At 38.4% G+C, this 60,406-nt stretch overlaps 4 protein-coding genes across 6 annotated transcripts; 2 read left to right on the top strand and 2 right to left on the bottom strand.

The window, feature by feature from the left end:
- Nucleotides 1–1,750: 1,750 nt before the first annotated feature.
- On the bottom strand, nucleotides 1,751–12,829 carry slc43a2b (solute carrier family 43 member 2b). 2 transcript variants are annotated; one of them, XM_028032166.1, is made up of 14 exons: nucleotides 12,765–12,829; nucleotides 11,764–12,042; nucleotides 9,141–9,417; nucleotides 8,906–8,961; nucleotides 8,742–8,818; nucleotides 6,615–6,707; nucleotides 6,097–6,230; nucleotides 5,777–5,973; nucleotides 5,529–5,672; nucleotides 4,783–4,915; nucleotides 3,839–3,971; nucleotides 3,563–3,636; nucleotides 3,297–3,420; nucleotides 3,028–3,217 (listed from the first exon to the last, which is right to left on the bottom strand). In XM_028032166.1, the coding sequence occupies exons 2-14, from the start codon at nucleotides 11,921–11,923 to the stop codon at nucleotides 3,056–3,058; spliced, it is 1,764 nt and encodes a 587-aa protein (XP_027887967.1). In that variant the 5' UTR covers nucleotides 11,924–12,042; nucleotides 12,765–12,829; the 3' UTR covers nucleotides 3,028–3,055. The 2 variants fall into 2 exon arrangements, with proteins under 2 accessions (XP_027887968.1, XP_027887967.1); XM_028032167.1 differs by lacking the exon at nucleotides 12,765–12,829 and having other exon boundaries at nucleotides 1,751–3,217; nucleotides 11,764–11,923.
- A 649-nt stretch (nucleotides 12,830–13,478) lies between these two features.
- On the bottom strand, nucleotides 13,479–30,839 carry LOC114153556 (hephaestin-like protein 1). Of its 2 annotated transcripts, XM_028032173.1 has the most exons (20): nucleotides 30,390–30,835; nucleotides 28,098–28,342; nucleotides 26,545–26,757; nucleotides 26,129–26,320; nucleotides 25,662–25,916; nucleotides 23,522–23,690; nucleotides 22,349–22,479; nucleotides 22,091–22,222; nucleotides 21,517–21,722; nucleotides 21,202–21,346; nucleotides 20,861–21,073; nucleotides 19,466–19,682; nucleotides 19,213–19,343; nucleotides 19,008–19,133; nucleotides 18,813–18,919; nucleotides 18,474–18,708; nucleotides 17,658–17,797; nucleotides 17,388–17,541; nucleotides 17,266–17,286; nucleotides 13,479–15,508 (listed from the first exon to the last, which is right to left on the bottom strand). In XM_028032173.1, the coding sequence occupies exons 1-20, from the start codon at nucleotides 30,560–30,562 to the stop codon at nucleotides 15,423–15,425; spliced, it is 3,291 nt and encodes a 1,096-aa protein (XP_027887974.1). In that variant the 5' UTR covers nucleotides 30,563–30,835; the 3' UTR covers nucleotides 13,479–15,422. The 2 variants fall into 2 exon arrangements, with proteins under 2 accessions (XP_027887974.1, XP_027887976.1); XM_028032175.1 differs by lacking the exons at nucleotides 13,479–15,508; nucleotides 17,266–17,286; nucleotides 17,388–17,541; nucleotides 17,658–17,797 and having other exon boundaries at nucleotides 18,593–18,708; nucleotides 18,780–18,919; nucleotides 30,390–30,839.
- Nucleotides 30,840–33,739: 2,900 nt separating this feature from the next.
- On the top strand, nucleotides 33,740–42,963 carry tmem135 (transmembrane protein 135). The gene is made up of 15 exons (XM_028030933.1): nucleotides 33,740–33,929; nucleotides 35,604–35,731; nucleotides 36,527–36,619; nucleotides 36,770–36,803; nucleotides 36,884–36,949; nucleotides 37,705–37,751; nucleotides 38,137–38,178; nucleotides 38,256–38,432; nucleotides 38,523–38,592; nucleotides 38,698–38,865; nucleotides 38,986–39,049; nucleotides 39,135–39,211; nucleotides 40,672–40,770; nucleotides 40,876–40,943; nucleotides 41,252–42,963. The coding sequence occupies exons 1-15, from the start codon at nucleotides 33,792–33,794 to the stop codon at nucleotides 41,400–41,402; spliced, it is 1,422 nt and encodes a 473-aa protein (XP_027886734.1). The 5' UTR covers nucleotides 33,740–33,791; the 3' UTR covers nucleotides 41,403–42,963.
- Nucleotides 42,964–44,682: 1,719 nt separating this feature from the next.
- ltn1 (listerin E3 ubiquitin protein ligase 1) lies at nucleotides 44,683–60,049 on the top strand. The gene is made up of 32 exons (XM_028030932.1): nucleotides 44,683–44,832; nucleotides 45,023–45,229; nucleotides 45,421–45,519; nucleotides 45,923–46,153; nucleotides 47,021–47,073; nucleotides 47,199–47,379; nucleotides 47,514–47,687; nucleotides 49,417–49,607; nucleotides 49,700–49,847; nucleotides 49,932–50,189; nucleotides 50,279–50,590; nucleotides 50,796–51,005; nucleotides 51,087–51,128; nucleotides 51,216–51,405; nucleotides 51,504–51,743; nucleotides 51,831–51,984; nucleotides 52,068–52,218; nucleotides 52,949–53,159; nucleotides 53,243–53,399; nucleotides 53,491–53,604; nucleotides 53,715–53,842; nucleotides 53,930–54,065; nucleotides 54,338–54,482; nucleotides 55,078–55,291; nucleotides 55,521–55,758; nucleotides 55,930–56,007; nucleotides 56,138–56,324; nucleotides 56,423–56,588; nucleotides 57,014–57,234; nucleotides 58,759–58,953; nucleotides 59,076–59,243; nucleotides 59,329–60,049. The coding sequence occupies exons 1-32, from the start codon at nucleotides 44,791–44,793 to the stop codon at nucleotides 59,389–59,391; spliced, it is 5,304 nt and encodes a 1,767-aa protein (XP_027886733.1). The 5' UTR covers nucleotides 44,683–44,790; the 3' UTR covers nucleotides 59,392–60,049.
- Nucleotides 60,050–60,406: the final 357 nt, after the last annotated feature.

Raw genomic sequence — 60,406 nt, 5'->3', positions numbered from 1 at the left:
TATCCGCTTCTGGCTCTTGTAGTTTATTTTAAAGATACATCTTTCAGTTTCTCCTCTGCCGACATAATCTTTGGTTTTTATGGCTCATGTCCAATGAGATAATTCCACATTCGAGGTTTTTGTTATACAATGCCTTGCAAAAGTATTAATAACAGCTTCCATATTTTATTTTACAACCACAAACCAGTTTATTTTATCACAAGTGTAAGTGACACACAAAACACAAAGTAGCATATGATTGTACAATGCAATTAACACGATGATTCTCAAATGTTTAAGTCATTTTTTAAGACTTGCCACAAATTCTCAGATGGATCCCGGTCTGAACTTTTAGTTGGCCATTCTGACAAATAAACATACTTTGATCTAACCATTCCATTGGTTCTCCAGTGGTATTTGGGGTAATTAGCAGTGTTAGTTTTCCAACACTGTCTAACAGAATTTAGACCAAAAAGTTACAGCAGCTCCTCTATAGTTAGCAAATTTAAAAAAAAAAAAAGTCAAACTCTTGGCTGCTTCTCTGATTAATGCCATCTTTGTCCATCCATCACTTTCGATGGCCATTATACAATTCATCAAAGTTGTGGATATTGTTTTTTTTTATTCTGACTTCTTGAAAAATCCTCAGGTCTCCTATCTGAGGAGTAGAAATAAATTCATGATTTCTATTGTTAATCATGCATTAGCATTATTATGCTAGATAATGTTTAATGATTGCTATGGAGATTTGATAAACCCCCAAAATATGATCAGTTCACTTTGAGTCCTTTTACCCAGTTTGAGGGAAATTCTGAATTACATGTTTTATGTGCAAAAAACAAAATAAAAACAAAACAGTAACCTTAAAATGTGTGACAGCGGGTTTGGCAAAAATATGTATTTTCTGTTACCAGTTTGTGGCCGAGCTGTTAATGAAGATAGCAGCTCAATTTTAATTATAAATTGGGTTCTACATCCTGCGTTTCGGTCGTTTTATGAAAAGCTGAGCTGGAGCAGACCCCTCTACCTCCGATGTGACTGATGATTTCGCACATCTCGTCTCGGGTGGTGAGAGGTGCAAGCGTCAAGTGATAAAAATCTGCTAAAACGCGATATCAGGTGGCAGCTCAGCGTGACGACAGACTTGCAAACACCAACCACCTAGATGTGAGAAAATAGTTTATGCTGATCACGCCTGAGCATGTTTCCCGAGTGCTGAGACATTTTGTTAACACTTATTAAAATAGCTTGGTGTTTTAAAGATTTGGATCATTTTCAGGGGCAATGACAGATTATTTGTGCACAAGTAGATTCTGACATTTAGCCTACACAGGGTATTTATTTCTTCATTTTTGTTTTAAAAAGTATTCTTCAACTAGTAGTGTATCATAATTTTCAAAACTTTATGGTGTTGTTGCTCCTTGCAAAGAAAAAGCGTAACCCATAGCATGCTGCTGCCACCACCGTGTATGTCTGTTATATTAAGAGTGATGCTCAGATCTTGTTCGTAGGTCAGCATGCAATGATTTTCCTCTAAACACAGTTTCTATGTTTGAGCTATTTTCAGGTTACATTTCAGCTTGTTCGTACACAACAAATATGCATCATATTCTTCTTTTACATTTTAGTTGTTAATGTTCATCACTGCTACAATTTGATGGTACTCCACAGAATACTCGTTGCTTTGGTCAAACCGAGGATAAACCAAACGCTGCCATCTCCTGGTTCGTGTTGGAACAACTTAAAAACAAACAAAACGTAATTAGAGCGATGCAGTGAAAAAAAAGGGGGGAGAAAAACTTTATTAACTTCCACATATTCTTCCACATACAGACACCCATTTACCAAAAATATCTCTACTTTATCTTCATTGAGGGCAGAAGGAGCTCCAGGCAGACAAAACAGAACGAACCTACATAAAAGCAGCACTGCACAGTTAAAGTACACCAAGAATTGAAAGTGGAAATGCTAGGAAAAAATAAATACACATATAAAAGGTAAAAGGAAAAGGGGGAGCAAAGGGTCTGAAGCCAATCATCCAGAAAAAGTGCCACCGTGAGCTGGATTTGTGTGGAATTGGGGTAAAAGTGCTGAATTTCTCTTGAAGGAGACAGACTGGAGGAAAAACTGACACAAACTAAGATGTCTGACTAATGGCAGCTTTATGGGGAAATGCATTAAGTCACTATTATAATGCCCTTCACTGTTACGTAGAACACCTTCACTGTTATGTGTAAAAATTCAATCAGTTAATTTTCACTTTTCAATTAAAAATGTACTCTTTGTACATTTTGAAATGTTTTTTTTTTTTTACAATATAATTGTAGAAAAATACTGAAGCTGATACATAAGGTAAAATAAATACTCTAAGCATACATTGTGAAAATTATTTGAAAACAGGCTGACTTTCCTCTGAAAAAAATGGGATAGCACTGCAATAGATTTTATTATTAGACATTAGCCATACAAAAAGATAATGACTGTCTCTTCCGATTACCCGAGAAACATCAGCAAAATGTCTCGACTCTTACTCCACATTTCCTTTGTGCAAACTTCTGGGAGAAATCCAGCAGATGTACTGATAAGTAGCACCATGCAATAGCATCTGGATGATTTGCATTCAACATATAGCACATCGAAGAAACCCCATGACAACTGGATCGCCCTCTAATTTTAAAGTGGTTAGATGGGAAGGTGATACTGAACCAGGAGGACGTATATCCCTTTTCTTCTCTTGCGGGGCAAGTTAAAGCAGAGGAAATGCTGGAAAACACTCTGAAGGTCAGGAGAAAGAGGAAGTGAAGAGAGCTCAGAGGATTTGGGGGAATACAGATGGCTGATGCCTCTTTCCTTTCACAGTCTCTCCTCTTATTTGCTCTTCATCTCCCTTGTTTGTTTCACTTTTCTCCTCATCAGCCGTCCATTGGACTCATTTCTATGACAACAATCCCAGCAGTTTTCCAATTGGGGAATTTCTAAAGATGGGTGTTGTCTTTCTTATGGAGATGTGTCGCAATTTTTTGTTCAACACTTCAAGACGCCTGTTTTGCAAGTTGCTTTCTCTCTCCGTCTCTGTTTAAACGAAGGCCTCTGGGATCTCTGAGCCGTTGATTTTGATGTATATTTTGGCGTCCTCGGCTTTCTGCTGTAGTTCTCGATGGAGTGTCCGTCTGTACCAGATCAGGTAGAGGGGCAGCAAGAAGCCCAGCATGCTGAGCACAAGCAGTCCGATGTTGACCTGCAGGGTGACACCGGAGTAAGCAAGGTTTTAATTTGGCTCGATAGCTGAATGTGTTTAGGTGGGTGATGATTCCTACCCAGAATGGGTCTCCTTCAAGTGGTCCCATCATTGCCAAAAACAGGGGCTGTTGCAGCAAGGCAAAAACAGCACTGACGAGAGACTGCATCCCTGTTAAGCTGCCAAACTGAGAGGAGGGATATCTAAAAAGAAAACATTTAGTTTAGTTGGTCACTTTGAAGCAGCTTCTACCAACATGGAAGTTTGACACGCATAAGGACTAAACATGACTTGGCAATTGAAAGTAAAATGGCCATGAGAGATTATAATGACGTTGGTACATACACAGCAGCATAAAGGCCCCCAACAGCAGAGTGAATGAATCCTCTCACCACAGTGTGTAAGATGAAGGAGACAATCTGAGGAAAGGAGAAAAACAAAATCAGTGTTTATTTGCTTTTGCATCTCATGTGAAGTTAATTCAGTTTCCCTTTAGCCAGATGGTGTTAGTGTGCAATCAGATGCCTACATTTACTGTCAGCTTGATACAGTAAAGTCAGCTTTGCATACGGACACAGATCTGGTGAGGACATAGAACAAAAACAACAAAGAGACACTCACCTGTAATTGGAGATTTGGTATCAGACAGGTGACACCAAATCCCACCAAAAGCAGGTTTGTGAGGACGAATGCTCGCAGAGCGTTTGTCACTTTCTGGATCTTTCTGTCTCTGCGCTTTGTCTTGCTTTCACCTCTAAAATGTAAAAAAAAGAAAAGAAAGTTGGATTACGAGGCAGAGATGCCATGACTGCATCTGTATAAGAAACAGATGGAATCAGAAATTAAAAAAAAATAAAAATAAAATAATCACTGGTTATGCAAGCTTCTTATAGTAGTGTCCTAGAATTTTGCCTACTTGCACTGTCACCCAAGCTTTCTGGCTGATACAGTAAAACACACCAAAAGCACAATGTTTCCTGGGATGCAAACTCCCTCCCCGTTTTTTGTACAAATTTAATGGTAGTAATTGTGAAAACCACTTCACATTTGCCAACTGTAGTCTGTTTTTATGTTGCATTTAGAGCAATGGCTTCTCAGCGTCTGTTAAAACAAACTTGTTTCACTGTGGATAATGAAACTTTCTAGCTTTACAAGCAGAAGGAAACAAGGTTTTTAATTTTTTTTCTGGACTTGACATACATTTTCCACCAAAACCTGCTTTCTTTGGAACACAGAGCCTTTCAAGTCCATTGAGGAAATAAAGAACCACATAATTGTTTATCCTCATGCGTAATTATTAGAACACATGAACATGGCATATTCCAGCATCTTGTCTCCAAGGGTGAAGTAAACTTGTGGCTGTCTATAGTGTCTTTCTGATACCCTGAATGATTTATTTAGATTTTTTCATTAAATCCATTGAGGAAATAATGTGCTTGAAGAGCTTTCTTCCAATAATAAGACAGTCAAAGCTTAAAAATCTATGGCATCATCATCTGTGCTTTTCAAGATTGCTTAATGTTACTGACATTTTAGTGTATCAACAGATCAACACTCAGACTCACTTGCTTAAGGGTTCCTTGTCTTCTTCCCCGTCATCACAGTCCTTCAGTTTCCAGTCCATAATTTGACCGATGACAGGAGTGGTCATCAGACAAAGCAGCTGCAGCACACCAAAGATGGAGGAGTACAGACTCACTGAGGACCAAAGGAGGACAACATATTTATTGTTGTTTATTGGAATACAATACAACACTGTTGAAAAAAGATTTTTTAAAATTGGTGTAATCCAGTGTGGGGAGAGGTCACTACCTGGTTAGATGGTTAGACATTGCAGTTAATAAACTGAGACTATAGAGTGCAACAAGGTCGTTCAAAAGTCAATATGGTGCTATTAGGGCACATATTTGTGGCTCTGGGAGCAGTGCTACATGAAATGTGAGTCATGTGAAGCAGTGTGTCATGTTTGTTCTGCTGATTCTTCTAGAAAAGTTGTTAATGAGTCAACTAATAATACCGGTGGCTTTAGTTTAAAGCTGTGTGACAGTTGAAGGACTCAGTTATCTAAAGGGACAACCAAGAAAACAAATGTAGTACTCTACTTGTTGTCAGCTGGATATTTAATAAGCTAATGCTAAGGTAGACTACTGCGAACGCTAAAGTTTTCGTCTTACCAACTTCCATCCTTTCCACTGAAAATGAAAAGGTTACGTTCAGTTGTTTGTAGGTCATGATACAAGCCGGACCGGTGCTGTCTTTTGAGTTAGTCATTGCACACAGACCGACATGTCTCAGAAGCAAACAGACTGACCTGTGTCAAGGTTTCCATCACAGAGCACCTCCAGGACACTGTTCATGGCCCCCATGTAGAACAAGAGGCGGAGCTGAGTGATGCACATGGTCGATGCGCTAAGCATAAAAATAGGGCTCATGATGCTCTTCAAAAAAGACTCAGCTGCAGAAAGCAAAAGCAAGAGTTTTGGAAGAGGGGTACAAACTAAGTCAGAATTCTTTAAACCTTCATCATTTCAGGAGTCTTATTTTACACTGCACTCTTACATTCTTCCTTGGGCTTGCAGTCCATTTCCAGGTCCATGGTGGATAGGCAGAGAGTGCGTCCGTCCTTACCAACCACCTCCTTTTGTTTCACGTTGTTGCTGACGCTCAGGCGGCGGCCCACTGTGGTCACTTGACGGTAGAACTGCTTTCCTGTGATCTTATGGTCAAAGCCTAGCCAGCTGAACTTTATTTTCACACTGAGGAGGCAGAGAAGCAAATATTTTACAACATAATTTTTGATCAAACTCTCTCAGTGGGAGTAGGATTTATGTTGGCAGTGTACTTGGGAGCATAAATATGCGACTGTCTTTGCTACTGACGTGTAGTCCATATCTTCTGGTCCTGGGAATGGCTCCAGCGGCCAGTTGAAGAAGCAGTTGAGGAAGACAAGTCCAGCACAGGAAGCCCACACCACAAGAATGGTAATGAATGAGGCACCAAAATCATAGATGACCTGTCCACAATGAAGGAAAATTTCAAACCGAAGTGGAGGTAACTTTTTTTTAACAACTTATGGCCCAAAAGATTCATAGAGCAAAGCCTTTAACATGACCATTAACATGGCTTTGTGCTATCTTCCTTGTTCTTAGATCATATCTGATATGTGTTTGACTGAGATTAGAGCATTTCAAAAATCGTTTTGTCCTTTGAATACACAGATACAACAGAGAATTTTACATTAAAATTTCCCAAAAAGTAACAAAGAAAATAAACAAACAAAAAATACTATGGACAAAAAAAAAGTTTGTTTCTAGGTTCAAAAAATATGTGGGATATTTTTTAGATTTTGCTTGGACTCATTTCATGTTCTTTTTTGAAAAGGAATACTTTTCCATACCTTGACACCAGGGAATGTGACCGCAGACGACGCATAAGAACCAATCATGAGGGCAATGAAGGTAGAACGAAGGTTTCCAAACATATTAGGGAGCTAAAAGGTAAAGGAAACAAGGAAAACATAGATTAGCATATTCTGTCTACATGGTAACCTACACTAAAATAACGAACAAAGATGCTAAAAGATAAAAGTTAAATAAGGTCTGTTTCTCTGTGAATGTACGCTAAAAGGTTAAACAAGCATCATAGTTATGTCAGCTGCATTTATTTGGAGATGAGGGAATCATATGGGGGCCCCATAAAGATGATGCCCAACGACACTCAGGTCAGAGGTCACAGTGGGGATCAATCAGCAAGACTGCATGGTTCAAAATGAGGAGGTAAAAGCACAACAAACTGACATGAAGCAAATCAAAGCACAACAGACGCACATGAACACACAGCTGTCCATTACAACACACAAAACTCAGAGGAGGGGGTCGACACAGCTGAAACAGTCAGGGGGGGGTGAACCGGTCCTGATACCAGAAACAAAGCACACAAGATGGACAGGGTAGAGAGTTCATTTTTAAATTTCTTTATTTTGTTTCGTTTACACCCTCTGCTCCAACTGGAAGAGAAGGATAACAGAGTTGGAGGACAAAACGGGGCGACACAACCAACAAAAAGGCATTCACGAACTGCTCTGCTTTCAAGTGGCTGAACAACAACAAGCACATTCTTTTACATAGGACTGGGGAGGGGGTTTGCTATGTTGGGGAACCAGTTTACTGTATTTCTCAGCAGTAGCATCATTCAGATAGATATTTATTAGTCTTTAACACTGACAAAGAGTTAAACTGGTATTGCACGGTGCTTCCTAATAGTCACAGAGGGATGTGCAGAGAAACTATACTCCAGTGATGTAGCTTGTGTTTAATGATTAACCCAACACCAAGGCTTTCTTTTATAGCATTTGAGGTTGTTAAGGTGACGAGGTGAACCGGCATTCAAGGGTAAAGACATGTTTTCATGCATACTGTGGAGAGTCTATTATTCCCATAACTTTAGCTAGTGAGACATTTAAGACGTGCAAAAGACTTAACAGTAGAGATGAGTGATTCAGTCTGTTGTTATTGAGAAATGTTGTTTCACAGAGATTTACTGGTGTAGAGCCACTGTCCAGTGAACAGCATCACCATGGTAGCGTCATGGACTCTTGACTGAGTTATCAAAGGCTAAAAGTGATGGTGAGAGGAAGCAACAGCAGGACGAAAAACAGAGAGGAAAGAATGCAAATGAATAAAGAGGAGTCCACCCAGTGATCCCTTGAATTAATTAAGATCATGGGTATCCAAGGCTCCTCTCAGATTTAGTGAAAACCATTTAAAATATGTATCCCTTGTTTTGGTCCCAAATGTCAGTATGTGAAGTCAGATATAGTCAAATGAAGCTATAATATGAGGCCATATTTTGGTAATGTAAACAGTTCTTTAGTATTACACTCTTATGAAGTTGTACACATAATGTATATAATGACTTACAAAATAATTTTACTTTTTTTTTTACAGTGCCACATTTTGTCACTGTTACCACAACCATTAATGTATTTTAATTTGAGGTTTTATGTGACTGAAAAGCACAGAATAGTGGATCATTTTGAAGAGGTAAATTAGGCTTCTTTTTTAACATTTCCATAGACAAAAATCTAAAAAGTGTGGCATATGGTTGTATACTGTCCTTTTCATTTGTGAAACTCAAGAACACCATATTCTTTCCTTTTCATGCAACAATTATGTGCTGCTTCGCATTGCCCAAGCACATAGAATCCCCAACAAAAATAGACCGAAGCTCTTGGGTGTTAATGGCACCGTATTCCTGTTTCATGTTACTCAGTGGTCCTTCCTCACATCTGAAGCAGAGCTGAAATATGCTTCTGTAAATCTCTTCAGAAAAGATCGGAACAACAGGAGGAATTCAAACAAGAGATGAAACAGAGTGACTAGCCAGGGGTCCAGTAAAACGATTCTAGCAGCGTGTTAATGAGGAAGTCTCATAGACACAGACATTGCTCCAACAACAGGCAGCTGGTGCACCAGCTTTGCAGCAAGAAAAATGCAAAGTACACAAACCTGGCATGCCCACTTACTGTAAGGGAGGTGAAGGTCATGCACATGCCTCCGAAGCCATTGAAAGTGAGTGCAATGAAGATAAGAACGGAGAGCTCTAAAAATGACACATCATTAGACTGCTGACAATCACTACATCACATGTAGATATGGAAAATGGACAGATTGGATCACATGGACTCACCGTTTGGCTGGTAGGCTCCATAGGCAATGAGTAGGCAGGAAAAGCCAAAGCAAGTGCTGAAAATAGATGATCAAGCATTTTTAATGACCAAAACTACTTATCTTAAATTTGTAATTATTTTTTTATAAGAGTATAATATAATCTCAATTAACTCTTTGTGGTTGATTGCCCTTCTGAAAAGCAGCAATCAATATCATCTTTCTGTTTTTTATTGAGCCAATATTGCTTTGCTCACCTGCCCAGCAGTCGAAGTTTCCGAGGCCCATATTTATCCATGACGATCCCCAGTGGCAGCGTGATGGCTGAGAGCAGGAAGGAGCCAACTGTGAAAGCAAGATTCAGCATCTCATCCTGTTCTTTGCAGATCAGCCAGCCGTTCATCCTCAGCGGACCCTCCGGTACAAGGGGCTTCATCTCCACCCCGTCCGATTCATCCGGTTCGAAGGCGTCAGCGTAGTCATGGGGGACTGAATTCGCCGCGGAGTGAGACAGATTGTAGCTGGAGCTGTTACCTGTAGAACATGATGAAGTGATGGTCAGATGGATCTTCTATTTTTTTTTACCCTCTTTGTTAAAACATGGTAAATATGAGCTTTTTAAATCTACTTTCACTTATTATCTGAAATGTAAAGTCTGCACTTCTATTTCATCACAAGATCATGACACATCATTACGCAGTCGTCACATGTGGAGTGAACTCATCCTCAGTTATCTGTGCGGTAAATATCAGTCTAAAAAATGCGACATGTCAGCAAAAAAATGTGCACAGACAGTAGAAATTAAGCAGGAACACAGAGAAACATTTTGACTCAAATCTTGTCAGGCTCTCTGGAATTTTATTGAGACTTTATAAAGTGTGAGTGGAATAAATGGTGATCAGCTGGCAGAGTTAGTGAACTGAGCAAGGTTATCAGAACCTTTAGGTTATAATGTGAACAGGTGCAAAGGTTCAGGAAGAGACCAACATGAAACATTGCCTCTTTTGAATCCACCTGCCAGTAACAATGTGCCATTGCAAAGTGGAACTTCACATCATGACACATTTCACAATAAAGGCGCCAAAGCCTTCTGCAGAACTTTGTATATGATTTTCCAAATATCCTGAAAATGTGTTTTCTTTTATATATACTGTTTCATGGTGCAAAGGGGAAAAATTGATCTAACTCAATATCAAAATTGAGTATTTGGTGTGCTGACAAGTTGTGAATAAATTTTGCTTTTAGTTTGTATGCATAACTATTGAAAAATGAAGTGACATTAGCCTAAAATAGAAAACAGAAAATACCTGTTTGTGTAAAAATAGAGAAGAGATGTCCTGTGGCCACATGAACTGTAATAGAGTACATGATTTCCTCCTGTTGCGTAACACATGGTCCCTCTGTGACGTTACTTGCAGAAGGAAAACCAAACTTAAACCACACGACTATTTTATAACCGTTTCCTGCACAGGTCATCCAACTTCTACGGCTCATCACTTTTCTATCAGCCTTTGTCCCCTCCCTGGTCTTTATCAGCACCCTTTAAACTTTCAAATTACTGGTAATAAATGCTTTACGTGGAACTCGCTGTTCTTCATTTCCAAAGTCACATGGCTGAAAAGAGCTGAGAGGTTCTTTTTTTCCTCTTTGGTCTTATGTAATCAGAATGAGATAAAATTGCTGTGGCAGATCTAAAGCAATCTTTTTATTTTTTATTAAAGTACACATTTTAGTGTACTTTTTTAGACTCCATGTAATAGACCAACACACATTTTCACATAATTGTGAGGTGGTGTGTAAATTAAACTCTTAAAAGTGTGTTGAGCATTTCTATACAGCCCCTTTACATCGCCAATAAACTGTGATCATATATAACTTAATTGTGATTTGCAACTCTGGAGGAGCTGCAGAATACTCGGGTGAGAAATTCCTGCTTGCCGTTTTCATCCAGCCCTTAAAAGGCACAGCAAAAATGTGAAATGGTCTGATTAAATGACAACACAACTGAATTTCTTTTAGAAACACAATCTTTGGCAGAAAGCTAACATTACATTACATATGGTGGTGGTGGCATCATGATGTGAGGATACAGTTTTCAGCAAGGCACACTATTTTTACATTTAAATATAACGGGAATGAATAAGGATTTGACCTTTTAATTTATCTGGAGATACATATTCCTTTTTCAACCGTCATTTTTGCCAAGCCTCATATAAAATACATGACTTGGTCAAATCAGAGATGGTGCATAAATGTTATCTGTTCTTTAAAACACAAAGCACCACCTGGAATTTTATTAAAATGAGCAATAAGACAAAAGAAGAAAAAAACACTTCAGGAAAAGATTGCTTAATCTTTTTCCGAGTTTTTTTTTTTTTTTTTTTAAAGGAGCAACAAAGAAGCAGTTCATGTGATCCATTCTTGGTTGTTGTCTTTCAATAGGTCAGTGTCTCTGTCCTCAACTATTGTAAGCTAACAGAGACAAGAACAGCACAGTAACATACTGTCTCAAGAAACCGTACTCTATTCTTTTGTCCCTTCGGACCACTTTGCCTACCTGCATGCCCGAATGCTCTAACGTATCTGATCTGGTTAAACCCCGTTAGTCCAGCCTGGGACATCTTCACAGGCAACATTTTATTTTCAAAGACTTGAGAAGATGGGAAGGTATCAGTGTTGCTTGACATCTCTTGAAAAAAATCTGTCACATCCTTTAATTAAAGTCAAAGCATTGCTTTTCCCCCCAACCTTTAATTTCAAATGTATTTTCAGAGAGTATTAAGAGAAAACTCACAGCATTGAACCTGAATGACTGGCCAGATAAATATGATGGAAAATGGTAAGCGGTGATAGAAGTGCTATCTAAACATTCAGACTCACCTTCCTCGTTGCAAAGGTAAGAGTAGAAGCCCTCAGACTTCAGCATGATGAGGAGGGAGCCCCATCCCAGCAGCACAGCAGAAAACAGCAGGTTCTCAATGATGGCACTCACTGCCATCCACCAGCGCCTGGCGAAGGCTGTGGCGAGGGTCGGAGCCATGGCCGAGGGGGAGAGGGAGAGCTTGAGAAAGAGAAAGGACAGAAGAGGAAGAAGGCTAGAAGAGAGCAGAGAGAGCCTCCCCGACTGACGGTCAGAATGAGGAGTGACGGATTTCTTATCTGAAAAGAGAAGTACAGGAGGGAGGGGAAGTGGTAAAGTCAGCCTATCGGTGGAGTCAGTAAAACCCTGGAAGGGCTGGTTTTTCAAATGAGACCAGATTGAGCATCTAACTTTGCACCATTGGGAGATCACTGATTGTGTTAAAATATTGTAAATGAGCTAGTATTGTAAGGAAGGAGCCATTTTGCACCCTTCATTCCTTTTTGATGGGTTTAATACAAAAAGGAACAAATTGTTCTTATAAATTGTGGGGATTTATATACATTCTTAGTTATAGTAGATAAAAAATAAAAGAAAAGAACAATCAAGTATTAGCACCACAGAGTTCCTTCAGGCGAGTAAACTGGTCCAGACTGGACTGAAGACTGGTCAACCGATGACCCTCTTGTGTTTCTCCTGCACAGCCCCCTCCCCAAATGTCTTCTCATATTCACCCAACCGGCAAAAATGTTTTTCTGCAATTACTTTAGTGCATTCCCAACAAATTAAACAACCTGCTTTGTTTTATTCACTCACACAAAACACACCCTCAAATGAGATGCAGAACCAGCGGATTGAAAAAGTAACGTCCACAGAAGTCACTGCTTCTAAGAGTAATGAGTTTGCTCATATTAATTACTCAAATTCCTATTTATGTCAACTGATAACCCATGTTCAAGTCTCATTCTTTAATCATTTTCCTTTTAGATGTCTATGAAAATATAAAACGAATAATTCTCACCACTCCAGGCTGCAGGTAGTGCTTCAAAGCACCCAGCTCTCTGTGTCTGTCTTGGCTCTCTGTGACCAGGTATCTGTGAAAAGCAACATTTATATACTCCAGCGCTCAGCAAAGGGCGCCCCCTAATGAATTTTGGCTGCGTACACTCTGTGCTCTCGTCAGCTCCCAGTTTCTGAGAAAGACCTGTGTTGAGGGCAATGATGTGAAAACGAGGCTATTAATCTATTTAGAAACCTAATGCACCTAGAATGATAATGTCATGCACCCGTAACAGAGGTGATGGGAAGATTGAGAAAAACCTATTTACAGTGGCATTCAAGTTTGACCTTATCAGTCGTTGGAGAATGTGACGCGTGTGTAAACGGAAGGGATTAATCAAGCCAAACAGTGTCTGAGAAGTTAGAAGACAGCATATCTGCAGGTGTCAACACTTCTGTGGCTCAGTTGTAACTATTGATTGATCAGGAGAGCAAGAACAAAGCCTTGACGCAGATTCAGCGCTTATGTGAGCGGTTCTCAGATGTTTACTGTGCTTTGTTTTCTAAATATGGTCAGCAAGCAGTGGCGTTTTTAATAAGGATGTGGGCTTCATGTCTAGGGCTGCGGGGCGCCATAAGTACTTCCGACAAGTTTGCATGTCACTGTAGTGCACGCAAATCTCTGGGAGAAAATATTTGTCATATTTGTTTTGAAGATCAAAGACTCAGAAGCTGTTTTTTTTTATAGTTTATTTTATTAATTTATGCAATAAACACATTCTTGGATGCTGCACATTAGGCCTACTCATGTTGACCCATTTTGTGACTAAAAAAATAGATAAAACAGTCATCAGTAATTCTTATACATGCATACTATAATATTCATGCCTAAAGATTTAGAAGTTTAAATGAATTGCATGAAAGTTGGAAGGGTTACAAATCCAGGATGGTTAAAAGTTGTTTTTCAGTTTGGGTAGTGTTTGTCTTAACTTGCAGTGGACTCTAGATCTGATGTGATCAATATGCAAATCAATTACTGAGTGAACAACAACAATCACAGGGACATAAACACTGATATGCTAATTTCTGCTGGTACACAGGTCAAGCTGTTAGATTGAGAGGTAAAGAAACACTCCTCTATCACACCCTGGATTTGTGTTTCAAGAAATGATGAAGGACCGTCTTCTAGACCTGCTACTATGAGTGCCCATGAAAGGCTTAATAATTATTCAGTCTTATCACAAACTCCTGCATACACAAATAGACCACAATTAAAATTAACCAACAGTGCACTATTTTTTACTTCATAGGGTTTATCCATCTCATTATATATCTGGTTCATTGGGGAAGATACCAGAGGAGGGATTTAGGGATTTGAACACATTTATTTTAAAGGTCCGGAACTGTCAAAACAAAAAATTCAGTTTCAAAATTTCAAGGCACTAGTTTTTCCCAACAGGCTCTGTGGGCCCCATGGAGCCACAAAGCTGTTATATACAGACAGATCTCCAAGTTCAGATTTTATATATTTAGCCTTATTGTTTTGAATAAGGAAATCCATCTGCTACAAACACAGATAACTACAGGCCTGTTTGAAAATGTTATGACCAACTAATGGACGTCTTGAGGAAAAATTTATTATTTTCGAGCAACATTAAGATTTAGAAAACACACTACAATCACATTTGATTCTTGTGTAATAAGATAAACATATTGAAAAGAAACTTGGTCCTTTTTAAATTTAAATGTTTTCGTCGTAGAGCAAACATGAATGAGTAATATTTTTTTTTCTTACAATGTTTTCTTTTAAAGTCTAAAGGCAAAAATCAAAAAACAAAATTCTGTTTATATTTATTTTGTGCTGAATTTCAACAGTAAAATGCAGCAAGTCCACCAGACCCACAGTCGCTGTGTAACCAAAATATGAGCACTTCACCAAGGTTAAAATGTAATTTCACAACATAACTAAATCAGAAACAAAATGCACCTTATGAAAAACAATACATGGTTTGAATGAAGTTTGACTTAAAACTGCAGCACTGCTTTCTTGGTCCCCATTTAAACAAAACTTCCCATGAAAAACTAAACTCTTGCTAATGAACTGAATCCATCTGGTGAACTCAATATAATTTCACAAAATCTACAACATTCACACCATGCTAGTCTCCATAACAAAAATCCATAGATCTGTGAACCGTGATGCAGACTTTGTTGACTGCTGCATTCAGACAGACTCGGCGACCTGCTCTTTGAATAACTTTCCGTTTGTTTCCAGACTGAATGGATGCATGAATGATCACCACCTTGTGGTAGTAAGAGATGCTCACATGCAGAAGTCAAAAAAGAGAAAAAAAAAAAACAGTGGTCTTTCTTTTCATCAAAAACAAATTTCTTCAAGCTAACAAAACAGCTTGAAGAAATAGATTTACCCATACATTCAAAACCAACTTAAAATATTTGGTTAAACATCTCCCTTTTTCTTAAAATAATGGACTGACAGTGCACAATTAAAAAATACCATCAAGTTATTGGAATAGGCATGACCATCCAGTGGTTGACATAACATACACAATACAATCTATTATGCATTATCTTACAGAGTTTTGATTACTTTAGGCAATCAAAAGAAAGGTGCATCATTGACCATAATTGTGCTCACACACATACAATCATCTGTCCCTCATCTATAAATTCTTCTGACTAGCAGACCGAATCCAGGTGCGAACAGCAGCGTCTTGAAACCGACTTTATGTTCTGGTGCAGTAGCTGTGAGGAACACAAGAAAGTTAGTTCTCTGATCACACAAGGAACAAGTTTAAAGTAACTCCAGAAATGCTTTTTTAAAAAATATTCCTTTTTAATATGTTCATGAACATGACTGCACGCATACCGTCAGCGCCACAAGGTCACCTGACCCAGATGATAACATGTTCCTTTGCTTAACGCTAATCAAACAGAATCAGATTGTGAAAAACATTCCAATTGCTCCGCATAACGACGCTAACGCTGCAACCTGCACCACTCTCCGACTGGACAGAGTTAAATGAGCGCTGAGCTTCTACCAGGTCAAATACAAAATATTGACAGTAGCTAAAGAATACCTTAGGGTTTAAATATGCTAAGGTTTGTTTTATTTCACACTACATCGGACTGTTGTAAATAACTATTAGAAAATAGGGACATAATCACATAAGTGTGTAAACTTTTCCTATTTCCTTTGGGACAATCAGAAAAGCTACAGTATTGTTCTGTCTTTGTTGTACTGCAGCCTTGTTCCCTCTTCTCAGACAAATTTCTCCCATGGGAGACAAATAAATAACCTTATCTTATAATTACAAATGTATAAATTCTAGGCTTCAATTATATTCTCATTTCTGTTTTCTATTTTTGGCCCCTTGGCCTGGATTACTTGGGATGTTTTGTGTGGTGCAGTAATGAATGCTTTGTTTCAAACAGTTCATATGTCTAAAACAAATAAAGCTATCATTAGGCCTTATATTGCTCTCACCTTTGTTATATTTAGATTTTAAAAGAAAATGTACATAATTAATAGTTTAAGATAACAAATGGACTAGACAGCACTTAAAACAAAATGTTAGGAGGCCTCCTTTTGATTACCCTAATCATTAGTTTCCCTTCTAGAAAGAAAATAAGTGATTTTTTTCATAAACTCCTTCATTCAACAGTTGTTACCACTCACTTTCTGTCTAATTTTTACTTGGTGTTAAGGAGGATGCATGCTTGAGTGTGTCCAAACTAACAACATGGATCTTGCAGTGGTCAGAACGCTTGGTAATCTTAAAATGTGTTTCAATGGGATGAAATTTTGTATCGTGTATAGGGGCACATTTCTCTTTCACACTCACTGCAGTGAAAGGAAAAAAAGGGAAATATGTCATTCAAATGAACCGACAGTGTTTCGAATTTCTCAACTTAGGGGAAGGCCACAAGAAGGTAGCTATTTCCCCACAATTTATTCATATCTGCTTCAATAATACAACTGAAACTTTGGCAAACAAGTCCAGAAGAAGGCCTAAGTTTGAACTGATCCAAAAACGGGAACAGGGAAATAGTTCAACAAACATAAAATGAACCTTCCTCTATCTGCCTCAGTTCCTAGACCTAAATCTAAAATAAAATGTGCTGTTTGTTCTGAAGATAAAAGTGTAGAAAAAATTCTTAAACAATTATTCAACGATCCCTCTCTGAGTATTTCCTATTTGTAAAAGGGCGTGGCACTGGCACTGTAATCTGAACCAAATCTCTCAAAAGGATTTTTCCGAAAAATTTTTAAGTGTTAAATTGTGAAGCTGCCTAAAGAAAACCCATATTTTAAAGTTATTTTTTTACTAGAGGTCCCTCATGCCTTAACAAGTGTGGAGGATGAGGTAGTTGATTATTTACTCAGAGTAAAACTTTTTAAACTCCTTCTACAAAGCAGGACAGCACTTGCACTGAGATTCATTTTCTACTCTTGTGCACATTGTTGAATGTATAATAAAATCCTTCTATAATTCACTCACCTCGCAAGTGGATTTCTGTAGCTGTAAAGACACAAACAAAGCACATGTAGGAGGAACAGTTTGACAGCTTGAATATGGGTATGTTTAATAAGCGGCACAAACAGAATGCTTTAGATACACACCATTTATTGTATAAGTGGTCTCCATGCCTGCATGGATGTGGTCAAAGACATGACAATGGAGCAGCCATGTCCCTGGGTTTGCCGCCACCATCTCAACAGTCTGGAAAATCCCAGGGAACAAATCGAAAACATCTGCGCGATGCACATGGTCCGTCTAACACCCACACACACACACACACACAACTGTCCATAAGGTACCGCAAAGGGAACAAAGAAGAGGAAATATGCAAAATAACACAACCGAGGAACTGTGAGTGTCCTGGAACAAACCCTGTAGATGAAGGTTTCGGCATGAAAGTGAACTGTGTGCATGTCTATTTCATTGCCCATGCCAAGTAGATACCAGTCGACTTTCTCATTCTCCTTCATCACCAGTCCACGGAGGTTACCATACAGTCTACCATTAATTCCTGTAACACACACATTTATAAATCACACAACCAGCTGTGACGGGAAACCATCTTGACATAAAATTAAACCTTCTTACCATAACACTACCCTGTTTTGACTATAAATGATGTAAGCTGGAAAAGAGCTGTTTTCTCCTTTGTTGCACCATATGTTATAATCTTGTAGTTCTTGTGCAAGACTTTTTTTTTTAATCTTAGGATTTTACCAAATTTCTCAAGCTGTTTGTTTCAGAATGTACCATTTACTTAGACTGGATGACCACTCTGGACCGCTGGAAATGTAAACACTTCTGCTGTTGTAATTTGTGCAGAATGTTTTTTTGGCATTGTCTTGACCAAATAGGTCAGTTGTTACAAAGCATCTCACAGAGATCTCATAAACGGTCCGTGCTTACCAAAAATAGATGGTCATTTTTTTTAAACGGACGACACAGTGACCATGACGTGCAGACAGAAAATGATTCATAAGACCACAGGGAAATGTTTTTAGTCCATGTTTCGTAAGTAAGTCTTATGAAACATGTTATAATTCATGTTATAACAAATGTTATATTCAAAGCATGTCTATCCACACAGTGTTTCCACTTGTTTATTTCCACTCTTTATATGTGACTAAAGTTTACAAATCGCTTAACTAAAAAGTAAAAGTTTCCACACCACCCTCTTTTGTTCGTACCGTGCATCAAGTTACTCTCCTTAAAGTCTTCATCTTTTTTAAATGTTCCAGGGTCGACGCCAAGGTATGTCTTAATGTTGTCATCCAAGTACCAGGACTGGTTTTCATCATACACCAAAAACAGCAGCGCGAACTCCCTGTCTATGTCCCGCCTTTGTCTGTCAACCAACTCGCCATGGCCCAGAGTCCCACGCCTGCATATCACCAGTGGCCCAAGAAGACCACTAAAGAGATCCTGAGCATGAAGACATGAGTGCTTTAGCTACTATTTAGACATGAAATTTAAACTGCAAATGACGTATTTACAAGTTAATGTTTCTGTAAGAAGGAGGGATGTACCTTGACGTAGTCAACAGATGAGAAGTAAGCATAGGTAGTGCAGTTAGGATCTGAATTTGTTGGTCCAGAGCTTTTAGGAATATCCCAAGTCAACTCAATAATGTGGCCTGAAGGAAAGATAGAATATATAAACTCCATAAAGTTAATTCAGAGGAAACAGCTCCTGTTATACAGATTTGTTTTCCTTATTCTCACCAGGTTGAACAGGAATGTGTGAAGCGCTGGCCTTGACTCCGTGTGGTGTGATGGAGTAAGGCCGACTGGCTTTGTTTTTGAATATAATCAGAATCCGCTCTCCCACCTCTCCGTGGATTATCGGACCTACAAATGGAAGAAAGATATTCTCTGCCATTCTCTCAGTTTATTTAGCAATGCTGACGTAAGGAGGTGCTAATCTCACCCAAGATGCCCAAGTGTTCCTCCCGTGCCTTCTGATTTTTGAAGGTTTCATCTGTGTATTCACGATACACTACCTTCTTGTAGCGGGAGCCAATCCTGTTCTCCCCTTTACCCACAAATATATTGCCTGGACTGGGAGACATGTACCAATTAGCTTCCATCAACAAACAGTAATAAGTTCCACCACTAATTACAGGCTCCAAGTGCAACACATAGACGCATCATCTCACAGTCGTCCTGCCTTACTCACACACCTCTCCTCTGGATTTGTTTTGTGTTTCTCCAGCTCCCAGTCTCTTGTAGGTGAGTAGTCCCATTCAATTTCCTCTGCACTGATATAATACTTCACAATCCTGGGAGAGTCAGAGTGTGGGGCATGTATGCTTTTTGCCTTGCAAGGTTTGACTTTGTAAAGGTGCCTCATGCCAGCTGAGAAGTGATCTGTTGTTCTGCAGTCCACCTCAAACAGACCTGAGAGGGTCAATGAACAAAACAAATGATGTCATCAAATTTTATTACCATGATTCTTAGTAAATTTCCTGTTGGAACAAAAAAGATTGTCTTCAGCTGTTTGAAAGTTTTGTGTGGGAGGGTAGCACACATCCCTCTTTCTGTTTTAAATTACATTTGTCCCAAAGCTCCAGCTTATAATCCTACTATTGAGATTTCCTGCAAATTCTCCCATCAGTAATTTTGTGGCATTCATGTGTTCCTAAAATTCAAGCAATGACACAATGGGAAATGTCATGATATAAATCAAGAAGACCCTTGTTGAGTCCCAGGTATACATAATTAACTTTATAGAAGACGTTTAAAATTAATAATCAGATGTATTGGATTACGGTAATTGATCAGCAATTTTCCTCAGTAAAAGCCAGTATTTTTGGCAGTTTCCTAGTATAGAGCAACCACAAGTGTGTTCCAAAACACTTTGAACACACTTGAGACTGCTGCCCATAAGCAAGCTTCGTGAGGAGATACAAGACAGTTTCCAAATCATTTTCTTTGTCTACCTGAAACAATTCCCCGAAGAAAATATTTTGGATAGCCAATCTTTTAAGGAGCAAACAACCCAACAAATTCACTCCAGGGTCATATTGCACAGCAGTTTGCGATATTGCACAAAACCAAAACCTCTGAGACTCTGCAGGCTTCAGTAAATACTGAAAGTAAGCATTCATAAGAGTACAATTATTGTATGAATGTATGAATTCATGTATGAATTACATTCATTATGCAAAAACTAACAATTAGTAAGAGGCTAAACATATAGAAAATTTGTTGTATTTTTAAAATAATCACCATTTTTTTGTATGGTTTAAAAGTATAGAAAATCAGCGATACATTTTCTTCTACTGGATGTTGATATCTGTAGAAAATGTAATAACGAACAAATAAAGAATTTTGTTTTGGAAATTAAGTGCCATTATGCAATGACAAAAACTGAAAAACTCCAACCTGCATTTGTTATTATGCCTAAGTATAAAAGCCTTAATTAGTTCTTTGCTATTATTTTTTTGCCAGCGATATTAACAACTATTGTGGAAGGTCCAAAGGGCCACTGGGTTTTGGTGTCCAAACATTATCCTCCCTTAGATCACATTTTACAATACTTTTGCAGTTATAGAAAATGAATGCAAAGGACAAACCATGATTATTTGGCTGCATGAAGAGAGCTGCAGTGGTGTGGGGAAACAGGCTGACTGTATCGCGTGTAGTGCTTTGTTTCTCAAAGGTGTTTCCCTCAAAATACACTCCGTGTATGTCTGCCTCTGTGCCGAGCCCAAAGGTGTACCACATGACATTGTCCCTGGCACACATTTCCAGCCCCGGAAGGTTCCCGTACATGAGTCCATTTATAGCTGAAACAGAAAGGGACAAAATAATTAGCAAAGTACAAGCTGGATCTCGAAAGATAAAACTATGATCTCTGTTCGTAAAAGTCTCATTAAGAGAAAACTGTGCAGCCTTTTTCAAACAAACTGATTACCATGCATTTTGTTGCTCTCCACAAAGTTCTCGTCTTCTTCATCTGTCTCAGCAGTGCCGAAAAGCCTGATGCTTTCATTCAGATACCAGCTCAAGTTTTCATCCATGACAGAGAAAAGGAGAAAGAACTCCTTGTCAACACCCTTCTGTTGAACAATAAACACACACAATTCAGAAAACAGAGACATCTAGAAATGACAGAATGTGTTTATGTATGGCTTTGTAGCAGTGCAACTATAATTAGAGGATACATAACACAGTAGGATTCTCTTATTGTGGGAAAAGTGTGTGTGCCAAGAGATTATAAAACCCCTACCTGGATTCCATTCTTCCCCAGCGCTCCTCGTTTACACACAAGTAGAGGCCCAACTAATCCGGAGTTGGTATCCTTGACAGGATCCGTGGCGGAGTAGTACATGTAGGGAATACAGGGAGAATCGGATGGCGACGGGCCTTCCAGCACCCGCCAAGTGTAGACAAATTCCTTACCCGGGTCAACATGTGACCCTGGGTTGTCAGAACCTGAAACATTACAGACAAAGCAATGAAAGTTCAATTAATACACTTTCACAGTCTCATTATATTTTGTGTTCATTAAAATATAGTTGTTGTTTTTTTATTACTGTTACTATTTTCTTTTATTATCTGAATTCTCTGAGTCAATATTGTTTTTAATTTTTCTCTCTGTAATTTGGAACAAATGAGCAAAACAGTGTGAAAATAAAATGTTTAGCTTTACAAAAGAGCTAAACTTTTTTTTGACAGGCACAACAAAGTTTTTTTATTTAATTTTATAATACAGGCTTTAAAAAAAAATCCTCCAGAAACAGTTAGTTGTTTTAGCCTTTAAAGTTTGCAGTGAGCAGGATTGTCACCAACTGCTTCCTCACCATCTTCGTAGCTGGTTCCCTGGAAATGTTTCTCATAGTGAAGTCCATGAGGATGAATGCTGTAGCTTCTGTTGGCCTTGTTCTGGAATGTCACTCTAAGAATATCACCCTCCTCTGCCCTCAGAACAGGACCTGGTCAAAGGTTTGAAAAAGGAAATTAACAGCGGGCTGCTTTGAGAAGACAGAAGAAATGCAAAACGAGCAACTTTAACATTAAACAATGCATTTGGAGAAAAGGGCAGAGAGAAAAACAAGTACCCAAGAGTCCATGATGGGATGGTGATGCTTTGACGTGGGTGAAGGTATTGTCTGTGTACTCTTTGTATATTACTTTTACATAGGTACCTCCAATTGCTCCATTATCTCGGCTAAAAAACACCTCTGATGCCCTAAAAAGGAAATCACAACAGAAAATAACCAGATCAATAAATCTATTATTCTATTCCTGACAGACACATCTATCTCTATCTCCGTTTTACTTACAGATCTAGTTATCCAAAATAATATTTATTTTACTCTCATTTCAAAAAACATTTCTGCTGTTATTTGTACTCCTCTGTTGTTTTCATTGTCACTTCTTGTAAATAGCCTGTTGGTTTTTTAATGCTCAAATACACACGTACATTTTTAAAATGATCCCACTAAGTTGGACATGCCTTTGAATCGGAGTACACCATTTCAAATATTGACGTATTTATCAAAATAATTTGTGAATCTTGATGATTTCTGTCTCTTTACTGCTGTTGTTCCAGAATTTCCCTACTGGGGATAATAAAATATATTTCTATTCTATTCTAGTCTAGTCTAGTCCAGTCCAGTCCAGTCTAATCTAGTCTAGTCTAGTCTTCCCACAGCCTGCCTGGGTTAGAGTTAACTGGTAACCTCTTCACTCCCCCAGATGATTTTGCTTTCTAAATTTACTTTCCTACCTCTTCCTAAGGACATGCAATCGATGTCTCCGTTTCCTCTCTGGGTGCCTGACCAAGATTTCCACTCTTAGGAAATCTCTCTGTGTATCTCTCAAAGCGTCCTCTGCTCCTTTCATGCCAGTGTAAACAGCGGCATCCCCACCCGCAGTAGAACTTCCTCAACTCATATCCTGGGGATGTTTGGATTACTTTGGTGTTTCTTTTTTTTTGGTTGTTGTGACTCAATGACAAGTCTAGTTGTCTTACAATTGGAAAGTTACCTATCAATCTATTCTGGTTGTAGTGTAAAATGCTTTGAGCTGTTAGCATGATAAGATGTGAGTCATTAAAACTCAGACCTTTCATTATTTATTAGAATTCAGATGGGACTCTGGCTCAATCACTTTAAAACTCATACATACTCATACACTGAAAGTCCACATTTTCAGAGCACAAACCTCGCCAATCGACCTTGATTCTGGATTATTCAAAACATTACTCTATGCTACGCATGATTACTCACCTGCCCTCTTCAGTAAGCGATGCGTTTTTAATCAAATTCTTTTCTGAGGGGGCGTAGTTCCACTGGACTTCCTCTGCTGCCAGGTAGAAATTTCTGACAACACCAGGTATTGTTGTGCTGCCAGACGAAGAGTCACATGCGATCACTTCGTAAAAGGCCTGCATACCAGCTGAGAAAAAAAATCAAATAGGTACAAAATATGAGTTTGTTTACAAAAATAACTTTCTTATCTTTACATGACAGGAAATTGAAGAATATCAAAAAGTGTTACTTGCCTCAAATTTAAACAATTCCAACACCACTTATAGACTTTAACAATTAATGCCTTACACACTTTCAACATTTTCACAATTTGTCATGATCCAACCAAAACATTCACTGTATTTTTTTCATAACTAATGTCACACGCCAGCACATGTTGGTGCATAGTGGTGAAGTAAAAGAAAGAGTGCATGCTTGTCTAACTGTTTTAAATGTTCAAATAAAAAACTGACATCCTGAATCAATTATTTCCAACCAATTTTGGTGTAATTAACACTGGAAAGCTTTTACCTACTTTGGAACTAAGACTGAATCTTTGTTCTTTGCAAAATAGTTAAAGCTCAGTCAGACTGGGTGGAGTCTGGGATGATCATTTAATTCCATGTTTTGATGCAGTTTTTCCACCCAAGCTGGTGAGTTTTGCAACACCTCCTGAACTACCAAGGGACTCTTTTCTGTTTCACCATTTAAAGCTCTTCTTGCAAGACCAATCATCTTAGGTGATCATGTTTTGGTAAATTAGCAATCATGCTTTGTTGCATATTTTTATAGGTGTATTACGGACAGTTACCCAGGGCAGTTATGAAAAGGGGGCTCCCAAATAAGGTTAAACAAGTATAAAATTGAGCCTGTTTTTGTTGTTTATGCTTGTGCAGTCAATAGGAAGCTGGAAACACCTGTAAATACAGGTATTTGCTACTGAAAATACAGAGACTTTTGTTCGCACCTATTGAAGACTTCTTCACTTTCTCCCAGCCAGAAATGAGATGAATTCCTATGTTTTTATTGGTCAGCGAATGGCAGACAGACAGGATTGCTAAGGGTGCTATTCATACAAAAACCGTCACTGATTATGCTATATTCTTTCCAGTTTTAGATGATGAGTTGTATAGTTCTCTGTGAAATAGTTTACACTTGTAATACAGTTTTATGGGAAAACCAATTTCTCAATTGGTTTATCTTTGACATGACTGCTTCGTTCTTTAGTTTTCATAATTCTGTTTATTCACTACAAACAAACCTCAGAGTCCTTCACAGAATAACCATATTCTGTGGTTGATCAAACTGAGATCAACATCATTAGTTTTTCTTTTACTTCTTCCTTAAGTCACTTTTTGGCACTGGCTTTTACTTAGGAGTAACAGAGTAGTAAAGTGGGGTAAATACAAATGGTGATCGCATTCGTCACACCTCATTCTCCATATCATCTTGATTTGTCATGTCTTGGAAATTAAAACTTTGGCTTATTTACTGGGAAGAAAGAACTGATAACGGAAGTTTCAGTGAAGATGTTTTTTCTTCTATTTCCAAGCGAAACTCGTTTGAACCAGGTTTGATTTAGGGACAGAGGTTCCAATTAACCAGAGATGGGAGAAACTGAGAGAAACTCCCTACAGGAGAGAGATGGATGGAAGACACCATACATGTGACTGAAAAGATATAAAAGGAGAATTGTGTTACGTTTCAATTCTTCTTCTCTCTTGCTTTTATTTTCTCACTTGCTGATACTTACTCTGATTTTCTAAATAAAATATCTAAAGACAAATGCGCATTTCTCTGACTGATTCAGTGTATCACTCTCTCTCAAAACGAAAAAGATTTTTCCTAAACAGTCACATAAAAGTGTGAAAAACATTTTCAAGGAGCTGTATTTGTTGTATTTTGAGAGAGTACAATTCTTTGAGGCAGATGTTCACCGGACTTTGGACACCAATAAAACACATCATGGCCCAATTTGAACAGAAACACACCCCTCTGCTATGTGAATGCTGGTAACAAAAACAGCAGCACCCCACAGGCACACATTCTCCCCTGTCAGCAGGGGAGGCAGTTAGAGGGGGCAGAGGTGAAACAAAGGTTAAAGGGCAAGTTGTCCTACCTTGTAAGTGGTCATTAACCTGGCAGCTCAGCAGCCACTTTCCTCTCATTTTTGGGACCATCGTAGCAGTAGCGAACGTGGCCGGAAACAGGCTGATTGTATCAGTGCGGTGGCCTCGGTCCAGCAGAGTGTTTCCATGGAAAAAAGCACTGTGGACATCCACTTCGTTACCCATCCCAAATAAATGCCAGGCTACAGGCCGGTGCTGGCAGAGCTTAATACCAGGCAGATTACCAAATGTGTACCCGTTTATAGCTGTAGCACAAAAGAAAACAGAACTAAATGAACAACAAATTAAAAGAATAGTGTATTTACAGAATTTAGTATTATTACAATTAACTTTTCAACAGAAGGGAAGCAGAAAAGGATTACGATCGGAAAACTAATTTACCAGTAAAAAGTACTCTTTTGATAATGTGTGCAGCTGTTTTCAATGAGAACAGTCTTAAAAGGGGAAAGGTTCTCACCATGCATCAAGTTTGACTCCTCAAACTCTGGATCATCTGAAGAGACCCCATCTGGTTCCAAGCATCTCTTAATGTTGTCTTCCAGGTACCAGCTCAGGTTTTCATCCACCACACTGAACAACAAATAGATGTCCTGATCGACATCCTTGCGGGCTGACTCGGAAACTTGTCTTCCAGGATTCTTCAGAATTCCTTAGAGCACAAATAACAAATGCTTCTTTAATGTCTTTTCAGATATTTTTATTTAATTTGATAACTTCTCCTAGAATTATTTTTAAAATTAATGCTGCATTCAGCTAATTTATTATTAAAGACATACGTATATAGTGCAGATAAGAACAATGCAGTTCTTCTATATTATATATACAATGAAACTCTCCAGAGAAGCTGACAGTGTTTCATATACTTTTTTGTACCTTTCTTGCATGTGATGAGAGGTCCAATGAGACCTGAGGCAATATCCTTTGGAGTATCAATATGGGAGTGGTAGACCCAGGTCAGGCAGTCGGCGTCATCGTTTGTGGGGGCAAACCTCGGTCTTACCTCCCAGCGGTAAGTGTAGCTGCCCCCTGGAGGGACAGAGTCATCCTCCTTTAAATCATTGAGTGTCTTGTCTGGATACAGAGCTCCTGATAAAACAAAGCCCATTATTAGTGCTCTCATTATTCATGTTCAGATCAATTTTACAGAAGAGGCGCAATAATATGCTTTCACTTTCCTCAGGTTTACCACATCATTCAATTACTTTAGGTTCTCTTGAGTTTCTTTAAGTGATTTTGTGGCCTTTTAACTTAAAATTAGTCAAGAACTTAATGAAATAGCAACTTTCTTTTCCTTAGCATTCCATCTTTTCAGCACAATATTTTAAAGTGAATTTAATGTTGATTTACAACAAATTCTACAAATCCAACAGATCCATTTTATACAGAAGTATATAGTCATCTCAGTTCAATATACAGAAGGATTAAAAGATGATTAAGTACATTCAAACTTGATTCCAGCAGGGCAACAAGGCAGAAAAGCTCACAACCGACTGCATCAGTTTATTGACTTTGCAGCAATCGCTTCTCCTGATCAAGCACAAGCTAATAATGGACAGATGACGTTAATATCTTTCCAGCAGTTCCTCATACGGAGGATGAATGTGGCTAAAGTAGAAAGAACTTTCTTTCAATGCGAAGAAACTTCCTACTATCATCTGCCCGTGCATTTTGCATAATTTTAGAACTGTTTTGTAGTTTATAGGATGAGTGTAACTGTTTATTCTATATTTTCCATTCAAAAAGCTAAATCACTTTGTGCATTTGAATTTGGAGCACTTTGCACTGGTGAACCTTAACCCAAAAGCATTTTCCTCACATGACAGTGGTTAATAACCAAATGTATTAGTTCTATGTATGACAGCCTTTATAGTTCCTCTTTTAAGCACATCATCTTTTATTCCTGAGCAGTTTCAGTTTGTACATCTGTGGAAATTTAACAGAAAAGCTTCACGAAGATAAAAAACATAAATAAGTGGTTTGTGTTTTGACTGTGATTTAAAAAAATCTTCCCCAGGATGGGGTGCGATTAAAAAGGGTGGTGGAGAGCAGGAAATGCTCAACAGAAGCTAAAGGCTCCCAGGGCTGTCAGAGTAATCTTACTCTTGTGTAATGTAGCAGCTGGAAGAGGCCACTGAACACATTCCACTAGTGTCTGTGACGGCCAGGGAGTAATGGAGCTTAAAACAGGGCTTCCCAGTCATTTGATATTGGAGAACTAACTGAGCAGAGATACTTTCACTTTCTAAAATAACACCATGACATTAATGCTTATATGTACTGCATATAAGCAACTATAGTTGACATAATCAGTGTAAATTAATGCTTCGTGCGTCCACATTTTCAGCCATGGCTATCCAACACATGCTCTTTACAAGAACTTGTGATTCCTCTCCAACTGTGAGCTTGTTCATTGTGTGATACTTTACCTTCTGCGTCCTTCGCGTAGAAAAGTCCGTGGGGATGTATGGAGTAGCTCCTGTTAGCAAAGTTTTTTAAGTGAATTATGATGACATCATCAACCTCGGCTCGCAATATGGGTCCCAGAAAACCAAGCCAATCTGGCCGGGCCGCCAGGTGGCTGTAGGTGGCGTCTGTGTACTCTCTGTACATTGCTTTCTTGTAGGTACTGCCAATGCGCCCTTTCCCTCCTTTCAGGAAAATAGACGCATGTCTGAAATAGAAAGAGGAGGAAGTAGTTATATATAAAGTAGAGGAACTATACAAAAGAGATATATCTCAGCCCATAAGGCCATCTTCAAGACATATATTTGTTCTCTATGGTGAACAAACCAATTCTATTGTGTTGCACATAGTAAAAGTTTACTCAAGTAGCTGGAAAAAATTTTAGGTTTTTAGATCTTATAGAAGCTGATTTTGGCTAATTATGCAGCATAGTTTATAACTGGCCAGATCCTCTACAATTTGAGATGTTTTTGTTATGATTACATGTTTTTCAAAGATAATAAGCTGTTTCTGAACCTGTGACAAATGCAGTTTAGCTACTATGTATCCACCTCAAAACTGCAGCAATCAGAAAAGAAGAACAATGCAAACTTGTAACTTTATTTTGATCTTTTTGCAAGACCACGGGGCTTTCTGGCTTGTTGTGCAATAAAAAGTTTTTTTAAAAACGTTATGCCTGTGTGGTGACAAGGTGTTTTATGATTGTCCATGTTTTTCTGTTTTCTCTGGCAATATTCAGGTGAAGTATTAATTAAATGTTTGGCTTTTTATGACAAAAAATAGTATTCTCTTGGATTTACTGTGATCAATGTTTTTTTGTTTTTTTTTTACAAAAAATAAGTAACTGAAAAAGAGAACAAAAGAACAAAATATTACTTTTTTCACAAATCCTGCATGTTAAAAAGCTCCATGTTGCTTTCAAGTACACAACAATCTATTCCTTCACTTTTATTTATTGTTTACTTTAAGAAATTGCTGATGCTTATTTTTAAATGTCAGATCAGCTGTTGAAATATCCCATATCAAATAAATCATACAAAAATCAGTAAAATACATCCTGTCTAACAACATGAAGCAGACTGTTGTCAGTTTGCGTCATGTTGAAGTATTTTCTTGTTGATTTTTTTAATCTCAAAAAGCAGCAAGAAATTCAAGAAGCAAAATAAAATAATAAAAAAATAAAGAAGTAATGAAAAACAGTGACACAAATTGATAGTAGTGGCTAAATTACTCCAAGAGCACCGCAATATCTCATCCAGGGAGTCACGAAAGAATGTGACAATAATGTCTGGGGCACAGCTGGCCATATGTTTAGTAATCAAAAAACAGAAAAATTATCCACAGGAGAAATCCAAGGTAGAAACAACTGTGAGATCCATCTAATATTTGCCACTATACATCATGATGTTCCTTAAGCATTTTTGGTATATGAACAGATGAAACAAAGATTAAACTTTTTGGAAGGTGTCTGTCCTATTACATTTGACATAAAACTGACATATAATATTTCAGAAAGAGAACATCATGCTGAAACACGGTGGTAGTAGTGTGATGGTCTGATTGAGATCCTGTGGCATGACCATAAACAGGCCACCAGTGGTCAAAAATCCTTGATGCTGCTGCCGCCATTAGATTTGGAGGGTAATTCATTGTTTTCACACTGTGCATGTGTCTGGTTTAGTTTAAAATCATAACTTGAGATTTTGAAATAAGCTTGTATTGACTCAACTAAAGTTGGTCTGAAAGAAAACTTTCTTTTATGTTCTGAAACAAAAAGAAAATCAAATTGAGAGTTATCAAATACCTTTTCATCTCATTCTATATACAGCAGCTTCACCGTAACTTAAATAACTTTTACGCCTTCCCTTTCCTGTTCTGTGACTGGTGTGAAAACACGTAGTAGGTGCACTGATGCATCAGAAGAGCAGCGCGTTTTTCTCTGTTAATGTTTTGCGCATCTGTCAGACTTCCAGCCACGCACAACAGTCCGGTCAGAGGTCTAAACTCTGTCACACCTTGATAACGTGCTCTAATAACCCGAAAAAATAACAGTTTTGATCTAGAAAGAGTAAATCCTTTCTCCATTCATTTGCAGTTTCTTCTCGTCTCTTCACTATTAAACGTCTCTGTTTACCTTCGCACCTCATGTGGGTTGGCCACAGAACGCGATAGATCAAATGAATGAAAATGGAAGCGTAAAGATGACCACCAAAAAGGCCTTTCCAACACGCCCGAATAAAGTCATAAACACTTACTCGTCATCTTGGATGTTCAGGGCGTTCAGTAGGTTTTTTTCACTTGGTGCGTAAGACCAGTCGTCCTCTATGATTCCGATAAAGTAAACTCTCTCCCTGCTGTAAGCCCCTTCCGCGCCAAACGAGAGAACAAACAACAAATTGCTTAGCAAGAGCGAGAGTCTCCGAGCCATGTTAGGATGTGACCCCTGTGCGCTGACGGGAAGGAAGCTCAGAGGAACAAGTGAAACCTCCGCAGAGAGACTGAAGTGCGTCCAGGGTGCAGCACTTATGAAAGAAAGCCTGCAAATGAAGACAGTTAGTCCATTCAGCCGGAGAGCGCCGGTGATATGACCGCCTCCTGTGGTACCAGATGGGCAGGCGTAACAAGCACTCGCTCTGGCACGTCAAAATATAATTAAATTCCTCTGCAGAGACATTAAGATAATCGATTAATTCACGCCAAAATGCGGACTCAAGAACACGAGAGGGCTCTAATCTCAGTTAACTGTTTGTTTTTTGTTTTTGTTTCGACGAATAAGCCCCTTGTTATTTGCTTTCTCTTTCACATTCCCATCAATTTGCAGCAGCGGTTCTCAATCTTTTCATTTAGAAATACGAGCTCAGTAAATTTATAGATTTTCAAGCACTTACTGGACCAACTGCCCAATTATAACCAGAGTAACCAGAAAAAGCACGTTTTGTGGCACTCATATTCTGATCATGCAAGTTTTTTCTTATAGGTTTTCTAGTTGTTTGTTTTTTTCCAGTGAAACTATCTCCAAAGGTTTGTGGTCGTTTAGCTCTGCACTCTGCTGTGTGTGTGACCACATATGAGCAGTGGGTGAGTAAGCCACAGGAAGCCACATTGGTCGTGTTATTGTTCCCAGCGGTTTAGAGTTGCCACTTCTTGTCCAAACAAAGTGAAGGAACACACACTGGTTCACTGGATTAAACCAGAATGTCCTGGGAGATGTTTATATTATGCCACGAGTTCCACAAAATAATACAGATAAAGTCATCAGACAAGAAGATATAATAGTTTATGATAAAGAGGTTCTTCCAAATTGCATTAATAAGTGATAGAAGTTTGTTTAGAAAGGTTTAGAATAATGTGCTCTCTCACAGAAACACAGCCTGTCTTCATATTGCTTTATAAAATCTTTGTAGAGGTTCTAATATGTTTTTAAAAATTACAAGTACAGTCTCTTTAACTTAAACACATTTAATAACTTAATTTATGGGTCTACACAGTGATGGTACAGCATCAACAATGTAAAACCAATGTAGCTAAAACATTATTTAGTGTACACCTTAATTTATGAGTTCCACAGAGTATTGAAGAATCTTTCATTATTATTTGATGACTTTCTCTTTCACGTGGGTATTTATTTAATGTGGTACATTTCCTGTGGCCACTTTTACAAATAGAAAAAGCAAGAAACCATGAAAATCCACTAATAATAATAAATATATAAATGTCTGTTTGTGTTCATAGATCAGGACCAGCTTCAAAAAATTGTTGTTCGCATAAACTTGCGCATGGTCTGATTTTTATTGCTGTTTTAAACAATGGAAACTGTGACAAAGAAGACTAGATCAAGTTATCCTCTGTCACGAAAAACAATAAAATACCCCTTTTATAGTTTAAGGCCCATTTAAACCTCAGTAATTTCACAAACATATTTGTGGCGCAAACAACTATTGGCTTCTTTTTGGATTACAACCCACTGCAAACTTGAAAATTACTTAAAGGTTCATAAAATTGTTTTCACATAAACAGCTTAGCTCCAGCCATTAGGACCAATTAATATATTGGTCCTAATGGCTTAATATATAAATCAATATATATATTAAAGGATCACAGTATAAGAACTATCTACTTCAGCTCACATATTAAATATTATATATATATTATATTATATATTTTGACAGAACTCGACTCTAGAATTTCTGAACTATTCCTTCAAGGCTTGTTTCTTTCTTAATTTTTACTATTACTCAATACTCAATCAGAAGTAATTGAATATACATGCAGAGGCAAGAGGAAAAGTCAGCAAGGCTAATGGAGCATAAGATTAACTGACATATTATTGTGTACATTTTTATATATTTCTTATATTATAATTAGAAATATCTTTAGCGGGGGTGCTGTGGGCAGGGGCAAAGCATGACCCACGTTGAGGCCTTAGTCCTTGTAGCGGTGGTCGTAGGTTCGATTCCCGGCCTGACAATGTTTGCCGCATGTCTTCCCCCTCTCTGATTACCCTGTTTTCTGTCAAACTACTTTCAAATAAAGGCCACTAGAGCCAACAAAACCTTAAAAAAAAAGAGAAATATCTTTAGAGAAAAAATTCAAATCAGAAGACGTATTGGAATCCCTCAATATTTCTTTCAAAATCAGAACTCCTCCACAATAAGGTAAAAGGTGTTTTTTAAGCCATATCAACCATTTGAATAGTTCTAAGGTTAAAATCTGTTGAGGTCAGCAAGAAGGACTTTTAACACAGTTCAGAGTTTTCTAGCAAAAGTAGGAAATGGTTTTAGAACAAGAAGTGGAATGATATGTTCTCCAGTCAATGACAAGCAGTTAGTAAAAGTCTACAGATTGGATCGTGTAGTACTTTGTGACAAGGCTTGACAAGGAGATTAATGTACATGTTAAACACAGTGTACATAACAGCTTCAACATTTCACACACACAAAAACTATAATAAAAATCATTCCGCAGTGTGTAGAATATTATATTTAATATATTATATTTAATAACTGGATTAATATGACTAAAAATTAAGGGATTTTTTTTTGTCACAAGCTGTTATACAGTTATAGTTATAGTTTAGTGACGTGTGTCTTACATGTGGGTGTTGGGCCTTCCATATTAGATTCTAATAACTGAGCCAAAAATGACCCAGTGTTTTATTTAAAAAGCCAAAATGAAAGGCTAGTTTTGGAAGTTATTCTTATTTTTGTGCAATGTATTAAATTTTTTAAAACTAGAGCGATTTTCTTAATATATATTATGCCATATTTATTTGTTTTCCATTTGTTTGCGTGGATTGCTTTTACATTTTTCTTAAATATTGGAAAGCTCAACTCACCTTATTTTAGTCAGTAAAGTAAATGTATTGATTTGAGGTTTTTATTCTTAAGCATATTTTTTCTTTAGTCTATAATTTTTTTAAAAAAAGTTTCACTAATTTGACCTTAAAACTAACATTTCTTTAGTCAGTACATATTTTGACTACTGACAAAGTTAAATCAGGATAAGAGAGCACAAAAAAACACCGCACTTAACGACGAGCTCTGATTTCCGGGGCAAGGTGAACGCAGCATACGTGCACGGCCAGCGTTGTGCCCATGGTGCGCGTGTCCCGCACACCTCGCAACAAGCAGAGTGTGTTTCTGTTCCGCCTCACAGACATGGCTGCTTTAAGTAAGATACCACACAGCTGCTACGAGGTCGGTCATACCTGGCACCCATCGTGTGTGCAGTCTGCCGCAGACATCACTAAAGGGGCTCTGGAGGTGTCCTTCAAAATTTACGCCCCTCTTTACCTGGTAAGTCGCTTTGAGTCTGTCCGTTGACTGGTAGCTAAGTAAAGTTGTCTAGCTAACCGAGCGTTGCTGTGAGAAAGACACTACGGGTTAGCTAATGCTACAAACTGAGGTGCCAGTTCGAGTCCCTGCAGGAGGACAAACAGAGAAGCTAGCCCAGTGAAACCAGTTCTTTACAGAACGTCATGAACAGGAGGAAAGTTCCAGCACGTTTTCTGCGTCAGGAGTTTTGTGTTAGTTCAGAGTAAGCTTTGTCTTATCCTGCAAACTCTAAAACGTTTTGCTAGAAAAACATCCAGACATTCAGTACTCTGTATCATTACATTTAGTAGTTAAGCTCTCTTTTTCATTGACATTATCTAATAATGTTTACAACCATGGCATGATTCAGATGCCATTGTAAAAAATAGGGCTGTGCTGCATTTATATTTCAGTGCCTGTAACTACAATGTCATATTCCCCCTCCGGCCCAGCTTGAACATACAGTATTCATAGAATCAGAGACTGAACCACAGAGCACTTTATAACCAAAAAGGTCTGTTACAGATTGTCTTTTTAAAGTCTTTATGTAGAACTATGTGTCTTTGGGTCTGGACCCTGAGAAAAATATACATTTTATGTATTTCAATGCAATCTTGTGTTTTATTTTTAACCAATTTAAACTAAAGTTTAACTCAAAGCTGCACATGCAATGTCACTTTCACTTAAGCACCAGTAAAAACACACACAAGGTCACTTTCATTATTTAAGCACCAATAAAAATCCGACCATGTTTGCCTTGTCTGAGCAAAGTACGACTATGTAGGGCAAATATATAAAATCACTACAAGAATAACAGGCCTTCCCAGTTGGAAACATACTTTCTGAATAGCCTGTATGAACTTCTCACAGTATGATTACTTTGATCTAAAATACCATAATTTGAGGTTTTTATTTGCACAAAAAAATCTATGTGGTGCATAAATAACATATTTAAATCAAGGAGCAGCGATTATTATTTCTGCTAAAATAATATTTAGAGTATTAAAGTTTAATGTTGCCATTCTGCTCGTTAGATTAAGTGTATTGATATAAACTGAAACATGTCTTATTTGTAAGCAAGGTCTCATTTTAACCAACAGTTAAACCTTTTTTACACCTGTAGTTACTCTGTTTATAAATGCAGTCTGATCTCCTTAAATCAGGCTGTTTTTCTGCAAGTTCATGCACAGATGTTCTGTTCCTTTAGTAGTGATTTGTAATGATATTTGCCCGCACGTCTAAGGCATCCACATCTAACCTTCAACACCAACAGAAAAGCAAATAATTGCAGATTTAGCAATAGCAACATTTTAAAGGAGGCAAATGTTCTGTTGAATTCTTTGCAGGGTTGCATTTTGTCTTCACATTGAAAATAGACAGCATTAGATTAAGCTGCTATAAATAAAATTACCTTGATTTTATTTCAGATGCTCATCGACAATGAAGTTAGTATTGAATTCAGCACTGTGATAAATATCAGAAGTCCAATTGCATCTTCTAATGATTTTTGAGAGCCGTGCTGAACCATTAAACCACAGAGCATAAATGTCAAGTAAAATGTTTTTTGGTGCTCAGTATATGTTAATTACTTAAGCATGACTTGTCTCAAATTGAGCACTGCAAACACAGTGACTACTGTCTGACTGTGTATTGCAGATAGCAGCAATTCTACGGAGAAAGAAGAAGGATTATTATTTAAAGAGACTTCTCCCTGAGATCCTGTGGTCTACCTCTTTCCTAACTACCAATGGAAGTCTCTTCATTGTTTTCTTCTGCATTCTCAGGTTAGTAGTTCCAGCAGATGGCAAAGGTCCTTCAATGTGAAAGTGACATTTTAGAAGTGCTGCTGTGAGGTGAATTAGTTTTTCAAACCAGCTTTGAGGTTTTTTTAAAATAATTTTTGTATGTCTACATGTCTGCAGAATTTAATAAATTATAAAATACCTGTTGACAGTTTCAATCTGAAGTTAAATCTCAGAATATTGTTTTCTTGGATTATTGTCCAAGCATGCTTACATTTTCAACTATAATTACAATCTTGCTTGTTTTCAACAAATAGAGTCTAAAAGTCATTTCAATGTTTTCAGACAGACAAAAATTTGTATTAGGAAAATCTCCTTTTGACAGTACCTACAATGCACAAACAGTACTTGTGAGGTACCTTTGGACTTGTGTGACAGTAAGAATAAATTACAGTGTATTGTCAGAAAGAAAAAGTTTACAGTTTGATCCTGAGCTACTAAAAAAGAGACATTTTGTGTCCTGAGAAGTTCAACCTTAGACCTCATCATATTCTGCAAATATATTAATCTAACTTTGCATTAAACTCCCAAATTAAGAGGAGATGTGAGTAAACGTGATCTGAAGTGTTTCCTTTAGAATTCCTCCCAAAGGCTTTGTGGAAAATATATTTATATATAAACCTAAATATATATTTAGGTTTAAACTAAGTGGAATATCAGACCCCAATAAAAAGAGGTTATTTTGTGAATTTCCTTTGGAATCCCTGTAATCAAGTCAACTTAAAAGCCTGGACTGTATTGGCATTTTTCTAAGTGAAAGTGTTTGTCTCACTTTAGGAAATTGCTTGGAGCGTTTTACCCATGGTCCTCGGGGTTTGGGGCAGCTTTGCCGGCCTCCTACATCGCCATCCTTCTGGAGCGGAAGAGCAGGTGAGATTTTTGTCCTTTTCTTCCGTTTTTATTGCATAGTTTTGCCATTGAGAATAATATAATGTTGTATATTTTTGACCCTAGGTTTCTGTATGGTTTTAATTATAATAATTTATATTCCTTAATTATATTGCTGTCTCTTCTTTCCAGGAGAGGTCTGCTGACAATATACATGGCAAATCTTGTAAGATTCTGTTCAGTTGAACATTATCTTTCTCATATGTGCATTTATATTTATTAGTTGATTTTTAATTTATTTGCCAGGCTAGTGAGACTTTGTTCCGCATGGCAGTGACACGGGGCATCGTCAAGCCCATTAGACATGGAGAGGTGAGTTGAAGCCTTTGTGCTTCTTTATGATTAAATATATTGCAGGAAATACAGCACGGCGAGCAAAACACCCTGCATGAATTCCTATTTTGAAATCAAATGTGAAAACAGATTTTGTTTGCAAAATATTAGGAAATCTTGCAATGTTACGTTATTGGTAAATATTGAGACACGTCACTTGAAATATATTCTTTCCTCTCATTGTCATCTGTGCTTCCTACACTCTGTGACCTTTAGCAGCGTCATTTGTTTCCTTCTGTTAGGATCTGCTTCCATGAGGCTCTAACTGGCTTCATACGTGGTGCACAAAGTCAGTCCTCAAGGGACTGCATGTTATAACTCTTTTCCTGCTTCAACACACCTGAATCAAATAATGGTTCATTAGCAGTTCTCTGCAGAACTTTGACATGCTGGGGAAGTCGTTGGACTATTTGAATCTGCGGTGTTGGAGCTAAAACTGGCAGGACTGGAGCTGGACCCCTATGAACTATTACATTAGTGTAAAATGTGTGGTCGTAACATTTGGAGTCCATTGTATATTGTAACTGATATTGCAGTGACAATATTGCTGTGATAAATTGTGCAATCTTAGTTTTGATCTGTGTGAAAATATTACTTGCACTCAGGAAGTATCGTCTTACCACTTTAACTATATATCTAAACTGATAGCATCATGGTGTTGACGTGTGCAAATGACAAAAATAAATATTTCCTCTTATAGTCCTGATTTTATTATTCATGCTGCCCCCAACCAGGTGCTCTTGTTCTGCATAACTGCATCAATCTTCATGTTTCTCTTCAGGTAAGAGCGTTGCATTCAAAATATTGTTAATAACATTTAAACTATTGTTAAGCATAAAGTGTGTGTTCAGAGGGGCAGAAGACAAATGCATGCCACACTTTTCAGAATTGAATTTGAAAAAGAAAAAAAACTTGTATCATTTTCCCTCTACTTCACTCTTCTGCTCTACTTTGTGTTGGTCTGTCACGTAAAATCCCAATAAAATAAATGTAGGTTTTCGGTAGTATGAAACTACTAACACACACACATGAACACAAACACAGTTTGAAATGGATCAAGCTCTTTGAATACTTAAAAAAATGCTAAAAAAAGAGAGAGTAAAAAAAGAGAGAGGAAAAACAAATCACTATAATAATTTGAGATGAACTTAGTTTTATTTTTGCAGAAGCAACGACGGTCTTAAAGGCTTTGCATTTTCTGCACTAAAGTAAGTCATCCCTCATTTTGTTTATGCTTCAGGTGTTTTGATGAGTCTGATACGTTTGAGCTTGTGTTCTATTACAGATTCATTATTGGGAAAGAAGAGATTCCAACTCACTTTAACATGGCAGACTCTGTTGGCACACAGCCCCCTGAAAGGCCAGATGCCATAGAGACCGAACAATCACAGGTCTCAGCAGAAAAAGCCGACCACAAGAGGAAAACTCTGATCGCCTACACCAGGAAGCTGCTGGAATCAATGTGAGAATCAAAAGAAAAAGCAAGAAAAAACAAATACCTTAGTAGTAGTTAACAGCAAGTACTAACTTGTTTGTGTTTTTCATTATTCAGATGCAAACATGGTCCAAGACACAGATGTTGTAAACATTACCAGGATAACTGCATTTCCTACTGTGTTAAAGTAAGGCTTCTTATCTGATTTTCTTAAACAATGGATGTAATGTGCTTTGAATATATATGCAAATTCTATACCAGCAATGCTGATGTTCCATCATTGTCTCCTCAGGGTTTTGTCAGGATGTTCAGTATTGGCTATCTTATCCAGTGTTGTCTCAAAGTGCCCTCAGCATTCAGGCAGATGTTCTCCAAACCATCTCGGCTGCCTTCTGTCTTCTACAACAAGGAGAACTTCCAGCTGGGGGCCTTTCTAGGCTCTTTTGTCAGTATTTATAAGGTGTGTGTACTCTATGTTCTTCTATTTCTTTAACTTTTATGTACATTACATGTTTCTTTGCTTTCATATTCTCTTTTCATTCTCATGGACTCATCAGAATGTTCTGCCTGATCTTTTTAGGGAACGAGCTGCTTGTTGCGCTGGCTGCGTAACATTGATGATGAACTTCATGCACTGATAGCTGGTAAGAAAAATCCTGCAGAGTAATCTTCTGTGCTTTTTGTTCTGTTCACAGCTGTCCCTTTTCCCTCTCTTTTGTGTCCTTTCAGGCTTCCTGGCTGGTGTCTCGATGTTCTTCTACAAAAGCACAAGTATAACCATGTACCTCTTCTCTAAGTTGGTGGAGGTAAATCACACCACATCTTAAAGCAGACTCACACTTTGTGTCATAGAAATAAATGTCACTGGTTACGGTGGTCGAATCTGAAGGACGCAGAAACAGTTTACAGTGAACCCTCGTTTTTCGCAGGGGTTACGTTCCAAAAAGAACCGGTGATAGGCGAAATCCGTGAAGTAGTAACCTTTATTTTTTTACAATTATTATACAATGAAATACTCCATAATACATTGAAACCAAAGAACAAAACCTTTTTACAGGCCCAAGGATTTTTAACAAATAAAAGTACTGTATAAATGTTTTTTGTTTTTTACAAATAACTACTGTACTGTAAAATAATAATCAATACGAACTGAAGGCTTGAAATTGCGGCGATCAGCGCCGCCCCACCGCGACCCGAGTCATTGGATTAGAACAGGAGAAAATGAAAAATGATTATGAAAAAAAAAATACAAAGTACAGTAGGACAAATAGTGACTCACGTGTATTTCACTGCTCCTCCTGACTCCGCTCTGTCGCGTTTTTTTCTTCTAAAGCCCGCGGTGCAGGTGTGTTTTTTTGAGAGAAGAACATAGTTATCGGTAGCTGCTGTCGCTCTTTTTTCTTCTGGGCAAAAAGATTCTTATAAACCGACATGCCACCATCGATTATGTTAAATTTGGCAAGCTGTTTTACGTACGTGTACATATCAAACCGCAACGTTATTGACACACAGGTAGAGAAGAAGCGGAGAGACTGTTTAGCCAATCAGAATGCAGAACACAATGCATGATGCAATAAATAAATTGCATGCAAGCAAAAATTTAAGCTAAAAAGAAACTATAAACTTAATCTGAAAATGTTTTATTTCATGTCCCTGTTTTTTGAGAGGTGATTATCTTGCAGGTTTTGGGCAACTGACTATGTCTAACTGATTTGTTTGTGTTTCATCTGTTTACAACTGGATTTTAACCAAAAATGGGTTTCTATCCAAACCAGTTTCCAACCAGCTGCTGTCTTGTAAATCAAGCATGTCAACTTCCTGTAAAAAAAAAAAAAGAAAAAAGGTTGAGCTTGTGGCTGATGTTGAATCAGCAGGGTTAACTCCATAAGTAATCATAAATGTTGTTCTTGTTTTGCAGTCTATAATATGATTTAGTAAGATAAAACAGCATTCATGAACACAAACTTGTTCAACTCTTTCAATTAAAAGATATAAAACTAAAGCTGTGGAACTGAGATCACCCGCTATGTTAAAAGTGACATGTAATCACTGAGTTATGTAATAACAAAATGGCTGATGGTGAAACCAGCTGAAAAATCACATTAGTAGCAGCACAGGTTTCAAATTTCTTTTCCTGACCGTTATTTAAAAATTGTGTCAAACCGACATGTTTTAGTAATTGTAGTTTATATGCAGTGTTGACTAATCCAAGTTTATCTGACTTAGGCTTGTTTTATTACTAACCACATGTTATCTCTCTTTTTAGACCATGTACTTCAAAGGCATTGAAGCAGGCCGGTTCCCTTACTTTCCACACGCAGATACGATTATTTATGCCATCTCCACTGCTATCTGTTTCCATGCTGTAAGTAGCTTTGTAACAAAAACACCCAGGTACTAACATGAACATGCTTCATGTGCATTTTGCTCAGCTGACTAAGGATATGTCTGGCTCATGACATTTCCACAGGCAGTAATGGAAGTGCAGAACCTCAGACCTTCATACTGGAAGTTCCTGCTGCGTTTAACAAAGGGCAGGTATGACCATATGCTTTAAAACTAAAGGGTTGCTTTTGCTTATTACACAACAACTAAATTGTGTTTATCCCTAAAAAAGATTAAGAACAGAGAACTCTGGAAAAACATTAAAAAGAATACTATGAATTTGTATCATGATGAGGGATTTGTTAAACAGCAATCAAATGATCTTAAGCTAAATATTTCAAATATTAAGAATGAGGGACATAAAATTGTAGTACGGGTGAATCAGTTACTAAATTACTCAATCATTGGACTTTCTTCTGTTCTCGTGGTGATTAAGGACTATTCCATGTCTTTGTTCCTAGATTTGCTCTGATGAATCGAGAACTGCTCGACGTGTTTGGGACAGAGGCGTCCAGGAATTTTAAAGGGTCTGTGCCCATGTTGGACCCTAGCTACGCCACCGTAATCAGCCGGACTGTGCTTCCACCTGGAGGAGACGCTAAGCTTGGGTGACTTGAGGCAAAAGTCTTGAGATAAGACAGAAAAAGACAAGAGAAAGTGGCTCGTCAGAGTTACTTAGGGCTTTGTAAAGGTGACATATCTGAAAAGAAGAAATATTGTAGCGATTCAAAATCTGAAGATTGGGTCCAAGCAGGATGTTGTGACTTTCATTTGTGAACCGGCACAAGTAAGCATACTGACAGTGATCGAACACTTACAGGTAGCTGGGAAAAATAAATACAGATCCATAATTACTTTCAAACCATATCATTTAGTTTTAAAAAATTCTAGTGTAATTAAACTGAGCAGAGCAGAAATCTCACGAAGACGCCCTTTTCTTTTCTGAGTTGAAGTCCAGGCTGACATTAGATAACCTTCAAACCTACTGACAATCAGTCTTCAGTTAATAAATTGTTATAAATTCATTGGTTGTTCTGCTTTGGCAAAAAGACTGCATATTAAAGGCAGCCATTTTTGAAAAATATATGTTAAAAATACTTTTATAGCTAATAAAAGAAATCTAGTAAAAAGTCTGTTAAACTAATCTTTGCATCACATTTAAATGTAACAAGATTATAAACAAATACTTTAAATCACCAGAGATGTCCTCTTACTATGTTTTGAAGGTTTCAGAAAATCCAATATTCTTTTCTGGTTCATAAAATTTAAAGTTAAAATAAAGGTGAAATTTATTTCCAGCCTACTGAACAAGGAAATGACCAAATCTATAGTTTTGTTTGACAGGGAAATGTTTAAATATTAGCATAAATTGTATTCACATAGAGTGATGTAAATAATCTCAGTTTCATTATGGCCTCCAACGTTCAGCTCGTTATTCAGGAGGACTTATGATATTAGCAGTTTTAGTTTACTACATATAAAACACACTCATTCATTTTTCTGTCATATCTTTCAGTTTTAAGTCACCATTCTGTTATTTGTGACTGCATTGTTTCATTGGTTTTGTTCAGATAAGGGATGGAAAGCAAAGACTGAATAAAATATGGAGAAAGTAACTTCTTTGTTAGGTACTGATGTGAATGTGTGCGTATGTTGAGCTGAAAGTTTTTTTGTTTTTTTTAAATTCCTCTTTATTTTCATAAAAATATGTTCTGAGCCAAAAGGTGCATCAGTTAGCATGTTTTATCTTCCTGGACCAGATATTTTCAGTTTTTAGACAAGATAGAGTAATGGAAGATGATGTGTGAACAGGTAATATAATTCCTTTCATTCCAGCCAAAAATAATGAATCAGATAATTTCTTCATAATTAGTTTAAAAAAAGATCACAGGCACATTAATTAAATAACTACATGTTAGCCAGTCATAAGAAATTGATATTTTTTCAGTTTATAAGAATGTTTTTGAATGCGGTTTAGTGTCACCAGAACGTTTGAGATATTTCATCTAGAGTACGAATACACCCAGTTTTCCTCAGAGTATGATATAATATAATCTTTTTTTTTCAGTCAACGTTTGTTTCCTGTAAACTGGATCACATTTACACATGCCTGAGATAAAAATAAAAACCTTTAGATGTTATCAAAAAAAAAATGTCACAATAGAAACGCAAACAATGACATTAATTCTAGCCAAGAAAGGAATAATAACGCTGCCTGTGATTATTGTACTTATTGAGTGGAATTTGTTTGTTATTCTCAACAAAGTTTAACTGGTAATTAATACTTAAAATGTTTAGAACTGTACCTCTGGAAGTCTGTCTTTATACCAGTTTGTTCTATTTATTGAAATACTTAGTGACCCTGCAGTCAAATGAGATTATTCTACCATACTTTTGCAGCATAGAAATGGTAGGAGGTGGGTTTTATGTATATTGTAAGGAGTGTCTGAATTTTACTGATCACCTGCCTACAATTGTGCAGTTTTTCATAGTTAAATGGTCGATGTTGGATTAGACTTAGATATAATTCATATTTCAAATTGTGATGAAAGACATTTTCAGAATGTTATTTGTTACTGGCATATTAATTTTTGCATAAATCCAATGCTGAATCTATTGTTTTTAATGTAGATTTTTGTTCAAGCTACCTTCACTGAACTGAATGCCACACACAAGAATTTGGAAAAATGGAAAAAATATCACAGTGCACATTACATTTTTCTTTTCTTTTTGAACAGCGACACAGACGCCGAAATGATTTTGTTCCTGGAAGAGTGAAAAACAAGCTCACTTTAAAGGTGATTGTCATCATAAAACTTAGAAACATTTGTGCTTTTTTAAATTTTCTTTCAATGAAGGGTTATATAGACAATATAGTTTGTGAAATCTTGCACAACTATTTATGAAAGTTATTTGAAATGCCAGTTTGTCTATGTTAAATTATGCAATCACTTGAATGTAGCTCAGCTTGAGATGCACCTGACCTCTAATATGACAAGTGCTTAGGAAGTATATACATATATATATATATATATATATATATATATATATATATATATATACATATAAGGGGAGATTATATAAAGTGTTATACTGTTGATAGTTACATTGTAGTTGTTTTGGGAATTTACCCATCTAAAGAAGGTTTTTATTAAAATGATTCTTAATCCAAATGCAGGACTTGTTTGTCTTTTTTGTACTGATTATGGTTGTGTAGATTATAAACACAGTGTCTATATAATTTTGTTTTCACATCAGTGTGTGGTTTCCATTAATTGTTAGGTTAAAATATTCAGTAGATTTCAATTATACAGAAATTGGGCTGCAGTGTGATGTAATAAGTACAGTTCAGTATAGTTTTGAAAAGTCCTTTTTGGTTATAATTTAGTTATATTAAAAATTGTATTGACTCAGAAGTAATCCAGAAAATAAGTTGATTACATGTGATAATTAGAATTTGAATAAATATTTAGGTCAGAAAAACTACTACAGGACACTTGCTACCTATGAAACTGGTACCAGTTTTATCATTACTTATAATAGTTAGTTTGAAAGAACTTCATGATTGGGCTCCTTTGCAAATCTTTGACTTGTGATCTTTGAGCTCTATTTCGCAATTACTTTTCCGGATGTTGCTTTATTTTGAAAGATTTTGAAAGGAAAGCATAGAAGTCACGTGGTTTGTTTCGTTTGCTGCGTTCGGAAAACTCGGAATTTATATTTTTAAGAAATAAAAATCGACTCAACAGAATTCCATTAAGTTAATTATTTCGATGCGGCTTTCAATATTTACAACATGCCTGGCTATCAATCATATGACGAACATATTTTGTTTCATACAAAAAGCGAGGAGAGGGACTATTTCCTCAGCTTGTTGCTTTAAATGCGTTAACGTCTATAGTGACGTAGGACGGAGTCACTTCCGAGTTGGGGTCCCTATGTGAGAGCTAGTAAGAACACATTTGTATAAGTTAAAGAGTTCAAATGTAGGAAGATCACCATGGGGGGAAAGAACAAACAACGAACAAAAGGAAATGTTCGGGTAAGCAACCACCAATATCTGTGAAACAGCGTAGACGGTACAAAGTGAGCTAACACGAGCTAATACAAATTTCGTGGTTTCAGCTAAAACGACGCATGTTTAAACTGTTTGATGACCATAAACTGACCATCAAGCGTATTTTTATTACCTCCATTGCTGTGTGAAAACACGTATTGTTTCCTGTAATCAGCCGTCCAGCAGCGGCCGAGCTGCTGAGGTTCTGGCCCGGGAAGGGGGTGCCATCCCGGGCTTCGTGGGCTTCGACACGACGGTCACCTCTGAGCTGAGTTATGTCCCAGCTGTCCACGGAGCGGAGGAAATAGACAACCTGGTGGATGCTGATTTCCGCCTGGTGCTGAGGAAACTCTCAAAGAGGGATGTTGTCACCAGACTGAAAGTGAGCTTGATCTGGATGTTCTGAATGTTGATCTGCAGAATCAGGCAAATATGCATATTTAATGCTCTGGCGAACTTGTAAGCGAAATGTGTTGCTTTCTTTGTAAAAATTAGGTTCTGAGAACATGAGTAGAAACATCACCTTCGAGCTCTTATCATTGAAAGTGTTTTTGATAAGCTTGTTCTTCCCAGGCAGTGCAGGACTTTGGGGCCATGTGTCAGGAACGGGATGCAGAAGAGGTGAAGGGAGTTCTGCCATACTGGCCAAGAATTTACTGCAAGATATCAGTGGTAAGTTGTTAATTCACCTGGCATCCACACAGTTATCCATTCAGCATAGTCACTTTACATGATATGATTTGCTAAACCAATCTGCCACTGATGAAAGTTGGCCATTTGTTTTCCTACTCCTTAAGCTTTAAAACAAAATAACTAGATTTTTGATTCATATGCACAACAATTAAGTGTGTACTGTGATGCACTAAACGTTAGAGACACGATTTGATGCATAAATGTAACTAATAGTGTAATGGCCTCAAAGGACTTGCAGCACCTTTTATTCTCATTTTAATCCTTAATAAAATAAATATAGGTCTTGATCTCTAGTGTTTTTAATAGTTGAAATAATTAATCTTTGAATTAATTTTCCAGTCAAGCATTAAAGTGTTTCTTTATTTCTCATTTTATCTGTTAGGACCCTGACCGCCGTATCAGGGAGGCCACTCAGCAAGCTTTTGAACAGCTGGTGCTAAAAGTGCGTCGCAGCCTGGCTCCCTTTCTGAAGAGTTTGATGGGCCACTGGATTCTGTCGCAGTGTGACACGTACACACCCGCAGCCTCTGCCGCCTGCCAGGCCTTTCAGGCTGCGTTCTCGCCTGCTAAACAACCTGAAGCTCTCAGCTTCTGCAAGGACGAGATCCTTACTGTGAGTGGAAATGCTAACTTTTCTGCAGAAATGTGGATTCTTGTGCTAAAATACGCAGAACTGATACATTGCATTAATATCCCTACTCTTAAAGGTTTTTATGTAATTGTGCAACTGCAAACATCGGTGTAATTTGTTTCGGTTTTATGTGCATAACAGAGTTTGAGGGTATTTTCTGTCTTGTCACAGAATTTTATTTAGAGCTGAACTTTGACTACACCATTTTAACACATGACTGAGATTTACTCCTGCCCATTTCAATTGGTCAACATTTCCAGGAATTTCCTGTATTTACCTGCATCCATCTTCCCATCAGTTCTGACCAGCTTCAGTGTCTCTTATGACGAAAAGCGATCCTAAAGCATGATGCTGCCGTCATTATGTGTCACCATAGGGATGGTGTGCTTAGGTTGTTAAAGTGTAGTTTTTTACATCACAATGCCCTTTTTATGTGTCCAAAATCTTGAATTTTGTTTTCATCTGACCTCAGAGAACCTTCTTTCACATTGTCTCCAATGGTTATTGCTTTAAAACATAACCCTGCCTTAAACTTGTTTTTAAGCGTATCCCTGAACCACATGCTATGTTCCTTTTTTTCCTCTAATGCTCTTTATTTACTAATGTTGTCAAACACACCTCTGATAACTCTGAGGTCTGAATAGCTGCATTTACACTGATTAAATTTCACACAGTTGGTCTCAGTTTACTAATTAATCATTACGGAAGGCAACTGCTTTCCCAGATTTTTATGTGAAAGCTATGACAGGAAAATGAACTGAATACAAAGGTTGTGATGTGACAAGAAACTGAATATTTCTAAAAGTCCTAAGTATGTAAGACTCATATAATTTTATGACTGTGTTGCAGGTGCTTCAAGATGTTCTGTTAAAGGAAACCGCAGACACTCTAAGTGATTCACAGTATGTTAAAAACTTTTACTTAACCTTAGCTTCTGTCTGTTCCTGTTTTGTGTGTGTGCAGTAATGATATACTTTTGAAAAACAAAAAAGGATTTACTGAGGCATTGATTTCTCTTGTTCAACAGAAGTGTGACAGAAGAGGAAAGAGAAACCAAATATTTTCGCATGCTGACCAGTTCGTTGTTGGGGGTGAAGAAGCTACTTTCCCTGCTGCTTCAGGATGACAGGGCAGCACTGCAGCAAAGATTGGCTCTACTGGTTAACTCTGGGAAGTTCTGGAAATACAGCAAGCACAAGACGCCACAGGTGTGCATTAAATGACGTTCACATTCAACGCGAGGAGATTTGAACAAGAACATTTGCGTCGATAGCTCTTGTTACTAGAGCGACTCCTTGTCTGTCATTACTGAGTTGCCCTAACCCCGTGTGTTGCTCCACAGATCAGAGGAGCCTTTTTTGAGATGCAGTGTGCTCTGTGTGAATTCACACCAGATATGGTTCAGAGTGAAGCAGCACGACTGTGCCCTGCTGTTCTCCTCAGTATCGATGACACAGACCCTGTTGTGCTTCCTCACGTGTGGGAGGCAGTTCTTCATGTTATGTCCACTATTCCTGTGAGTTTGAACGACCCGTTCCAGAGGGTCCCAACCCTGCTCCTCAAAGTCCACTGTCCTGCATGTTTTAGGGCACAGTCTCCAGTCCTCAAGGGCCGGTGTCCTGCAACTTTTAGATGTGCCTCTGCTGCACCACACCTAAGCAGAATAATTAGGTCAGAACTTATCTACACAAGGAGGAGGTAGTTAAGCCGTTTCATTCCAGTGTTTTGTACATGTGGCACATCTAAAAACTGCAGGACAGCGGCCCTTGAGGACTGGAGTTTGGCACCCCTGCTTTAGGTTTCTCTGCTGCCATACTCCTGACTAGCTGAATCAGTTCTGTTGGAGCAGAGTAACATCTAAAACATGCAGGACAGTGGACCTGCATGTTCACTCTCCTGTTTGGGGAGTAAAACAAAAGCTGTTCTTTATATGTTTATATTTGGTCTAAAATTGGTTTTAATAGTAAAATCAGTAGGTAAATCAAAGAGAATACAACTAAAAAAAACTACATTCTGTATATTTATTGGTAGATCAGGTGAAAAGATATTATTCCCTATTTTGTTACCAGGAAACAAAGGAGGGATATTTCTGAGTGAAAAACACTTGAGGGTTGCTAAACGTTTTAATAGTTGGCATTAGGCTGTGTAATAAACCCAAAACCTGCATCTCAAAGTTTACAGGACTGAGTTGGTATGTTAAATGTTACATTTCAGGACAATACTACTAGAATTGTCCTGAAATGAGTAGCTTTTGACTAGTCATTTCTAGCTTTTGACTTGTTTTGACTTGTTTGGAAGGATAGCCAGGAGAATGTCTCTTCCGCCTACAAATAATACGGTAGCATGACTCAATTTGCAAAGCTGCAATTGAAGGAACTACTGGACTTCAGTATAGACAAGTAGAGCTTTTGACAGCTCATAATGGCTGATAAGCATGTGGTGTGGAGGTGTGATGATTTGGGTTTGTTTTGCAGCCTCAAAAATCCCAGACATTGGAGTCATTAGCTCCTTTCACTAAATTCTTTAGGTCTGTCTCACCATTAAAATGTATTTAACGAATCACACTAAAGTGTGCAGAGATGGAACAGTTTTCTGGACTTAAGACATGGTTGTTTGTGTCAGTTAGTGACTAGACATCTCTAATATTGGCTGTTAAAAATCCCAGGATAATGAATCCAAATCTTTTGAGGCACAAAAACATGTTGAATGTTTTTTCCCCCAAAAGACTTGGAGATGTTTGACAGATGCTTCCTGTGCAGGACATATCTGGCTTAATATGCTGATTTATGAACGGCCAGTAGGAGCATAAAGAGGGTCTTGTGTTTGTGACTGAATAACAGCACTGTGGTGAAAGAGGGTATTGAGACCACTATGAAATCTTCTCCCAGGATATTCTAGTGGGAATTTTGAGACAGCTAGAGCTTGACCCAAACTGGGTCATTAAACAATCCTGAAGACATCAGATCTTTAACAGCATAGTTGGGGGGGGAACTAAACAAAATCAAGACTGGAATCTTGAAGAGAGTTGTCTAAAACAAGATTAGGAAAAAGTGAGTCAGAATTCCTCCTCAATAAGGTGAGAGGCTGATAAATACAGAAAACAAATAGTTCTTCTTGAAGTGGTTCTAAACGCAACTCAGTCATGGATATATTTAGCTTTTCCTGCAATGCATCTCATTTTTCATTTTCTTTAAAATCCATAGTTTCTTCCGTGTGATTTCTTAATTTTCTTTTAAATGTTTCAGGATTGTTGGACACATGTAAATGCCAAGAAAGGCTTTCTTCCTAAACTCTGGGCTTTGTTGAAAGAAGGAGGTAAAGGCATGGCTAAAGGGCTCCATCCGAATCTCATGCCTCTCCTCAGCAAACTGCCGCAGCAAATCACAGATCCTGACTTGGACTTCTACACCACGTTTTACACCGCATTCCTGCAAGGGTAACTTGTTTGTGTTTTTATATGTGAAATGTTACCTGATGTGCATTTTCCAAAAGTAATTCCCGTATTTCTGCGCGTTTTGTGTTGGTCAGCCTGTCCAGTGAGCGTGCGGCGACGAGCCCGTCGGAGAGCGCAGTCATAGTGACGTCGTTTGTCGAGTGCTTGAGGTACAGCATAACGCAGAACGCCGGGGACGAGCAGTCCCAGGAGAAAATAAGGAGCATGCTCATTTCCCAGCAGGTGTGGTCATGCTGTCATGCCAAATTTTCCCAACATTTTCTACCTCTCAGATGTTTCTTAAAGTGTTTTGCTTTATTTCTGCAGCTCCTACCGTTGATAGAAAAGGCTATTAGAAATCCTTCCCTTCAGAATGGGCCTCTTTTTCTGCTGATCACCGAAATGCTCATTTCCTGGGAGAAGAGGGCGGGTTTACACTGTGAAGGCGAGAAAAATAACAACAAGGATGTCTTCAAGAGACTTTTAGCTGACTTCTGGGAGGAACTCGGTCTCCTGTGTGTGCGTTTTGTCGACGACGAGGACGTTGATCTTCAGGCTTTGGAAGGCGTAGCCACTTTGCTGCAGGTGAGTTTACTTTTATGCTTTAGTAAAATGTGTCAAGTAAAATACATTTGAAATAAGAGCTAGTTGTTTTCTCTCTTGAATCTCTCCAGGTCATGCGTAATCCTGAGAGAATAAGCAAAAAACAAACCCAGAAGAAGAAATCTGTCAGGTTGTGTCTCACAAAGACAGAAGAGGAAGAGAAATCAGTAATTCAGGGAGAGGGAGTCGAAAAGTTTGCGCAGACTGTGTCGGAGCCTGTGCAGGAGAAGGCGCTTGGGTCCCTACAGACTCAGCATTTTGAAGACGCCGTGTGCCAGCTGGCTCAGCTGTGCCTCGCGCATGTGAATGAGAAAAACTCAGAGAAACATCTTGTTTTTCTGTCCCTTCTCCTACAGTCTTTTCACACGCCCAGGATTTTCAGTGTAAGTCAAAGATCTATTTTCATTTGACAACAATTTCTTTGGTGCAAAATCTAGTCAAGTAAAATAAGTTATATTGCGATGACTTTTACAATGTTGTACACTGTGCAACTCTTTGTCTGTAAATACGTTCAAACTAGAACTCCTAAAGTGGCATTTTTAGCTTCAGACTAGGATGCATTTTATCTTACATTTTTACTTATTTCAGACCTTACTTGAATTTGATGAAATTAAACCTGGAGATGACAAATGGACGGGGGAGAAAAATCCAGCAGTTCAGTTTCTGCTGAGGCGTGTGGTCGTGTGGCTGGCGGAGGTGGGCCGCAGCGATACCGAGCACCTGGTGGAGATGGTCTTCAGCTCACTGTCCTGCTGCAGCCAGGAGGAGACCACACAAATTCTTAATCACATCACCACGGTAACCTCATCCTCACTTGTTTGATATCCAACTGCAGTTTTACCTTTTTTTTTTTTAATGGTCCGTTTCTCTTCTTTCTAGATGGGTTTGGAGTGGAGAATTATCCTGCAAATTATTCAGAGAGTAAATATTCAGTTTTCATCAGACTGAAATTAGTTTGTGGTTTTTGTTTAGAAAAGACTTCTTGACTTTGTTTCCTACCTTGTAAAGGCAGGTAAAGATCCCAAGACTCGGGCAAGCTGCAGGAACTGGCTGAAAGGTTCGATTCTGGGCGAGCAGCTCCTGGGATTGACTGCAGAGCTCTGCAAGATGGAACACAACTCGACTGCTCCCAAAACCCCCACCAGCAACAACAGCTGGACGCTCATTGGCCTCGTTCTCTCTCAGAACAACAACAATGGTAACTCAAGAGAAATTGTGCAGAAACACTGCAAAGAGTTTCTTTCTGCTTGACAAAACAGATGATGCGTCTTACATTTTGACGTGTTTTGTGTTTAGAGTCTTTAATAGGAGAGGTGTACATGGAGAAAATGTTGGAGAAGCTCCACACTACGTTGTCCGAGACCAAGAGTCTGTCGGACGCGGGCAACATGGAGCCACTCATCTCCTTCATCTGCGACGTGGCTTCCTCTTTCTTCTGCTCCGTCCAGGATTGCCTGCTGCTCCTCTCTGCTGAGGAGCTCCTGCTGACCGTCTTCCAGCTGACTGCGCAAGATCAAAGACACACTCACCTGTCTGGTGGGTTGACACACGCATTGCACAAAAATGTCTAATTAAGCTGTGAGAGAAAGAAAGAGCAACTTCATGTTGCCATTACTTTTACAGAATCACTGTTGGATAAGCTGAAGAAAGTGTGTGCAGCTGGAGTCAGGTCACTGGTGCAACACTGTGAATGCGAGGTCCGCCAAGGCGGCTTCCTGCACAGTGCAGCCGTCTGGGTCATGAAGCAGCTTCTGACCAGCAATCTCGATATTAAAGGGTAAATCTTTGTACATGCATCTTATTTTTTTGATTGGTCTGTTGTGTTATCTTGAATTATTATTATTTTTTTGTTTGTTTTAGCTTGCAGGTTTTAGTCAGAGCTGTCCAAAGCTTAGTGGAAACAATCGTCTCCGTTGGCGGCCAAGCATCCTCCGTCCTCAGCCAATTCTTTGCTCTTCTGACACCGAGCCAGACGGAGTGGACCAGAATCAGACACGCCCTGTCTCCTCAGGTCAGCAAGTCCGTACCTGACTATGGGAAAATTCAAGAACATCTGTATAGTGATTACAAAGAGAATATTTTACCGAGGCCTCACAAAAATAATCCTACTCATGAACTTTTTCAAATGCTGCTACATTACAGCAAGACATTTTACTTTTCATTGTATTTTATTGAAATTTTATGTGACAGATTTAGGAATCTTTGATTTACTCTTTCCATTTTCAGATGATGGATTGAACAGTTTTCTATCAGATGTTTTTGTTTTATTGCCTAACTGAAGCCTTAACCCTCTTCCAAACGTTCTTCCCCTGACCTGTCTAGTATGTTACTTAATCTCTTGTTGAGTAATGTTAAACAGACTGATCAGTTCAAAGAACAGCTGCATTCACACCGAGATTAAATTACACCAAGGTGTTATAGGTAAGGTTACCTCTAAAGATGATTGGTTGCACTAGGTTTATTTTAGGCCAATAGGATGAAAAGGGTCTTGATACATTTCACCATATTTAGAATTGAGTAAAAATTTTGGAAACTGCAATTTTTCATCCATTTCAAATTTATTTACTAATTCGTGCTGGTCTTGGATAATATTCCCATAAAATGAATTGATGTTTGTCCTCTTAGAGTGACAAAATAACAAACATTTAAGTGGTAGGAATACTTTGCAAGGCACTGCACAAAGAAAACATGCAATATTCATGTGGTACCTCCATTTTTTATTTTTCACTTGTTGTCTTCAGTGGGTCAAATCTCCTTTGCTGTCCAACCGTCACAGAGGAGTTTGTGAAAAACCCTCTAAGGACATGTGGAAGTCCAGAGACTCAAACAGGCTGCCAGCTCACCTCTGTGTCTGTGCCGTCTTGGGAATTGTGGCCCAGACTGCTGCAGTTCTAGCTTCTGGCCAAAAGGAGGCGCCATGTTCTTCATTCCTCCCAAACCTTACAGGCACAGGTACACACAGGACTCTGTTAAGAACAAAGTTGTTTTCTTCCACCAGTTTTCGATGCTTTCATAAGTTTGTTCCTTTTCAACAGTTTCAGAAGTGTTGTATGCGCTGCAGTGGTGTAAGGAGCTCGATTTCCGGCCCCCAGTAGCATCTGCTTATCGCAACCTGTTGGCTGAATGGGGACTATCAGCTGGACTCCATAGCAAAGTTCCAATGAAATCTCTACTAGAGACCCTCTACTCAAGGTCAGATTCACCTCGGGCTTTCTTTCATTTTTCTAACAGTAATTTTAAATATGATCTTCTAATTAAATTCTTCTCCTTTTCTGACCATAAGGTCTGTGACAGATGGAGGTCTGTGGACTCTGACTCTAGAAAACTACATCCACACCAACAACTTGGCAGCCACTTGCAGTGGAGCTCTAAAAAGACTTTACGATAGTGCAGATAGGTTAGTAATTTATGAGAACGTATTTGATTTTCGGGGGGGGTTTGGAACATTTTTAGCTCTGAAATTGTAGCTCTTGTTTTGTTTTATACTAAATATGTTTATTTAATCAGTCTTTTCCCAGTGAATCTGAGCAAACTCAGCACACTGCAGGTGCTCTGCCCACTTATGGCTAAAGAAGACAGAGAAACTCTGATTGCTTTGGCTACTGCTGGAATAATCAACTGGCAAGAGGAAGAAAGTGAGATACCGTAGCACTATACAGGAATCTATATCTTACAGATTTATACTGTATATGCAAGTAGTAATTGTTGGCTGTGTGTTGCAGATGTTTATGGCAGTCTGGCAGTGCTGCTGTGCTGCCTGAACGCCAACACGCCGGTAGAAGACGAGGTCATTCAGGCTGTTCTTGCCACTCTGATGGAATGGAGGAACAGCAGAGAGGATTGGTTTCTCTTTAGCTGGTGACTGAAGCAACTTTTAACATTTTTATTGAGTTAACACTAGCAGATATTCCTGTGATTTAAGCAGTTATACTACAATTGTTAATTTCTAAGTTGACACTCTAACATTGTGGCTCCTTCACATGTTCAAGATTTGCAGCATGTCTTTAAAAAACAAGGTTAATCTGTAGATTAAGCACTTTATGCTTTCAGGACCATAGAAAATGCCGACTGACATTGTTACAGATCAGTTCATCTATTGCTGTTAAATTAGCCACATTTGTGTATTTCAGTGACTTGTCCGATACGACATCTGAACAGCTGAACCTCAATGTGGAGATGATTCGATTCTTGTGTTGGTCGGTGACTCACTGTCCAGCTGTTCTTGGGGGAAACCAGTGGGACTTTCTGCTCTGCTCTATGTTGGCCTGGTTGGAGGTGAGACAAAGCTCACATGAGATTTTGAGATTGTTTTGTATTATAATTTAGACTGCCTCACAAAGCTATTCACTCCACATTCTATCACATCACAACCACACATTTCTATGCGTTTGTGGAACAGTAATTTTCAAAGTTTGCCACAGATTATTTCACTTTAGCTCCGGCTGTGTTTGAAGTCTCTGTCGTGCTGGAAGATACGACTCTGCTCTACCAACAGATTCTTCCCAGTACTGCTCAGTTTTAAACTCCTTCCAGTTTCCCATCAGTTCTGACCAACTTCCTTGTCCTTAGTGAATAAAAGCAAGCCCACAGCCTGATGCTGCCACCACCATGTATCACTGTGGGCTGTTAGTTGTGTTACGTTACTTTAGTAAAGAGTTAAATTTGACTGTAATTTGACTAAACTACATTCTTCTCCATGAATGGCTTATGTCTTCCCTTTAACAAATGCTTTATCTTGCCATTCTTATGGACCAGATTTGTGGAGCTCATGAATAATACTTCTCCTGTCATCAGGTTCTCTTAGCTGAGCTGCTTTTTTTTTTTTTTTTTTTTTAACCATAACTCAGTTTTTAACTTTATCTAAACCCAGACTGCCAGTGAGAATGTGAGCTGTCTGTGGAACCCCTGGGTGCAGCTGTTTGTGTGCGAGAACGCTGCGTTGATCGTGACGCTGAACCAGTTCTTCGCGGCGCCATCCTCTGACGTCCTGGAGAAGCTGCCAACAGAGCTGGCCGGCGAATGGAAAGATTTCTTCATAGAGGGAATCTACAACCTCCTGTTGCCCCTGCCAGTGAGAATCACTGGTACGTGTGTTGCCTTTATGTTGCCTGAAAATAATTCAGGTACTACTCAGTGCGCATGATTTTCCATGAACATTTGAATGTTACATTTGAAGTATTCAAAATGGATAAGAATGGATTTCTCCTAAATAAGATTTCAATCCAGATAGGTTGTTTTCTCACATTGTAAATAATATAAATGCCAGTCCTAATTTTAACATCTTCATTCACTTATTATCTCTGCTTCAATCAGAGGCTTTTCCTGAACCGGATGATCCTGTGTTCCCCATGGCTGTTCTCCAGTCGGTTGGTTTGGCTCTGACTTGTGTTCCAGTCCAGCAACTAAACCAAAATTCCCTGCCGCCACGATTTATAGCGGACCAAAAGACCAACCTGCCAGAGCCTCTGCAGACCCTGCTGAACACTCTGTGTCCCCTGCTGCTGTTCAAGGCCAGGCCTCTGCAGGTGACTGTTCACCATATGCTGGAGAAGTAAGGGTTTTTCTTTCTTATTGTGAGAATTGCTCGATTCTGTCAGAAAAACACTTCAGTAAGTCTGATCTATAGTGTTGAATTTGTTCAACATTACAGATCCGTGCTGTCAGGTTAGCTGAAGTTTTGCACACAATGTTAAAAAAGCTTTTTTTTCTTTTGTCAATGCAGAGTGATGCCACAGCTGCCTGAATGTGATGGCGAAGGCGATAGCAATAGGTCTGATGATGACAGAGATGAGCCATGTCTGTAAGTGAAAGTGGGGAAATTCTGTTGCCTCATCGCAATGCATAATTGGAAAAAAAAGAAATGAAAACAATAAATAAAATGAAACGAATATATATATAGTTTTTTCCAAGTTGTGGTTGTTTGATCTCAGATCTCCTCCAGCTGCGCTCATGGCCATTCTGTCGACCTGTGAAGAGTTGTGTGACAGCATCCTGGCAGCGCTTCAGGTGGGAGAGTTTGCAGTGGTCCAGCCTCTCAGCGTGGAATACTCCTGCATACTGGCTTACCTTCTTGCGTGGAAACTGCTCCTTACTTTTTTCAAATCCTCCCCCTCCCATGTGAGTCTTTGTCTAATTTCTACTGCAAGAGTGGGTTTATGAAGACTAAAGGAGTTGGTTTTGATGTACTGTCACACTTTTTTTTTCTTTTTATGTAGCTGCGTGCCCATTATGCTCAGTATTTGAAGAGAAGCTGCTCTCTTAACAAGCTGCTCCTCCATCTCTTCAAACTGATGCCTGAGAACCCGATTTGCCCGGGCCAGGGGACAGAGACAAAGGAGAGTAAAACTTTCTTCACAGAGAGTCTGCTTCTCACAGTTGACAGTAAGTCACTTTGAAACTTTTAGTATATTGCAAAGCTATTCCTATCCTTTGAATGTTTGCACATTTTAAACTATACCCATCAATTCAGCAAATCCTGCTAAGAACACGTATAAAGCAAATGAAATAAGATCTGATGCTGTGTAAATGTGTTTGCACCACTTTTCACACCAAGTTGCAACAAGTTTCAATGTATTTTTTGGGACTTTATGTGATAGATCAATACAAAGTATAGGATAGTTAAGTGGAAGGAAAATTCCACGTTTTTCAAAGTTTTAACATCTAAATATTTTTGACATGCGGCATGCAGGTGTGTTCAGCCCAATCATATACGTTAACGGTTGAGTCTGTAAATAAAAACCAAAATTCATAAAAAGCTTAAAAGGGTCTGAGTTCTTCATTTTTTCCGTGCTGTGAATTGACTGCAGAGAACGTTGGCGTTGAGTGGGAGCTCCCCCACCTGGCTTGCAGTGTGTACTACAGCACAGTGCAGGACCTGCCCGCCATGGTGCGTCTGTGGTGGAACAGCCAGGAGAAGAGAGTGAGCTCTGCAGTGGAGAAGTTCACCAGTAAATACGTCAGTCCTGTTCTGTCGGCCCAGGAGATCTCCTCGGTCCACGACAGCACTCAGATGTTTGACAGCATGACTGTAAGTTAGCGGGCTAAATGCACTCTGCACACCCAACAAGACGGCCTTCAGAAAGCATTTGTTAAACTCTTAATTTGTTCCCGCTCTGAAACGGTAATTTTCTAGACTTAAGTCGCTCTAAAATGTCAAGTTTAATAGATGCAAGCTAATCACTCATGTCATAATGGAAAGTAGCACATTTAAGCTGTTTCTATATATACATATATAACAGAAATAGATTTCTTGATTTGTCAGCTATGTTCTCTTGATTTAGAATATAGTTTCTAGTTTCTGGTGCAGGCTTTTATATTTTCTTATGTGAAAGCCTCTGGGAAGCTTAGAACCCCTTTTGCTTGGTTTTAGTTTAACGTTTCATGTACTGCGTCAAAAACATATTTACCATAAGTTTGAAGTTTACTTTTTAAGGTAGAGGAGGAAACAAAAGGCTGAATATTGACTCGTTAAGCTTATACACTTTGGATTAACATTAACTTACTATCAGATCACTAGCTCTACATGATGAATGAACATCAAACCAAAATTAGGGTTAGTTTAAAATCTGCACTTTTTAAAAGTGTTTTTTTTTGCTACTGACCTTTGAAAATGTTGCATGGTGTAATCATACCAGTGGGATCACAGATCCCAAAGGGTTAAAAAGAGAAAACAATTTACACTGTCATCTGGAAATTCACCTATCAGAATTTAATAGCCAATTTCTGATCTCTTAATTTTATGAGTTAAACTCTGCTGATACAGATTGTAGACAATACAGATTGCTAAGGGCAGTAAAATACGAAGAACGGCACTGAAAATAGTTTGATCCAGACTCGTCGTCTAGACTTCCTAGTCTCTCTATGAAAAGCCTACCATAAACGTTAATAATTATTCAAAAACAATAATTTTAGAGTTGACATGTTAAACTGGATTATAGCATCATTTCCTGGCTTTTTCAGTCTTTCTGCGATCCGCCGACGGTCTTTGACTCTTGTGCTCTTCTGCAACTTAAATGAGCAGCTGACATGCTGTACAAAAGGCTTCCAGCATCCCAGTGCTTCCTCTGTCTTCATTATGGCTAAGTTTGAGTTGCATCACCAAATAACATCATCCACATCAGAGTTTTGTTGTTGGCTTGTCTTGGTGATTTGGGTGGTGCATTCACAGAATAAAAAAAGATAGGATTTTGACATTTCCATACACTAGTCAAGATAAAAATAACTGATTCCCATCACCTTTCATTTCTTGGTCCTTTTTCACTCTAAACTAGATGGTTTTTTTTAGAAGAAGAAACTTGTTAAACTTTTCCATCTTTTGTTTGCCAGTAGGTATGATGTTAAATCATTAACCAAATTTTGTGATGCATCGTTGCACTTTAACGAAGGTGCAACATTATACTGTTCTGTTAAAGTTAATGAACTCTCATTTGTGTCAGTCCATTAAGTGTGATCTGGGTGTTTAATTGTATATCCGCTGCCTGATTATCTGACTGGAAGACTCCCCTATGGTGTTAAGACTATATATATATAAATTTTAATCATGTCTCCTCAGGTTAAAGCCCGCTCAGCAGCGCGAGAGGTGATTGCCATATACTCCGTGGATGATATCTACATCGAGTTGGTGATTCAGTTGCCGCAGAACTACCCTCTGGGCTCTATCACTGTGGAGAGTGGGAGACGTGTGGGCGTCGCCGTGCAGCAGTGGAGGAACTGGATGCTGCAGCTCAGCACCTACCTCACACATCAGGTAGAAAAACAATCGATACACTCTTTTAAGGCACTTAAGACTCAGGTGTTTTTAAAGTGCCGGGTATTTTTATTTGCTGGGATTAGTAGGTAGAAAAACAACAACATTGTTTGTGCGGTCAGAACGGCAGCATAATGGAGGGCCTGGCTCTGTGGAAGAACAACGTCGATAAGCGCTTCGAGGGCATCGAGGACTGCATGATCTGTTTCTCTGTTATTCACGGCTCCAACTACTCCCTGCCAAAGAAAGCTTGTCGTACCTGCAAGAAGAAGTTCCATTCTGCTTGTCTGGTGAGACATGTGATATTGAAGTATTAATTTACTTTAAGCAACCAGTGGCAGCCTGCTTTGATATTGCCTTTTTCTTTTTCTATAGTACAAATGGTTCACTTCCAGCAACAAGTCCACCTGCCCGCTCTGCAGAGAAACCTTCTTTTAGTCCTCTGTGTCTGCTTTGGATGAAAGAAGACGACTCTTACTGGAGAACTGGACGCTTACATACAAAATGTTATCACAAGTTTTTTCCAGAATGCTGTATAATTTGTTGGATTACTCAAGTAATTAAAAACAATCTGGAGAAATTATGTAAAATCTAGAGCTATTCATATTTTAACCTCCCATATGTCCATACTCAGACATGTGGGTTAATGCCCAAACTGTGTGTACATAGCAGTGCTTTTCCTGTATTGCTTATGTGAAAGATCAGTGCCCTCATGTGATTTTTATATTTCCTGTTATGTAGCAGTTTGTTCTTTGAGTCCCCACATACATGCAGAAAACGTTGTGATTAAACTGATTTGATTTATCACAGGAAGAAAAATGAGTTATGAAATATGAAAAAGAGCTTGAGGTGTGAAAAGCTGGTTGAAGCAATGGTAGATCCAAGTCAGCTTTTGATGAAAAACTTCCTAATATTTAGGAGTGTAAAGCGACTGCCTGATTAGAGACATTTGATCTGTCAGAAGGAGGAAACAGGAATTTAAGATAAAATATCCAAATGCACACAAATATCGGGGCCTGTGTGTCTTACCCTGTGCCTACATCCACCTGTAAATGTTGAAAAGTAATTTGAATAAAACATCCTAAATTATATTGGATAAAATGTCCTGATTCATCACAAATACACCTCATAGGTGTCAATATATTGGATCGTCTCCACCAATTTTTGACATAAAATTGTTTTTCTCTTAATTGATTTTTTTTTTTTTAAACAGAAGCTTTAGAGATATTAGAACACTTCATGCTTCTCTCTACTGAAAAGCTTTAGTAAAGATACTGGTTTAATTTTCCAGTAGGACTTTTTACCTGCCCACACTGCCTGATTTAATCATCATGATTTCGCTGGGCTGGTTTGGCCTGCGAACTCTTCTGACCTAAACCCCCATTGAAAATCGAAGGGATTTTTTTTTTCAAGAGGAAGATGAGAGATCAGGTTTGCTGAAGGCTGCTATCAA

This window comes from Xiphophorus couchianus, chromosome 11 (assembly GCF_001444195.1).
Source record: "Xiphophorus couchianus chromosome 11, X_couchianus-1.0, whole genome shotgun sequence".
Classification (NCBI taxonomy): domain Eukaryota; kingdom Metazoa; phylum Chordata; class Actinopteri; order Cyprinodontiformes; family Poeciliidae; genus Xiphophorus; species Xiphophorus couchianus.
Note: the sequence above shows the minus strand (reverse complement) of the source record. Positions and strands in the feature narration are given on the sequence as shown.

What these genes read in the sequence shown, in the direction of transcription:
- LOC114153556 (XM_028032173.1), bottom strand. Translation starts at nt 30,562, where the DNA reads ATGGCTCGGAGACTCTCGCTCTTGCTAAGCAATTTGTTGTTTGTTCTC. An exon ending in CCGAAACCTTCATCTACAGG is followed by an intron (nt 17,542 to 17,657) that starts GTTTGTTCCAGG and finishes TGTGGGTGTTAG; the next exon opens with ACGGACCATGTGCATCGCGC. An exon ending in TACAGAAATCCACTTGCGAG is followed by an intron (nt 15,509 to 17,265) that starts GTGAGTGAATTA and finishes TGTTCCTCACAG; the next exon opens with CTACTGCACCAGAACATAAA.
- ltn1 (XM_028030932.1), top strand. Translation starts at nt 44,791, where the DNA reads ATGGGGGGAAAGAACAAACAACGAACAAAAGGAAATGTTCGG. An exon ending in TCTGCTTCTCACAGTTGACA is followed by an intron (nt 56,589 to 57,013) that starts GTAAGTCACTTT and finishes AATTGACTGCAG; the next exon opens with AGAACGTTGGCGTTGAGTGG. An exon ending in GCACCTACCTCACACATCAG is followed by an intron (nt 58,954 to 59,075) that starts GTAGAAAAACAA and finishes TTGTGCGGTCAG; the next exon opens with AACGGCAGCATAATGGAGGG.
- tmem135 (XM_028030933.1), top strand. Translation starts at nt 33,792, where the DNA reads ATGGCTGCTTTAAGTAAGATACCACACAGCTGCTACGAGGTCGGTCAT. An exon ending in TTTACGCCCCTCTTTACCTG is followed by an intron (nt 33,930 to 35,603) that starts GTAAGTCGCTTT and finishes TGTGTATTGCAG; the next exon opens with ATAGCAGCAATTCTACGGAG. An exon ending in GTTTTCTTCTGCATTCTCAG is followed by an intron (nt 35,732 to 36,526) that starts GTTAGTAGTTCC and finishes GTCTCACTTTAG; the next exon opens with GAAATTGCTTGGAGCGTTTT.
- slc43a2b (XM_028032166.1), bottom strand. Translation starts at nt 11,923, where the DNA reads ATGGCTCCGACCCTCGCCACAGCCTTCGCCAGGCGCTGGTGGATGGCA. An exon ending in TGACCTTCACCTCCCTTACA is followed by an intron (nt 6,708 to 8,741) that starts GTAAGTGGGCAT and finishes TTTACCTTTTAG; the next exon opens with CTCCCTAATATGTTTGGAAA. An exon ending in TCACATTCCCTGGTGTCAAG is followed by an intron (nt 6,231 to 6,614) that starts GTATGGAAAAGT and finishes CATTGTGGACAG; the next exon opens with GTCATCTATGATTTTGGTGC.